This window comes from Dendronephthya gigantea, unplaced genomic scaffold, assembly GCF_004324835.1.
Source record: "Dendronephthya gigantea isolate DGI-Jeju-01 unplaced genomic scaffold, DenGig_1.0 000100F, whole genome shotgun sequence".
In the NCBI taxonomy this organism is placed as follows: Eukaryota; Metazoa; Cnidaria; class Anthozoa; order Malacalcyonacea; family Nephtheidae; genus Dendronephthya; species Dendronephthya gigantea.
The window spans coordinates 447,284-519,372 of record NW_021163110.1 but is presented as its reverse complement, the minus strand read 5'-3'; the positions used below and the strand labels follow the sequence as shown (position 1 = coordinate 519,372).

At 36.8% G+C, this 72,089-nt stretch overlaps 5 protein-coding genes across 5 annotated transcripts; 1 reads left to right on the top strand and 4 right to left on the bottom strand.

Annotated features, from left to right (window-relative positions):
• Positions 1 to 25,053: 25,053 nt before the first annotated feature.
• On the bottom strand, positions 25,054 to 27,848 carry LOC114534428. Its single transcript, XM_028555872.1, has 9 exons — positions 27,759 to 27,848; positions 27,398 to 27,492; positions 27,292 to 27,330; positions 27,144 to 27,184; positions 26,984 to 27,055; positions 26,797 to 26,864; positions 26,139 to 26,621; positions 25,123 to 26,070; positions 25,054 to 25,064 (listed from the first exon to the last, which is right to left on the bottom strand). Exons 7-9 carry the CDS (start codon positions 26,257 to 26,259, stop codon positions 25,054 to 25,056), a joined length of 1,080 nt encoding a protein of 359 aa, XP_028411673.1. The 5' UTR covers positions 26,260 to 26,621; positions 26,797 to 26,864; positions 26,984 to 27,055; positions 27,144 to 27,184; positions 27,292 to 27,330; positions 27,398 to 27,492; positions 27,759 to 27,848.
• Positions 27,849 to 31,208: 3,360 nt separating this feature from the next.
• LOC114534427 (exonuclease 1-like) lies at positions 31,209 to 36,887 on the bottom strand. Its single transcript, XM_028555871.1, has 3 exons — positions 36,391 to 36,887; positions 36,107 to 36,244; positions 31,209 to 31,463 (listed from the first exon to the last, which is right to left on the bottom strand). The coding sequence occupies exons 1-3, from the start codon at positions 36,526 to 36,528 to the stop codon at positions 31,209 to 31,211; spliced, it is 531 nt and encodes a 176-aa protein (XP_028411672.1). The 5' UTR covers positions 36,529 to 36,887.
• Positions 36,888 to 43,743: 6,856 nt separating this feature from the next.
• LOC114534419 lies at positions 43,744 to 45,420 on the bottom strand. The gene is made up of 2 exons (XM_028555863.1): positions 45,142 to 45,420; positions 43,744 to 44,475 (listed from the first exon to the last, which is right to left on the bottom strand). The coding sequence occupies exons 1-2, from the start codon at positions 45,305 to 45,307 to the stop codon at positions 43,799 to 43,801; spliced, it is 843 nt and encodes a 280-aa protein (XP_028411664.1). The 5' UTR covers positions 45,308 to 45,420; the 3' UTR covers positions 43,744 to 43,798.
• A 1,543-nt stretch (positions 45,421 to 46,963) lies between these two features.
• Positions 46,964 to 67,482, top strand: LOC114534416. The gene is made up of 6 exons (XM_028555860.1): positions 46,964 to 47,086; positions 55,097 to 55,155; positions 64,606 to 64,717; positions 65,382 to 65,509; positions 65,630 to 65,803; positions 66,209 to 67,482. Exons 1-6 carry the CDS (start codon positions 47,061 to 47,063, stop codon positions 66,379 to 66,381), a joined length of 672 nt encoding a protein of 223 aa, XP_028411661.1. The 5' UTR covers positions 46,964 to 47,060; the 3' UTR covers positions 66,382 to 67,482.
• A 45-nt stretch (positions 67,483 to 67,527) lies between these two features.
• On the bottom strand, positions 67,528 to 69,115 carry LOC114534415 (type II iodothyronine deiodinase-like). The gene is made up of 3 exons (XM_028555859.1): positions 68,724 to 69,115; positions 67,956 to 68,341; positions 67,528 to 67,817 (listed from the first exon to the last, which is right to left on the bottom strand). Exons 1-3 carry the CDS (start codon positions 68,821 to 68,823, stop codon positions 67,536 to 67,538), a joined length of 768 nt encoding a protein of 255 aa, XP_028411660.1. The 5' UTR covers positions 68,824 to 69,115; the 3' UTR covers positions 67,528 to 67,535.
• Positions 69,116 to 72,089: the final 2,974 nt, after the last annotated feature.

Genomic DNA, 72,089 nt, shown 5'->3' with positions numbered 1-72,089 from the left:
CATTTTTAATATATTAACTAACTTTTTACATTTTTTTTTAAATGCATAAAGATTCCACGAGTGATAGGCACTTTAAATGTGATAAAACAACTGCCTAAAACAGACAGTAGGAGAAGTTAGTAGTAAAGACGGCCTTCGTAACTCGTAAGCGCAGTATGGTAAACTTTGGCCCAAGACGTTTAAGTTAAAAGGTCGAGAAGTATTTTTCTACATCATGCAGACACTTGTTAATACCACATTCGATACGAAGTTGTTAGTGCAACGCTGCTTGAAGATATTGACATTTATATTGTAACGCATCTTTCTTTGAAAGTTCAGATTTTGTTTAATATGGCTCACAGCCAGGCAATAGCCCTAATGCAAAACAATGCTAGTTTCTACAAATTGATGCAAGTTGAGATTTCAGTTGTTCACTCACCGACCTGTACCAAAAGCTAACACAGTTAAAAGTCGATTCGAGTTAACGGGAAACTCAGGAGTTGATGAGAATCTTTGACAATGAGTTGCAACTCGTAATAGCATTAACTTGCTTTCTCGGCCTGGAGTCTAAAAACTCCGTGGGGCTGAAGCATCAACACTGAATTTGATGGATACCAATAACTGTAACTTGATTTATAAAAATATTAGTATTACCTTTCCAGCTCGTGTATCTCCAGATGAGCTTCCAGGATATGACTTAAGAAACGTGTCTACTTCTTCTTGATTGTGGAAGTACATGTTTGCACTTAATGGTTCCCTGTAACTCGTGCCAGATGTTTTTTTTCTTGGCAAGCCAAAACATGCATCAAGCGAAACAAATAATTTTCCTTCATTCTAAAAAAACGGCTATTAGTATTAGTGCAACAGACAAACGACTATATTAGTTTTAATACTCTAGAAAAACGAATAAAAGCAGTAGTCCCAACTGGGAATCGAACCACAGAATCTCTGACATGTCATAAACATACCAGCGCTCTTGCCATTGAGCTATTGAGACTTATCACTACAATCAGGAGATATCTCTATCAAAATATCTTAAAAAGTACACACCTTGGGACATGCTGGGCATTTTGGTACAGGAGTGTCAGTAGTATCAGTTTCACTGTCATAGAATGATGTTGATCTGAAATGATACCTATGCAACAGTATAATTATAGTAATCAATGCTGGTAATGTTCACATAGTTTGTTGTTTAGATATTGATAAATTTTAAGTAATTTTAGCTACCTAAATTCTTCAAAGGATTCCAGAAACTGTTCATAAAATTTCCTTTTCTTAAATGAAAATATTATACAAAATTATGCTAAATGAATTACAATAAGTACTAGTAGTGGTATGAGTGTCAAATTATGAATACAATTAGTTATTTAGGCCAAAAAGCTAGTCATATATTTAGCCAGTTTTAGCATGCATACTGATCACAATTTAGACCTATAGACAGCTTACCTTTAAAAGAGGATTATCAAAAAAGTTCATTGCTTTGGATAGATCATAAATTGAGACATGACATTCCATCATCAATGCCAATGTCATTTTCATTAACGGAATTGTGAAGGCTAATGTTGGTTCCATCGGCGTAGCTGCCCAAAGCCCATAGAAAAGCAGTGTTTCAGGAATGCTTGAGCATGTACAATACTCAAATTCTACTTCATGATGAGAACCTGTTACAAAAGATTGTATAGTTGCACAGTATTTGATAAAGATAACTATTAGATAAAATGCATAATTGAGGATAAAAAAGGATTAATAAATATGGTATACACATAAATGTGGGTAGATATAGAGGTATGCATCCAGTAAAATATAAATATGTAGAATGATAAACTACACACACATACAGAAAAGTGTCACTGTGCCATACCATTTATATCAATTACAGTAATTGATCTTCTATATGTTCCACTACAAGCATGAAATGGATTGGACAGTATTCGTCCAGGCACTTCATATTTGATCCAACAACCATCCTAGCGAATGTAAATCCATACAGTAAATATGTACACATGAACATATATCTAAATGTCATAAGCCAGAACTAAATATATCAGAACGATATGGCACTCATAAGATATTATCTGGCCACTTGTTGGTAGTTTTCTGGTGTTTCAAGTTAAGTGTGATGTAACCTACAACTCGCCATACATACCTGGAAAACTTCTGGAAGATGGAACTGGTTTTTATTCCTATGCACACTGTTGCAACATTCCAAGCAGTAATATGCTCCAAATTCACAGTCGCGACAACGAGCTTCAACCATATTACTGCAGTTGGAACATTGTGGTGGAATAAAACCCTCTAGGAGAAGAGATGTCTGTGTCAGCTTGGCACGTATCTTTTCCCAGTTTGCAGATAATCGCGTTTTTCGAACATGATGGGGCTTCGACATGCTTGAATGCGGAAGTTCACAATCATATTCAGCAGAATCATCGTTCGCACACTCAAAACTTGCAGTTGGGCTACTCGAAATGGATTCATCTATCGATGCGCAATCGCCAATCTCATCGTTTATAGTCGTAGGTAACCGAACTACGGCTGACGTTTTTTTTGCCACATCAAAGACTCTTATGCCATGATTGCCTTTCCTTTTTCCGGGCTGAAAATACATCACACTTATAGTAACTTGAAACACCAGAGAACTACAAACGCAGAAACGCTGAATATGTAAATTTACAGCTCATACACGGCCGCCATCTTGGGTAATTTTCACTGCCTTTTACCCCAGCCCGCGACTAATGCCTGATGTGCAGGTTGGCTTCTTAACAATGCAATATACTATTGCTGACAATGTTTTGATAATTACAATACAATATTGCTGATAACGTGTGGAACGGGTGTTCCTGCAAACTCATAGCCTGCCATATGTTTTGTTCTGTCATTCTACCATGGCAACTGCACGATATCTTTGAATCTGTTTGTTCAAGGATGCACGCACACACAATTGCCGCCCACCTTTGCAAGATTGTGTCTTAAAGTGCTACTGCAACGAAATTTTCGACCCCATTTTTATTAGCCTAAACAAATATTCAGTCTTTTAGAAACAATTTGATGTATATATGACTTTTGTGTGTTAAGTAGAAGTTGACTAATTTTGCCCTCAAACCTCGGTATCAAATGCGAACTTTTATAGCCGCCATGTTGGCTGATGTGACGTCATAACGAGTACCGATATTTCGAAGCTTATGGTAATATATATAGCTTGTGTGTTGTCTGTTTCGAATTTTCGAGCTTGACGCGGAGAACCAAATCATTTCATTTTGAAATGGAAGTTAAGTCTGTTAACTAACATATATTCAAGGAATATCTGGTAAAGGGTCTGAAAATATACACCAATTTGTTAGAAAATTCAAATTAGTCTTAGCCCGGCTGACAGGGATATAATGTAGTAATATATGTCATATATAAGCATGTATATGACATATATGTACCGCAAAGTCTTTTATGCCACAAAGTCCTACATAAGACGATCTTGAAGAACTTAAAAAAACTGCTTAGTCTTTCAATAAACGAAGACGAAGGCAATGATATGATGTCCTTGTTACTGATAATATTGGTGTATCACACTATGCGATATATTCCCGCAAATCATAAACAGTAATATGATACTGCACTATTGTAAATGCCACATTGCCACTGTTTTGCAATAGCGCGTATCGAAATATATCAAAGAAACACTAACACAGGTCCGTTTATCTACATAAATACTCAAGAAACACCATCCTTGCTGATTTAAATTGAACTTCAATGTCTCAAGAAACGACACTGGCCGTGCACATTAAGACACCAAGGCCAACATCACTATAATTTATCATGAATGCATGTGCGCGCGAAGTATCTTCGCATTGATGATCAGCCTTTGCCTATATATCTGTGAGCTTTCAACTTGTGTTACGATTCTTCAGACATCAAATGTATGCACAGAATCTTCTTTAAATACTCTTTTATTTAAGGGATCTTGCTAAACAAGAGTCATATACGAATCATTAAAATTTACTTAGCCGCGCAAAGAATTGCGAACCATGAAGCAGAAAGTCGGAAAAAAATTCAATATTTTCTTCGACTTTGGCGATCCATCTTTTCGTTAGGAACATATGTATATAGATATTTAATAATTTTGATGAATACTGGCTTAGTAGGGACTGTAAGAAACAGAGCTTCTTCGTCGAGGAGGCTACTTAACACTAGTATTTTTACGCCATGCTAAGAATCGGTACTCTTTTCTACGTCACAAACCACAATATGGCGGAGCAAAAGTTCGCACAGGAAGTGGCAAAAATCGCGACTTTGGAGAGCTATAAAAATCTTTTGAGAAAGCCAATTTTGAATCTGTTTTCAGAAATGAAATCAGGAAAGTGAGCACTTTAAATTGAGCCAATAAAAAAGGGGTCGAAAATTTCGTTGCAGTAGCACTTTAAAGACATTTTTGGGTGGACCCTCTCAGCTGTCGAAAAACAGGACTATAATTCGGCCTACATCTGCACTTTGTGCAGACCGCCATTAATGGCAGGAAGTGCTGTCCTTCTGGACAACACCTCACCACGTGAAGTGCATTTGTATTTGTATTTTTGGTCGAAAATGCGACCTGATGACCTGACCTAGAGACTTGATGGGTCAGTCAGACAATATTTGAGTCGAGCTGACTGACCTGAACAGGAGTCCGTCTGTTCCCCTGTTATCTAGAGGTCCACCTCTAGAAAAACCTATAGTTTTTGCATGCTCTGTCGGGTTTTGAGTGCCCTTACTCTCTAAGTATAACTAATTGTGGTCCCTAGATCATCAGGTCTCAACTCACTATACAAAATGCACAGAGCTGGCTCACTCCCTCTGCAACTTAGAGGTCCTCATGTTCCTCTAGGAAAAACTTAGGTTAATTAGAGCCTCTCGACCTTTTTTCGAGCGCTTCCTGCCCAAATTATATGCCACAAAAACGTCTCGTTGTGTTGTTCCTTTGCTAAATTGCCAGACGTTCAAAATCCTTATAAAGAATCTCAACATATAAACTAACTACATTAACACACTAAGGATACATAACTCAAATACAATAAGATGGACTAGTCTTGTGTTCTATTATAATTAAATGTAAATTAACTCTTTAAAACGACTAAGAATCAGCAATAACCTTAATATCTTTAGTACTGAATGTTTTATCAAACCTTTAAAGAACCTTTATCAAACCTTTAAACCCTAACCCTTAACACAACATTATTTTACAATCTTTAAAGATTAATATTTGTAATATAAATACCCTGTAACTTCTCAAAGTGTCTGACACAGCATTTGCAACAATTTAACGATAATAAAAAAGCTATCATCGACAGTGACTAATAATATAAACTTTTACAAATTTGTAAAATATTAACATTTAACTTTTTGCAGTTTGGAAAAGAGTCCCCAAATTAACTGAAAGCAGGTGGAAGAAACAATGTCATAATATCAATTTGGGTTTATATACTGTTTTTCATTGTTGGGATTCTGGGTACCAGTCACTGGTGCCACTCCAATAGAATTTGTAGCAGTGTATGGCTGATACTCCTGATACATTGGGTATTGCATTGGTGATGTACAGTTATGTTGCATACCTTGGTTAGAAATATTCTGGTGTATTGGGTGCACTGTGGGCAATCATTTCCATCGAACGACTTATTCCAGCACCTATATCACTCATTGATTTGGTCATACCCTCCATAAATTTCAATAGGCACTGGTTAGACTATTTCATCACTTCCGCAAAATTGTGGCGATCTGCTTTATCCTCTCTGGCCTCATTAATGAGAATTTTTTCCAGATGCTTACGTTTATTGTCAACAAGTTTGGGAACAGCATTCTCAATAGACTTTCCCTTCTGTGCATTACTTCCCAAAATGAGATCTTCCTCCTCTGAAAGACTTATCTCATCATCATCACCTTCATTATTCAGTATGTCTGAGATTACTCCAAACGGGTGTGGTTCAGTGTTAGCTGAGCCACCCCATATGGTAATCAATTTGTCATAGGATTCAAAAACTATTTTTCCACAACCACGTTTAGAACCCGCAACAACTGCTTTAGAGAAATTCTTTCTGATCTCCTTCACTTTTTCCACTACGGGGTTATAGCCTTTAGTAGTGAGTTCCTTTTCATGAGATTCTCTTTTCTTCATTTGTGTTTTTTCACCTTCGCTCAAGTCCTCAATTTTTTCAATCACCATTGTTGAATTATTAGGTGAAACAGGTCCAAACAAAGCCTCGTCTTCCTCAGGGTATATCTTGGCTATTTCCTTCCTCAAATGCTTATACTGCGCTGGCTTATCAGCATCAAAGTCCAAACTTCGATATTCCATAATGCTTTTATACGATGATAAACAATTAATTAGGTTCTCTACCATTTCTTTTGACCACCGGAAATATTTTTAATGTGGCAAAATGCGCATGCTCCATAAAAAATTTTCCGCCTAGTGCGTTCATATATATTTTCGCCTCGCTCAAGCAAGATCTTGTCAAAGCGGGCTGGCCCGCTTTCCATGTGAATAACATTAGTTTAAGGTGGCTCTATACAGATTTCAAGAATTCCATTGTTCATCACGTTCAAACAACGCATTTTTGTGATTTATTCCAGAGATATTCGGGTTTTTATATATTACAGTAGGAGGCAAAAGTTTGAGTCCAGGGACTGTATTTCATTGTTTTAGCACCATACATTAATTTTCTACGGAAAACCTTACCGACAAGTGAACTAGAAAAAAGTAAATAAGTAAACTGAGAAATACATGCTGTACAACAACTATGAGATGTTATGATATTCATTGAACATATGTTAATGTGAAAACATGCATTACATGTCAATGCTTAGTATCCCTCTTTTTTGCTCTTGAAATGGCCTTTGTTCTTGCTGGCATGGATTCCACAGGTTTTTTAAAGTCGCACGTTTAATACCTTGCCAGCATTCGTTGACCACTTGCCTCAAGTCATCCTGGCTGGTTTGTCTGTCCCTCCTCCTTTCCCGGTTAAAACGGTCCTACAAGTTATCCATAAGTTTTAGATCTGGAATTTGAGGTGGAAAGCCATGAGAACCAAAGCACCAGAACGAGTTTGCTTCTAAAAGTCATCTGGCACATAGAAGATGTGCATGTGCTTAGATCATCTTTGTGCCAGATGAAATTCCATGTCCTTGAAGAATTGGATGATACTTTTCTTTAATTAGGATCCTATTATATCTTTCAATATTGCCAAACCCAGCATTACCAAAGCAGCTAAATGTTTGCTTGAGTAGGATTTAGTTTCTTCGAACCTCTCCAAGGTTAGTTGCATACCACCTTTTGAAATTCTCACTTTTTCTGCAATCATACGGGGAAAGAATCCTTCAATACTTAAAGCAACTATTTGTCTTTCGTGCACCATCACTTTGCCCTTTTTCCCACCCATCTTTGGCAGTTTAAAGGAATAAGAAATTTATTTTGTTATAATGGATAGATCATTAGGACCAAAATAGTGAGCAATTAATATTGTTTACAGTACTGAAACATTCACACGCATGTCCTAACTCTAATGCGCTGCCAGGATTTAATACTGGAATTCTACAAAGACTGGACTCAAACTTTTGCCCCCTACTGTACGTGTACAAAATTCACTCCAAAATGACCAATTGCCTCGGATAGTTGAAGAAAAAGCATGGTGACCCCCAATTTTTTTTCGTCCATTATTTTACTTGGAAGAAAAACTAACAATTGGCAAAATATAAAAAAAGTTCTATAATGCCAAATTTTTGAAAAATGTAAAAATGACATTTTTTCAATAATTTTTTTTTGCTATTATAGAATTTTATAATATTTTGCTAATTGTTAGTTTTTCTCCCAAGTAAAATAATGCACAAAAAAAAATTGGGGGTCACCATGCTTTTTTTCCAACTATCCGAGGCAATTGGTCATTTTGGAGTGAATTTTGGACAGGTATGTTGCCATAGCAATGGACGATCTGTTACTAAAACTAAAACAATTCAAAAGTAGAGACATCAAAATATATAAAAACCCGAATATCTCTGGAAGAAATGACAACAAGTACGATCGTACTATAGTGGACCAGGAACTGCGTAACCGAGTTTAATTTCTGAACTGCATTGTATTTATAACAATGGAGAGGACAATGTATTTCTAATCATTTCCGTTTACTTACATATAGGCTGAATATTATTGATATGCATATATTATTTGCTGCAAATATATCAAATACATAAAAAATATATCAATCATATACATAAAAAACGACTATAATGACAGTGGCACAGTGTACGCAACGCTAGCTTCTCGCCAGCTACAGTGGCATAGATTAGGACATAGACGTGCAACTCAGCACATTTTAAGTGTCTTTGTATTGAAAGCAGATGAGAAAATGTAGAAAAACGACAATTTTAACATAACTGTTGGCACGATTGCCTAGGTTCATAGTGATATGAAATATATATATATATATATATTTAAATAAACTAATAAAGTAAATACAAGCTCATTCCGAAGGCTTTACACCACACTAAATAAAATAACAATATGGCATCCTTACATACAGAGTTCAGCCGAAGGCCTGGTAACTAAACTTGTTAATATTCATAAGTATAAAAATAGTTCTTAATAAATTAGCACATTCTTCCCTACATAATAATATAACTAAATTTATAACATTTGGTAAAATAAAGTTAGATAGTCATAGCGTCTCTTATGTTCTTTAGATACTCAAATTTCCAAATCTAACTAAATGTTAGTCTATCCGGTGCCCTTCTTTGCCGCTCTGATCGACGCAGAGGTTCAGGTTGATGATCGATCCTTGTGGCACCGTCCATAGGCCTATCCGATTCGGCGCCTTCCGCGTCTTGCGACTGGGTTTCTGCTCCGGCTTGCTTTGGGTCGACTTCTTTGCTATAGTTTCCTTCAAAACCAACAGTACGGAACCCATTACCAGGTGGAGCTAGATGTTTAATTGACACTGTATCCTCCCTTCCATCGGGAAATCGCACATGAGCATATTGCGGGTTGGCTTCCAATAAATCAACTTTATCAACCAATGGGTCATACTTTGAATTTCTAAGGTGTCGTTTCAATAACACTGGACCAGGGGTTGTCAACCAGGATGGCACCGAGACTCCACTGGTCGATTTGCGTTGATAAGCAAACATGTTCATGCGGAGTCGCATTCGTTGCTGTACACAGTAGGGATCTTATGGAATGTAGTGCATCCAACAGCACTTCTTGCCAACTGGTAGTAGGCAGTCCTTTCGTCTTGAGTGCTAAGGTAATGGCTTTCCATAATGTCCCTTCAGACGTTCAACTTCCTCGTTACACGATGGATTGTAACTTGTTGTTCTACTAGTTGAAATCCCTTTCTGTAGTAAAAAATTCTTTAGCTCCAAACTCATAAATCCCGAACCACGATCTGTATGGATAAAAGTTGGCATACCAAACATAGAGAACAGTGTTGAGAGACATCTTATGACGGTTCGAGCACTAACGTCTTCACATGGAAATGCGAAGGGAAATCTAGAATACTCGTCAATGATAGTTAACAGAAATCAACATCGATTATCACTGGGCACGGGACCTTTAAAGTCTATGTTCAATCTTTCAAAAGGTTGAGTAGCTTTTATCAAGTGTGAAGGCTACTGAGAATAGTATTGCGGTTTACACTCTTGACATTCCTTACAAGCTTGTGTCATACTCTTTACATCCTCTACTGAAAAGGGTAGACTTCAACTTTTAACGAAATGTGTCATACGAGTCACGCCCGGATGACACAATGATCTATGCAGCTCATACCGGTAGCTGATGTCAATTGGGGCCATGCTCTGTTCAGCCACCTGTTAACTCTACTTTCTGGTAATAAAGTGATTAAATTCAATTCATACAGCTTATCAACTGTAAGAGACATACTTTTCACTCTTGAAAGAGCGTCCGCTGGTATGTTCTCCTCCCCCGCTCGATATATTATATCAAAGTTATACATCGACAATTCTATTCTCCACCTCATTACTTTATCGTTCTTAATTTTGCTATGATGTTTGGTATCAAACATGTAGGCAACCGACTTTTGGTCTGTTATAAGCTTAAAATGCTTTCCTGTGAGATAATGCTTCCACTTACGTACTGCTTCTACTATAGCTGCTGCTTCCTTCTCGATAGCTGAGTGCTTCAATTCCGGGCCGTTCAATGTTCTTGAGAAGAAAGCTACTGGGCGTCCTTGTTGGTTCAATATAGCGGAGAGCGTGTGGTCTGAAGCGTCAGTTTCTACTTCGAAAGGGAGAGTTTCGTCAATGGTTTCCACAACTGCATTTTCTATATCCTCTTTAATCAAACTAAATGCTCTATGAGCTTCTTCTGACAAAGGGAATACGGTATTTTGGGATAACGGCCTAATCTTCTTTGAGAAATCTTTAATCCACTGAGAATAATATGAGAAAAGACCGACTACTCTTTTTTGTGACTTCAAATTTTCTGGTGGGGGTAACTCTCGCAAAGGTTTCAACCTTTCCAAATCTGGTCTAATTTCCCCTTTTGAAACCATGCTACCGAGTATACTTATAGTTCTTGTAGAGAACACACATTTACCTTCATTGAAGACCAAATTTCTCCTCTTAGCTGCTTCCATAAACTTTTCAAGGTTCTCATCATGGTGAGCCTGATCCCTACCACAAATCGTAATGTTATCCAAATAGGCAAATATATCTTCTAAGTTTTCCTCAGAAATGAAGTTGTCCATCGTTCGTTGAAAGGCCGCAGCTCCGTTAGTCACCCCAAAAGGAATTCTGCAAAATTGATACAGTCGACCATTTGCTTCAAAGGCAGTATACTTCTTTTCTTCCTGTTTAATAGGTACCTGATGATACGCGCTCTTAAGATCAACAGTACTAAAAACAGTGTACTTGGCAATTTGATTAACTGTGTCATAAATTCTCGGCATAGGGCACGCATCGAGTTTGGTAAATCTATTTATTGTTTCGGAATAGCCTATAAACAATCGTCTCCTATGATTTTCATTTCGCGTCACTACAACTTGTGCCCTCCAAGGGGAATCGCTTAGTTTAATTATACCCTCTTCGAGTAATTTATCAATTTCAGTCGAAATAAATTCCTTATCTTCCATGCAATACCTTCTTGATTTCGAAGCGATTGGCTTACATTCAGGTGCAAGAAACTGAAATAGTGGTGGGGGATCAGCTCAAAAACGTAGATAAACCACATATATTCACTGGTGGAGCCGTCCCTTCGAAACATATTGTTATACTCTCATGCTGCTCTTGCCAATTCTGTCCTAGGATGACGTGGGTGCATAAGTTTGACAAAACATATAACTTAATACCAGTGTAGACTCTACCCTTTAAACTAATGTCCGTGTAGCAATATCCTTTAATCTTAGATGAATGAGAGGAAGAGGCCATTGTTACTTTTTCTTGAGTGGGATATACCACTAACCCTAGGGATTTAGCCATATCTGGATGAATAAAATTATGTGTACTTCCCAAATCTACCAACGCCTGCACAGACTTCCCATCAATTAAGATTCCTACGCAAGCTTTCTTCGATGATTCAGCAGCCCAATGTTTAGATGAAGCAAGCGTTAGGTAGGATGACTGTGGTTCAATTGCAGCTTCATGACTCTCTGAAAATGACCTCTCTTTTTGCATTTATGACAGTGGGCCTCCCTAACAGGACATAGTGCTCGGGGGTGTAGTCTGTTGCCACAGAAGAAACACTTAGTATATTGTGATGTTAACGCTACATACCTCTCAGTAGAGTCCTGCTATTACTACCTGGGATGTGATACTCTTCCTGTGTCTTTGGTAGAGTTGATTCTGGTAGGTTACTTTGCTGAAAGTTACTACATTTTGTAGTTGTTGCAGCTGAGGTAGAAAAATTATTGTATGTTTCAGATGTTCATTGAGCTGTATCCAAAGCACGTGCTTGATCAAACGCAGTTTGTAAATTCTTTTGTTTTCTAATAGGCGCTGACGAATATTCGTGGAAAGTAACCCAGTAATAAATGCATCTCGCACTGCTTTCTCGCACTGCTTTATCGTGAATGGCTGTAACTTGGGAAAAATTGCAGTCTTTACTCAAGATCTTTAATTCTTGAAGATACTCGTCCAAAGACTATCCGGTTTGCTGCTTACGCATGGCTAGTTTATGTCGTGTGAATATTTCATTAGGCGTTTTCACATACAAACTTTTCAACAAATTTATAGCTTCAGTATATGTAGTTGTCTCACAAAATAGTTCATATACGTTCGAGGAGACATAGTTGATTAAGACGTTCAATTTGTCCACACCTTCGCCCGGGATTGCTGCTACAAAATTCTCAAAGGTTGCCAGCCAATGTCTCCATGCTTTTGAAGCATCCTGATCGTTCGGAGTCGTATCAAATCTTTCTGGTCGCAGGACTTTGTCCATTCTTGTACTTGTACAGCTCTTTCTTTGCACAAAGGTAGTGTAGTGTAAATTGATATGAAATATATATATTTAAATAAACTAATAAAGTAAATACAACCTCATTCCGAAGGCTTTACACTACACTAAATAAAATAACAATATGGCGTCCTTAAATACAGAGTTCAGCTGAAGGCCTGGTAACTAAACTTGTTAATATTCATAAGTATAAAAATAGTTCCTAATAAATTAGCACACATAGATATTTAAAATTTCATCCTGGAGAGAAAGATTGAATCTATACTGCACCAGTTCCTGGTCCAATAGTACGATCGTACTTGTTTAACAATCGTTTTATATGATTAAAGGCATATACACATATAGATTTAGTTCTGGGCTGTACGGGCGGCTGATAAATTAAACTTACACCGAATTGAAGTAGCATTTGTCGCAGTACTGGGTCAACATATCTTGCGTGAAGAAACCCACAATTGTCCATCACAACAACATCACCCGCGGCAATTTTCGGATTTCCATTGTCATCCATCTCATTGAGTGCCTCAGTCAAGAACGGCATGACAGTTCCCAGCCGTTCGACGGACCTTCGCATATATTGTAGTAATCCACACCAAAGAGGCCACACATTAGATTTAGGGTAAATGTAGCGTCCGACGAGTAACGACAAATTTCAACAGCTGGTTCTCTAGAAAGGAAATGGCTATCGGTACGATTTCCTGTCGTCCTATTTACACTAGACTCGTCCATAGAGTGAATATTTCTGGCTGGAATATCAGAAATGTCTTCTAAATATTTATCTAGTTTCGCCTGTGCTCTTATTGTAAGCGATTCTTCTGATATATTACGCCTGTATTCTAAAAGCTTACTCACACTCAATGAGTAGAGGTTCATTACTCAAAAGTGCAACTCTGTACTCACTGAGTATTCTTTCACTCGCAATGAGTGGAAAGTTACACTTGCCCTCGGACCACTCACAAACGGCACTCACTCTCGAAGAAGAGGCCGAGTTTGAGTGGAATATGAGTGTAGGTCATACCTCCCTTGAACCACACTCAAACGAAGTTGTGATAAACAACATAGCGAATCTATGGCTTGAAAGATTGCAACAATTGGACAATTTGCAAGGCAATAACGGAAAGGAGAATAGAAATTACTATTTCAACTATGAAATTTATGATGAAGAACAATTTAGAAGCAGATTTAGATTAACTAAGCATGGTTTTCGGGAAATGTTTGACATTATAGAGGCAGATGTATCTGCTCATAACGAACGAGGGAATCCAATTCCTGCAGAAATTAAGCTTTTATTGACTTTACATTATTACGCAACTGGCACGTTTCAGGGAGCATGTGTGGACCTATGTGACATATCACAACCGTCTGCAAGTCGTATCATTAAGCGCGTATCTGAGGCTATTGCTCGACTGAAAGTTTATTATATCATAGACAATCCAGAAGACAGGGACTGGAAACGCTATTGTTTTCGTGTGCGCTCTCCATGATAAGGCCGGCATATTTTGCGAGCTCAGCTCATGCTCATTTTCGAAAACAACAATGGAGACACTTCTCAGCAAAAAGACAACGCATGCAGTTATTTAGTGAATTGTAGCTTCAATAACGCAATGAATATGTTGGTAAAAGCAATAAGTTAACAGTTATTGTTTTTTGTTTAGAATATCTTTAAATGGGAGTCTAAAACTTGCCTAAAGTAAATTTAATAGGCACATATTTTGAGGAAAACAATGGCGGCACTCGGTTTAGCAAAAAATACAACGCACATAGTTTTTTATGATAATTTCACTTTTTTAATATAAGACAATGTTGGAAAATGCGATAAGTGCACAGTTAGTTGATTTATTGTATCAAATATATAAATATGACTCTCTGAAAGTGGGTTGAAGTGATTTTATAGGGTCCCAACTGGGTACATTTTCTACGAGAACAAAAAAGTGACATTTTAACATCAAAACACAACGCATGCAGTTATTGGCGATTCTTAGCTATTTTTATGTTGTCAAAGAAAATTTATTGCTTTAATTTCAAGTTACAGGGTCCCAAAAAACTACCTAGTTTTTACGTGCGAATATTTTTGATGCAAACACTTCTGGAACTGGAACTATGAGCACTGTTTACACTCAAGATGAAAAATGAAAACGCACTTACCTCGAAAATTTATCTGACTTAAAGGTCAGGTAGAAATATAGTATTTATATTTAAAAAATCCTTCAAAATATGCAAACTTTTGATGGATCTACTTTGCATTATTTTTTCTGAGTAAAGAGCCCAGTTGCGTAGCAACTTAAAAATTGACGTGATAAAGCCATATCACGGATGGCGCGTCAGCATTATAAGTGTTTTAGCTTGCGTTTCCAGTCCCTGTCTTCTGGATTGTCTATGATTATATCAAATTTCCTGCTGTTGAAATGCTACAGCAAACCAAACTTGAATTCTGGAGAATATGCTCGTTTCCTAATGTTGTTGGGGCGATTGATTTTACCCATATAAAAATTCCATGCCCAAGAGGAGAAAACGCAGAATTGTTTAGAAATCGGGAGGGTTTTTTTCACTGAATATTCAAGCAGTTTCTGGGCCAAATCTAGAAATACAGAACATCGTTGTGTGGTTGGCCAGGCAGTGTGCACGACTCGAGAATATTTGATAACAGTCGCTTGTGCGCTCAGTTTGAGCGTGGTGACATCCAAGGCATGTTCGGGGTTTGGAAAAGGTTATTCCCCTGCCTCTCCATGTCCATTAGAACAAAACTGTCCACTACCCTTACCATTATTGTAGCGACAGCAGTCTTGTACAATTTTATAAGAAGAAGAAATGATCCTATAAAAGAAGAAAACCTAGAGGATCCGGATGAAAATCCTTTACCTGCTATGAACGACCAGACCCAAAATCCCTGGGAAACGCAACATGTCGTGCTCTCATAATACAGCAATTTACATTAATTTTTCAAGGAACTGCAACTCTTTTTATTTTGATATAATTATAAAATAAATATGCAAGCTATATGCTTAGTCCATTAACAATTGTTTTTATTCCTTTGCCATGTAAAGCGCTTCGGAAGCTCTTCTGGAGTATCAATATCCGCCGTTCTTTTTTTAATAGACGTCCAATATTGTAACTCCGCTTCAAGGACCTCCATCTTCTTTTGGTGTTCCTTCACAAGGTTTTTCCTCTTCAGTTAAAGAATTTCCATCTCCATTGCATGTTGCTGTTCTTGCATATCCATATCCTGATGTTGGTGGTCGACATTCATTGGTATTATTTGTTCTTTCTTCTAATAGGGATTCATCGTCCTCTTCATTTCTAGTGGCTTCTAAGTTATCTATAGACCAGCAGGGAAATATATTGTACAGATTACCATGTATACTTTAATTGTATTGTTATGGTCATAATAGTAGCTTTGATGATGATAATTTATGTGGTTTTAATTGTTAAAACTGGTTTTGAAATTTAAAAAACGTGGAGAAGTAATGAGTTGTGGGCAAGTATGCATACAGGGTGTATCAAAAAAAAGGAGACCTTTAGAAATCAAGCTATTGTTAAAATTTGAATGCCTTTTCAATTGCATTTGCACATATGCTGAACCGTAGTGCGTTAAATATTGATGGCATGCATGCATACATATTAGAAAAAGGAGACCTTTAGAAAATGAATTGAAGTTTGTACACAAGATTGTCTGCTCCTGGGAATTTGAAAATAACTTTAATAGCATAAGGAAAAATAACGACCCAAAAATATTCAAATGACTAAGCACAAACGACTAAGCACAAACGACTAAGCACAAAAGCAATAACATGCGTGGTAGATTGTTTTAGCTGTTCCTTTAAAACATGAACAAATATTTGTTCATTAATTTTTAACACTGCGCGCGAGTATTAGGGCTGTTCACATGAGTTAGATTGACTTTGAATCCGGAATGGCTCAGCATCCCATTTTACAAACCCTAGCTATTATTAAAATGTTTACATGAGTCAGGAATGAATTACAACTTGATCTAACACAGATTCACTTAACATTTCGATCCGAATTGAAAATTACTGATAAATTTAACATCAAAAGAACTGAATGTCATGGACCATGACCTCAAACGTGGCCTGCATTTCTCGCGAACTGCTTTTCTGATGACGGCAGGCTGGGTATAAGTTAAGACTACAAAAACTCTTTGCTCCGAAGTCAGTTGAACCATTTTTGTACTGGTAGTGTGCTTAGTCATTTGAATATTTTTGGGTCGTTATTTTTCCTTATGCTATTAAAGTTATTTTCAAATTCCCAGGAGCAGACAATCTTGTGTACAAACGTCAACTCATTTTCTAATGTATGCATGCATGCCATCAATATTTCACGCACTATGGTTCAGCATATGTGCAAATGCAATCATTTTGCAAAGGCATTCAAATTTTAACAATAGCTTGATTTCTAAAGGTCTCCTTTTTTTTGATACACCCTGTATAGGGAGGATAAATGCTGCATGGATAGATAACAATGCTTTCATGCATACTATTCCGTATTTATATACATATTCAACTTAAATATCTGTGCATGTAAGTTTAAATCGAAAATAAGATTGTCATCAGCAACCTACAATTTTTTTCAGTATTATGTATATAGTCTGCAACATTAAGCAGTACATACAGTATAAAAAAAATTCGAATCGAAATTTTGCGTGTAATAATGCAAAATATATTTGACAAATTTGGTTGACTTTTACACCATTGTTAAGTTCATTTATTTCTCTTTCAAATGACACGTGTAATTTAGTTGAAAAATGAAGAAGTACTGGTTCGACAAAAAAAGTTCATAAAAGTCACTATTTTCCGCCGATCGGGAACTGGACGTTTGTTTTATTGAAAATTAGTCCCAAAGGGCTTTAAAATCTAATCTTTACTGAAAACTAAGACCCAAATTTATCACCCGCCTGACTGTTAAACTCTTCTATCAGACTTACCCAGGCTTTATTTTTTTGCTGTATACTTATATAATTGTTCCTTTTGTTCTCAAGGACATCCTTATGCTTCGCAACTAATTCTGTTATAAGCAACTTCTCTAAATCAGAAAAATATTGTCTTATTTGGGACATATTGCCTGTATTGGTTATGCAATATCCTGTCTGCACTAAAGTAAGCTACACTTCACTGATTTTGATAACAAAGGCGAGTGCGACTCATATAAGTTATACTTGAGTGACCTCAGTGAATACAAATTGAACAACATTTGTTGAGGATGAGTGTTACCTCAATGAGCAGAACATATCGCTCACACTCCACTCATGCTCACACTTGAACTCTTCTTGAGTACACCTCACGGGAATGGCACTCAAGTGTTAGTGCGAGTAAGCTTTCAGAATACAGGCGTTAGTCAGACACTTGCGGGTAAAACCTAATTCGTTTCGGATGGAGTAGGAAATTGTTCGAAGAGAAGGTACCGTATCATTAGCCCCGTTTACACGACAAACATTTTTGGCACGGCATGCCTAAATTTTGGCATGCAAGCAAAAAAAATGGCATAGTAAAGCACGTTTACACGGTATTTTTCTTTTTTAGCCTGGGTGCCACAAAATTTTTAATAATATATTTTTGGCACCCATAACTACATCGCTGTTGCAATAAAAGTCAGCGGTTTGTCACTATTTTCTGGCGGGAAACTTAAACGGCAGCTGTTTAATATTATTAAACAAAGCAGAGATGCATCAATTGAAGCAAATGATCATGGTTTGGTTGATAAAAAGAAGAAAGAAACAAATTGTTAGATCATCTGGTAGTCATGCTATGAAGGCATTCTTTAAAAGAAATTATCCTTCAAACAAAAACCGAACAAGAAACGACATAAGCCATTGCGATACCAGTATGCGTTTCGCAATTACGGCAGAACCACGATTGGAGATAGTGTTATACTTTCTTGCCTCCACTGCGGAATACCGAACCATTGGAAATTTGTTTGGAGTGTCAAAAGCGTTTGTGTGTTTATGTATAAGGGAAGTGAGTGATGCCATTACCAAACGACTGTCAAGTATGACCCACTTTCCACAAGGAAACAAACTTACGGAAGTGATTCACGACTATGAACGTAAATGGCATTTTTCAATGTGCGCAGGTGCAATCGATGGCACGTATATTTCTATTCGCCCACCTGTTGAAAGTCACGTCGAGTACTTCAATCGAAAGGGGTATCACAGCATATTAATGCAGGCGGTGGTAGATTCCATGAACCTTTATAGGGATGTCGTAATTATATATTATATATATATTATATTATATAGGGATGTTCCCTCTGAAATTCATGTTCGCTTTCCATACGCATTTCTTTTAATTTTTTGTATCTAAAATGAAAACTTTCTTATAGTTATTAATGATTCAATTGCTCTTAAGAGACATACTATGAGCTAAAATCAGACACAACTGATGCAAATTCTTTGTGTGGGAGAATGGGTCATGGGGGTGAAGTACTCCGGATTAGCATACTGTACTGTTGTAAAGCCCCAAACAACAACTGTTAGCGGATAAAATACAAATTTGCGGGTTTTTCAAACATGGCTGACAAATATGACATGGTTAAAACAGTTTTTGCTTGGTATATGTATGTTACGAAACGAAGACAAGTTGTTCGAACAAAATACAAAAGCAGCTATCCGTCTAAAAAATTTTCCCATATGGTAAATAAACGCTGAGTTGCCTTAATTCAAGCAATATTAGCCTATTTGCATCGCCCACGAGAAAGGCGTTTATGGATGCATCCTCGTTCGCTGATTTGGTTTGACATGGTCGATCAGCATTACAACGACGAACTTTGGTACGCGAACTTTCGAATGACAAGAAGAACGTTTGCATTTATTTTAAACCAGGTTCAGCAAGATATATGTCGTAAAAATACCACCATGCGTGATCCAATTTCTGCAAAACGACGCCTGGCCCTAACGTTGTATTACTTATCTCCTACTGCTGAGTATCGAACTGTTGCGAATCTGTTTGGCGTGTCACAATCGTTCGTGTGTCAGTGTGTTAAGGAAGTAAGCTGTGCAATAATAAGTCGCTTTCCAAAGACTATCAGTTTCCCCAAGGGAAACTATCTCGTTGAAGTTCTGAAAGGTTACGAAGAAAAGTGGGGATTTCCCATGTGTGCTGGTGCAATAGATGGAACACATATACCAATATTAGCACCAGCAGATAGTCATATAGAATACGTGAACCGTAAAGGTTTTCACAGTATTGTAATGCAAGCAATCACTGATTGCAATTATATGTTCCGAGATGTGGCCATAGGATGGCCTGGTAGTGTTCACGATGCGCGGATTCTTTTTAACTCTACAATTTTCAGAGAAGGGAGTGAGAAACATCTTTTTCCTGGTCATGTCGTAAAAGAAATTCGGGGAGTTGAAATACCACCATTTCTCTTGGGTGACCCAGCTTACCCTCTCTTGCCATGGCTATTAAAGGGATATCCTAGAAACGGGGCTACTGAAAGGGAGAAGAAGTTTAATTACCAAATGAGTTGAGCCAGAATGACAGTGGAAAATATATTCGGAAGATGGAAAGAAAGATTCATTAGGTTTCGTAAAGGAGTGGATATGGAAGTTATTCCCACAGTTAATATTGTGCATGCATCATGTATTTTACATAATATATGTGAACTTCAGAAAAACGAGTTTTTGCCCGACTGGGAGGAAGCAGACGCTTTAGAAGTAGCCATTGCCAAAGATCCAATCCACGAAATTGAGGCACACGATGCTGACGATATTCGGGCTGCTTTGGCACAACATTTTTCTTAATACGTACAGTCTCATACATCTCATTGCATGATCTTTTATTGAAGGTAATGCACAGTAATAGTATAAATTTGATAAAACATGTTTAAATTACAGTAACTCAGTGTTATACTTTAATTTATCGCCAATCCCCTTTAACTGAAATTTTACGATACGTTCAACTGGTCTTCTGTGTAATATGTACAGAAAACAAATGTAACGCAACAGTATAAACAGTTTTTGTAGTAGTTTAGCATTTCACTGTTACTACAATTTCAAAAAAGTGCGGACATCATCATGTGTCTGATTTTCATTCAAACAACTATGATCGCCGCTGTCACATGGATATTGTTGTGGGCTGAATTGAGGACTGTAGCCAACGGGATAATTATATTGTTGGTAACCAGTTATGGTAGTAGAAGGTGGTGGTGACAACATCATACGTAACATATTAAGCTCATGTGCTCTCTCCTCCTTCCGACACTCGTTTTCCAGTTGGATTTGCTGCAACACAAACTCGTGCTCTCTTTTAATTGACTGTTTTAAGTGACTGTTCGCTGGTTTGATGTGTTTTCTTCATTTAGGGATGTCTCTTCCAGGCTTGAAATTTTCTCTTGGCTTTTGTTATTGCCTAAAACTGGATCAATCCCTTTTTCTGGATCATCATCATTTCCATCATCATCTTCAAAATCTCCTTTAAAGGCAAATAAATAAAAAAAATATATACTCTCTGTTCAATTTGTAATAAACATACATGGAACTAAGCTCATAACATGCAAGATTATCCATTTATAATTTCACATGCAGTACAGATAACTGACATTTTAATTGAGGGCTTCATAAGTGGATGCTTTGTATGGTATATTGACTTCCCTATGTATCATCACTACTAATTACTAATGAAAAAAATGGTAATGTGGTGCATTGGAGTCATCTGCAAGACTTACCAAAATGTTTAGTTGTCTGTTGATCATTCTTCACAGAAGCACAATTTGGGCAGGAAAATTCTTCATCAGTGGAATAAACAATAACTGCTCCATGTTCAATTACATGTACGCCACTAGTTCTTAGGTTTTCCTCATAGTCACAGTTAGGGCACTTTTGCATGTAGGTTTCACCTTGGCCATATTTCTCAACCATACCATCAACTACAAGACAATAAACTTTAGTACACAGTTTATTACATTTCAATAGGCAAATGTTAAAAGAATTTGATACCTATATAAATGCTGGTAAGAAAAGTAAAAAATGGGGTTGGATAATTTGTTCTGCAATAAAGGATGGTAATTAAGAAACAATGAACAAATTACTGTAGTCTGCTGAAAAAAGGATTTCACACACCTTGGTTAGAATTGCCATCTTTCATTTCCATATTGTTCGCAATTGTGTCAACAACTACTGGTGAACTTACATTGTGTTGCTTGGTCAAAAAAGCATCAATTTCATTCCACTTTTTCGATGCACCGTTTCCAGTTTGCCGTGACTTATCTTTTTCCTTCCTGGCGTAATTTCTTTATTGTATTGATTAATTCCTTTAGGGTAAACCCTTTGTATCTCTTTTCTTCAAACTTAGACTGTAAAATATGTAAAATAACTAGTAAAAAATATATATTTGGCATTATTTGTAAATATATAATTATAATTTTGATATGAACACCGAGTTGTAAATTTAGGTCAAATTTAACAATTTTAAACATTAAAAGACTCACCAAAAGTATATTATAAGCACTAGAAGTCGCCCGAGACGTCTTACACGCATCTAAAGATATTTGGATGGTTTTCTCCGCCCATAACTCGATTAAACATCGCGTAGCTTTGTCAGACCATTTTAGGAGCCATTAGGAGCAATTTTCTGCAAGTATCTCATAATCTCAAAATGAATGCACACGCGTAATTAATTTTGGGTCCGCGTGCTTTCTATTAAGCGGGCCGAGACTACCTGAAGAGTGGGTCTCGGCCCCTCAAATTTTTTTGGCACGCGGACCAGTTTTGTAGTCGTTTACACGTCAAAAATCAAGCGTGCCGTGCCAGATATATTGGTCCGCAGGCCAAAATTTAAGCGCGCCGTGCCTAAAATAATTGTAAACGGGGCTTTACACGACATGAATATTTGGCAGGCATAGTACAAAATATGGACTGGACTGGACTGGACCGGTCCATATTTTGTTTCTCTGGACTCAAAATTGGACTCAAAATTGGACTGAAAATTGGACTGAAAATTGGACTGAAAACTGGACTTCAAATTCTCAAACTGGACTCAGCTAAAATTTCAATAAAGCCTGGACTGCAACTGAATCCAAAAAAATTAATGCATCATAAAACTTTATTATCATTACTGTCACATTCAGAATGACCGAAACGGACATATTCCGAGCAATTATCCATCTTGGCACTCTTGCAATTGTTCATTTAATATAACACAACAAAAAACAAGCCGTCTGCGTGGCATGAGTTCGCCTGCCACAGCCATAATTATTCGACGAAGTAAATATAACACCGTAGAGGATAGACACTGAAAACGAGCACAATATAATACCTCTTTGTTTCATACGAATACTGTATATGTGTCAAATATTAGGTTTTCATATTAGTGTAGGATTTAAAATTCTTACTCTTATATTATAAGAGTGGCTAATTCAGTGGAAATACAATTGGCTAAAATCAAGGGTGATGTGCAGGAGAAGTTTGACCATCTAAAAAGAAGAGTGCCTGTGGATATTGCTTCTAATTGTGAAAGTAGCCGCTCCACAAGAAGAAAAAAAGAGAACAAACGAAAGCATGATAAAAGAAAGGAACAAAGAAAAATATGCAGTAGTGTCAAGATCTTGGATGCTATTCTCCTCGACCATGCAAAGAAGAACAAGTTCATAGAGCAGTTAGAAAAGTCAGACTTTAGTTTTACTATAGAAAAAGAAGATATCAACATGGAACACTTGGGTTTATTAAAACCCAAATTTCACGAGCATGGCATCAAACTGTTATTAGAACAAGGTGTTTTTGCCAGTGATGCTTGTGAACTAGTTCAGAAAGTGGTTAACAGTTATAGTGAAAAGAAAAAGATTGTAGGACCGAAAAAAAAGAGAAAGGTCACAACAAAGAAAAATCAGATGTCACTTCTTACAGCTTTTGGCAACGCCAAAAAATTAAGTGAACATTCATGTACCTCGGATTCTGATTTGGACTAATTAGTATTTTATGCATTTCATTGTTCAGAATATGTTGTTTCATGATTATTAAATAATGCATTAATTTTTGGTAGCCCCCCCTACTTCTCTCTGGAATTTTTTGTAGCCCCCCCTAAGTGGTTACTACATTTTTGGTGGCCCCCCCAAATATCTTCCGGCCCACCCCCCGGCATTAATAATGACTGCTCCCTAACCTTTATCATATTATAATAAAGGTTTATTATCTAAAACCTTTCAATTAAGACCAAGCTCTTGCTGAATGTGCAATTTGTGCACTTCCTGGAGATGGCGTCTAAGCTGGCTCGGAACAACCACTAAAAAAGGTACAAACGCTGGTTGGACCAATTGAATGCAGTTTTTTCTGCAGTGAAAATAAACGTTCCCAATTGATCCTATTCCCCATCCACCACCAGGTTAAGGAAATTTCCTTTGCATTGAGCTTATAATGACCAGGTCATGCGGGGCTTCTGGATTGACTAGACTTCCTCTAAAACTCAACTTTAACATTTGACCGCAGCCATAACAATGCTTAACGAGTGGGCTGCACAGACCAAGTAAGCTCAAGATAAACCCTCCTTCGCTGACTTTTGGTGGTGACACGATTTGCGTTTGATCGGTGGTAGCTTATACAAATGTTATACAATCAATTCGCGTTTTAGGAGGTGTCTTTTGCTGTTGGTCCATACTCTGTTCATTTCCTTGCCTCACAACTCTTCCTTGGCTGGTATTCTGTACAAAAAGCAGAAGATTATTTTGTTGGCTTGTCATTCTAGCAGACAGATATAATCATATTCCTGAAATGCATGTACTCATGTATGTTTTGTTATTAATTGTTTTACCTACCCCATTAGTTGAGTTTACAAGTTGCTCCTGTTGAGCGGTTGCATAGACCTCCACCACGGTTTTAGGTTGTTTATTCGAGTTTTTTGCCCCTTTTCTTCTTTGTGTGGACTTGGTACCCTTCTTTCCTCTACCGGCCGGAAGATCCATATGAACAAGAGAGTTCAGACCACATTGGGCTTCACTTCTTGTCTTGTAGCATTTCACAAACTCTTCAAGTTGGCCATTCAGTTCTGCTACCGCAATAGTGTGGGCGCATATATCGTATGCGGAAAACCTGATACAGTTCTTGCTGCATTCGAAGTGTACACCATGGCGCACCATTTTCTTTCTGTGGACGATATAACATGGTGCGTTCTGTTCATCATTAGTGACATACCAGGGCAGTTTGTCTCCATTTCCTGGAGCCTTTATTATACTTTCATCCTTCGTTTGGAGAATTGTTGATGCCTTATTGTACATTCTCGCAAGCACGGCGTATGGAACTCGGATTATTTTGATGTTTTTCAAATGGACACTGAGGTTTGGAAAGGTGGCATCATTTTCCGCAAGAGCTTCTTGTACGTCGGCTGGAATTCTTTCCAAGCAATTCAAAGGTGCTCGGTGAAACTTTTCCAGCACAGCTTTCTCCTGATCTAAGGTTTTCCTATAAAATAATGTCTCTCGATTTCCGTAACGTTCGTAATCAGAATCTAGCAATAATTTGTCACCAATACCAATAAGGGCCAGATCTTCTTCCGTTTGCTGACGATTAACAACAACTTTTAACAACCTTACAAATTCTGGGATTGTAAGCTCTTTTTTGAAAGTTCTTTCTAGTACAGAGTTCATGCATTCGTTTGGGTTTTGGTAATGTACCGCAGGGGGCCACCCTAGGCCAGACATTGCCCTTATATTGGCCGTCATTGTGTGTCTAATTAGTGGGAGTTTATGCTTCATGAAGTATGCCAAAAACGCTTGACCTTTTGTACTGCTTTCCCACTTTACTTTCAGATTTTCCATCCTTAAGTCTAGGTCGCTTACACTAGCTGTGTCAATAAGTCCTGGAATTCGTTCTCCCCCAACTCTCCTGCCAAATACATCGAGTACGATCGATTTTGCCACTTCCCCTCTAATTCCAAGCTCGTGGAGTTTTGATGATATGTTGTCCCGCATGTGAAGATCGCATAGCAAATGCTTGGCATTCGGAAGACAAGATCCAAAAGCATCTGATACAGCTTTTTCACCATCTGTGCCATATACAAGTGTATTTCGGGTTGCTGGGTTTAATTTAATCATAGTCGATGGCAGCTCGTGATAGCTGGATGACTTTTTCCTGTTGTGCACCAACACAGGTCCGACTCTCACAGGATGAGGTCCCTCATTTGTACGTAATAGTAGATGTCGGTATGTAGTAACAGTAACGTAGTACTTACCAAAGTTAAATGTAGGATCGACTCCTAAAACACTAAACTTCGCAGGATTACAACAGAAACAGGTAACGTCGTTTAGTTGATGGTTTGTGGCAAGCACAACATACGGTTCAGACGATGTTTCAACTTTGCGGACGAATGCTTTGTCTGCGTTTCTATTGCCTTCCTTCAGCATTTCAAGAAGCTCCATCATTTGGTCCCCAGGCTTTTCTTTCAATGTTTCTTTAACGTATTTAATTTGCCTGACATTCCGTGAATGGCAAGCAGCGTTTTTGAACTCGGTAATACCACCTTGTTCCTCTATGCTCTCGTGAAACGTACTGGCAGGCGGCTTGCCTTGCATGCACAGTTCTTTTAAGCGTTCTTTTGTTGTATGGGAGGTGCGGTAGTATGCAGCTTTGTTTCTTTTTGAGTTGCCATGCACTTTTACATCAACCGCATGTTCACGCCCATCAAATATATATTGGACAAACACGAAATTATGCATTTGATCATTCTGATCTGTATCTAAAAAAAAAAAACTACTGTACTGACATTTCGCTCGAATGAACTTCATTTAATATTGAATTGATCACCTTTTAAATGTAAGACGATCCTGAGAAGTTCCGACGACGATTTATTCCTGAAATAGCTTCTGGTTGCCTTATACACATACCGTTGATTGTCATCTTTGTAAATATTTTCAGAAACTTTCATAGGAGGTTTTGTTTGATTTGGAACTCGATAGTATGCGTGTTTAGTTCCGTTAGGAACCCATGCACCAAGGTCGTCAGCAAATATACTCTTGAAGTGTGACACATGGGGAGCAGAAACGTCCACTACAAAAGCGGCATTTACATCACATGACGCAGGAACCGCCCGGGCTACTAATTTTTTATTCGGATTTAAAAGAATCTATTTCTTTGGTGTTAAAACCATTTCTAACTCCCAGTTCATAAATTGGTAATAACGAATCCATATGCAAGAATGAAACCTGTTTTTCATTGCCATCAGATTCAGTATCGCTGCTCGAAGGTATGTTATGGCCAAGATGTTCACCAGCCGATTCTCTCATTCTACTATATGAATACACATATGTACTTGCTTTTACTTCGGGATGAATTTATTTGCGACAGTTAAATAAGGGGGGGGGGGTTATACTTGACAATCAATTTCATTACTGATGCTACATAAGGAGGTCAATACTCAATTGTAGAGTGTACATGAACTAGTTTGAATTATATATGAACAAACCTTGTTGAAACTTCATCAGAAGATGAACCTAAGTCAATGGAGTAAGAATCATCCAGCGACATCATTTTCTGCAAAACGCAAAAATACTACGTTGCATTTAACATTGCTTATTAATCGTGTATGTGTTTTTGTAGTTTACAATTATCCAACAAAATCTAAGCTGTCGTGTAGTGATTCTCAAACTCACTTTGCTCAACGTTCCCTCGTTCAAAGTATTTTTTTCTTTATGCCCGGTAATGATACTGCGATTAATCGCCTCCTATCACAATTAAAGTTTCACAATTAATGGATTTTAAGTTATTTTACTGCCTTAAGCTGGCGCTAAACATATTAATTATGCACTTTACCTGCAAGTCATCTTCATCACTAGACTCGAGTGTTTGTTGCTCTATGCAAAACAAGTTTAACTCTCACTAATGAACAATATTAAATTGCTATTTTTTTATGTGAATTTTTATATAGCTATATATATAATTGTATATATTTTATACATACCTTTCATTTTTGTACTGTTTTTTTCGCAAGAATAACTACCTATAAAGAGGAGTGCAAGTGTTCCGTTTCAAAAAAAAAAAACGCTAAATGCATTTCGCTAAAATACCGGCCATGCCTTTTGGACGTTTCCTTTCCCCTTTCTCCACTCCCCCTTCTTTGCTTTTCAACCACCTCTTCATGTTTAGTGACTTCGTAAAGCTCCTTTATGCGAAAAACAATCAAATTAGCCCTTTTCCAATCGAGTAGGGTACTGGGTTTAGTCGCGAACCGCAAAGCATCTATGGACTCTTTGGAGGGACAAAGATTTCAGACTTATATTTCCTGTCCCTCCAAACAGTCCATAGATGCTTTGCCGTTGGCGACTAGACACAGTACCCTGCTCGATTGGGAAATGGCTAATTAGTATATTTGCTTTACATACATGCAATATGAAGACACAATATGTATAATGTAATGTTATGCGGTACCTTTCTCCGAAAAGATGAGCCAACTGGTAGCACAGGGATTCCTGGACTTACGTCTTCCTCCTCATCCCACGATTCATAGCATTCGAATATTTTCCTCTATATATATATAACGCAAAACAAGCGTGATTATACATCAAGATGGATTTCGGTAAAGAAATACATTAAAAAAATGCATAAAAATGCATGAATATACATACGCAGTTTAACGAAGCATATCGATGAGTTAAGAATATACCTAGATAAACAACAATTTGAAATAATTAGCATTAATGAAACTATGCTCGACTCGTCGGTGTCTGACCAGGAAATCAAAGTTAAAGGCTACGATGTTGTAAGGAAAGATAGAAATAGACGTGGCGATGGAGTCGCAATATATGTACGAAACGTAATAAATTTTACAGTAAGAGACGATTTTAGTGATGATAGTCTTGAGACAATCACCCTTGAAATTTCGAAACCAAAATCCAAGCCATTTATAATTAATTCTTGGTACAAACCACCTAACACCACACTTGAAATTTTCGATGCATTTGAGCATTTAGTTAACCAAATGGACTCTGAAAACAAAGAAGTAATTTTACTTCGAGATTATAATTGTGACTGGTCTTGTCTGGCTTCTAATAACGCTAATTCTCAAACAAACAGGCTTGCCGAAATTACTCAAATACTACAATTTCAGCAATTAATTACTGAACCAACACGGATTACATCAGATAGCAAAACGTTAATAGATTTAGCATTCACAAATAAACCTGAATTGATTAATGGTTCGGGAGTCATTCACTTGGGCATTAGCGATCACAGTTTGATCTATATTCAGCGGAAAATCGCTGCCCCTAGTGAAAAACCAAAACTTATAAAATCAAGAAATTTCAAACACTATAATCTAAGTTACTTTAAGTCAGACCTCTCTACATACCTGTATGATCAAACGTATTATGATATAATACTTGATCCAAATATTATGTGGGAAAAATGGAAAACTATATTTTTGTCGGTTGCAGACTTTCACGCCCCAGAGAGAACAAAAAAAGCTAGAAGCGAATATGCACCATGGATAACTGATAAAATTAAACAAAGAATGCATCAAAGAGACTTTTTAAAGAAAAAAGCGGTTAAAACTGGTTCGAAGCAATTTCATGACGCTTATAAAAGCGCAAGGAATGATTTAAATAGACTAATTAAGAATACAAAAGCTATATACTTCACAAATACGTTGAATGGCTGCGAAAATAACCCAAAGAAAATGTGGAAAATAATTAATAATCTTACAAACAAACAGTCAAAAACAACCCTTATATCTGAAATTCATTATGAAAACCAAAATTTAACTGAAAGGAAAGATATTGCAAACGCCTTAAACCTACATTTCAATGAAGCTGCCTTTCGGCAGGCTGAAAATATGCCACAGAGCTCAAGGACGCCCGAATCATACATAACAATTCCCAATGCACAATTTGTATTACAAAATGTTTCAGTAGATAAAACATATAAATTACTATCTACAGTCAACATATCCAAATCAGCAGGACATAATAGAATATCAGGTAAACTTCTAAGAGATGCTGCCGAAGTAATAGCTCCATCACTAACAGCAATCTTTAATACATCTATAAATACTGGCATATTTCCTGAAGATTTTAAGACAGCTATTATTTCGCCAATACATAAAGCTGGAAGCAAAACTGATTGCGATAATTATAGGCCAATTTCAGTTTTATCTTCTGTTGCTAAAATACTTGACAGACTTATCACAGAACAACTAGAAATTTTTCTTGAAACTAATGAAATACTAGTAGAACAACAAGCAGGATTTAGGAAAAATCACTCTACTCAAACTTCACTACTTAATAATACAAACCACTGGCTAATGAATATGGACAAGGGTTTATTAAATGGAGTGATTTTTTTGGATCTTAAGAAGGCGTTTGATTGCGTTGACCATAACATATTATTTAAAAAAATGCATTGCTATGGAATAAGGGGTCACGCGCTCGCCTGGTTCCAGTCTTATCTTTCTAATAGAACTCAAATGTGCAAGGTAAATCAAATATTATCTGAACCAAGAACTGTTAAATGCGGAATACCTCAAGGATCTAACCTTGGACCACTTTTGTTTCTATTATATATAAACGACCTGCCAAATTGTCTAACTTCATCATCGGCAAGCATGTTTGCAGATGATACAAATATTTCAACCAGTGGCAAGACTAGTGAAGAATTACAAGAACACCTAAATACTGACTTAGAAAACGTGCATCAATGGTTACTTGCAAACAAACTTACACTCAATAAAAATAAAACTGAATATATGATTATTGGCTCAAGACAACGAATTTCAAATCTAATATCAAATCCTAAAATTGAACTCGGCGAATCAGTTATTAAACAGGTCCATGGAGCCATCAAATCCAACACATTTTCACCAAAGCTTCACGAGGAATAGGAATGATGCGACGAATAAAACAGTTTGTCCCAAAATCAACTCTAATAAAAATTTATAATGCTATTGTGTTATCACACTTGTAGCCTTGTATGGGATAACTGTTGTGAATACTTAAAAAATAGACTTCAGAAATTGCAAAATAGAGCAGCTCGCGTCATAACTGGTAAAACATACGAAGTTAGTAGCGAAGATGTCCTAAAGGAATTGGACTGGAAGCCTTTAAATCAACGATACAATGTCAACAAAGCAATCTTTCTGCACAAAATGCGAAATCAAAAAAATCCATTATCAATTTCTAACATGTTCAAAATAAAAAGCAACGATAGATATAATCTAAGAAGCAACTATAACGATTACGATCTTGGGAAACCTAAAACAAATTTCATGAAAAAAAGTTTCAGTTACTCAGCTGCATCACTTTGGAATGGTTTATCCAATGAAGCGAAAGAATTAGGCATAAGTACTAAAAAATTTAAACGTATTCTTGACGACACTTGACCCAACACCAAATGTATATGTATAGTTATATTTGTATATTTCTGTAATGTATTTTAGTTCTTTTTAATTGCATGCGTGTGATACACGGCCCTTTGAAAATCAGGCTAACTGAAAGGTTACCGTGTTTAAATATTTTTAAATAATAATAATAATAATTAAATAATACATCCAGGCTATCCCGTATTTATTTTGTTCAATACAACCCTTGTGTTGATATGGTTTCGATATATTTTAGGCAGCTGTTTACCGCGGGAATTTGAGGGCTGAAATTGTTCAAAGTTTGTGACTTATTTGTAGCAGCTATTAGGTTTAAACAAGCGAAAGTAGTTTCTTTAATACTTAGATGTTATGAAAATACCATAGCGCCCCTAAGCGCCCCTGTGCAACATACAGGTTTAGCCTGCCAAACATGATGAAATTTCAACTCAATTTCAGGACTCCAGGCAGAACTGTGTACAAAATTTTGCGACCGCAAAGCATTCTGGTTGCTAATTTTAAGCCGAATTTTAAGCTTCATTAAATTTTTGCCCATAGTCTGGAGGCGCTATATCCAATACCTCCACAACTGATAAGAAGTCATCTTTGGAATCAATTATTTGCTTTGCCTTCTTTATGCCAATTCCTTTCAAATTTGGAAGGTAGTCACAACCAGACAAAATGCACCAGTTCAGGAACTTGTCTTGAGATATATCAAATGCCTGTAAAACATCTTGTAATACTATTTCTTCTCCTTGACCATTGAGATGTAACTTGTAAAAAACCTGGCATGTAAACAAAATTAAGATGCAAGCCAATTAAGATCACCTTGATGAGTAAAATGGTTTGGCTAAAGGTAAGGTGAAAAATGGGTGCACTGATTATTGTTAACCACTTCATCACAGCATTTTTGACAAGTTTTTTTGCACAATAATATTCTATTCAACATCTATTACTGTCCATCCCCATATAGTTTTCCTACAGAAATTAACAAACCTGTGTGCAACGGTACAGTACAGGTAGCCACACTCGAGCCCAAAATTAATATATGTGAGAAGGCACAGGAAAAGGTACCTTTAAAGTATTAATCAATTCTGAGAAATAATAATTTCCCAGAATCAATTTAGTCTGGGTGAGGTTTCAGTGTTTTCAGGACTTTGACAATGATGTGTAAAATTTATCTATTACTTTATATGTCCTATCATGATGGGTTTCACTTAGCATTTTCATATTAAATTGAGAGGGTTCAACCTCTCACATGAAACCCAATAATAGGATGTAAAACCACAAAGGTCTCAGTTTTGCTATCTGGGTCCCTTAACATGTCCAATAACCCACAGCTTATTATTGTTTATGTTACTCCCAACCCCCCTAACCCTAAAAATTGTGAATTCAACCACCCGTTAGCTAATAAAATTGTATTCAGTCAAATTGTTTGTTGTTTGATGATCAAGATTAATTTGATATTCAGAAACGATTTTTATTTGTTTGTAACTGCAACAATTTAAATATTTTCTACCATGATGCAATTAAAAATACACAAAAGTGTCAACACAAATTTCTCTATTTACATTTTTTTCATTGTATTTTTTTTCCCGTTTTTTTTTTGTTACACAAAGAGTGTATTTTTTACGGAACCAGGTACCCGGAACTCGTTTGTCTTTTCTTCTACACCACCAAATATGGAACTTTTGAACGATAAATAGTTTTTTTTTGTTTTTGCAAATTCCTTTTTTCTTTTTTTTTCTGTTTTCTTTTTTCATTGACGGTAAAAATACGTGTCATGCTATAGAGCAAAAGCTCTGGCTCATTTTGAACGTTTTTTTCTAGAATGTTTTTATAACACTTTTTTTTGCCCCTTATTTACTTTTCTTCTTCTTTGAGTTTTGAGCAGACATCTGAAAAAAACAAGGGGTGTATTCCATGTTTGTGGTATGTTTTTTGGGAGAAAATATGTAAAAAAAGCCAATTGTTTCTTGGTTAGCCCAACTTCTTCCAAGGTATTAATAATAGCTGTATTTTTTAATATTTGCAATATATAGTAATACTCACGGTTGTAGCTCCGTCTTTTTCGCCTTTTTTTTTCTCACTTTTTTTTTCCGTAACCTGCAGGGAGGAAATATAAAAATGTGTTTCATTTCCTCATGAGATGAACCCCCTTCAACACGAGCAAACAGCGTGTTTTTTTGATGGGATTTATCCTAGACGTGTTTGAGTCTTTTTTATTTCGAAAAATCTTGCATATTATTTGCAATATAAATATTTGCGTTCGATAACGAGAGACTTACGTCATCATCTTCAAATAGGTTGGATAATTTCCTCTTTTTCTTGCTGATCCTTTTTGTTTCTGTTGGTTTTCCACAAGCTTTCACTTTCGAAGAGGCAGCAGCTTTGTGTTGTTTAGTTGGCTGCACCTGTTCGTTTTCATCACTTGAGGATTCTGAAGAGGAGCTGCTTGATGACGACAAACTCTCAAATATCTTGCCGATATTTGGCACAGATGATCTTCGTGAAGTGGTGATGTGGTACTTGGCTGTTTTTTGTAGGTTGAGAGCAGATACTCTTTCATGTGCTTTGCATCCCCTGTTTTCCGAAATCTCACAGCCTCTTTGGTGGTATTTGTTGCATCAATAAGTTGCGAGAATCTTGTGGGATTTTGTAGAACTGTTGCACTCACAAGATAGTTGGCAGAGATCCCAAACAATGCCCACGAAATCTGGAAGATTTCTTCCATAAACTCATCAACCTGTTCGCTGCTTGCAACTAAGTGCTTGATCACTCTTCTTGCATCATCGTGAGTGCCCTTCCCTTTTCCTCTTTGTTGTTCAGTGCAACAAGGGAATGGGAGAGGGGCTCAAAGATCGCCTTTAGTTCTGGAAGCACCGCTGCTCCCAGAAATGGAGAGGATTCTTTTCTTTCTAAAAGCTTAAGATTGGAGTGCATTGTGTCTGAGTATTCAGACTGGGCTGTACTCGGCCTCGTCAGCCATTCTGATGTGAATGGCTTTACCCTTTTAAAAACAACATCGACATTTGGTGCCGGCTCTGCAACTCCATATGGTGTTACAAACGATCTGACACATTGGTGCCACCAGCCAACACCATTTGAACCTGCTTGTGATTTTGAGAGAGATTTCGAAGGTGTGGAATGATGACTCATCTCTGAAATTGACAAGAAAATTATATGTAAACATTTAATTTATATTTGAACAATTGGGAAACAAATTGAGATTGCTTTCAAATTTTTCCTTTTCCGCTATTTGAGATTCCTCTCGCTCATTGCGTTTATTGTTTGTCTCCTCTAACCTAGCTTCGAGATTATCATAAAGCATTACAGAAGAAAACTGTCTCTTATTTCAAAAGGAATTGGACAACTCTTCATTCCACTTTGACATTATATGGGAACGAGTATATACATTAATGCAAATGAATCAGTTGCATGAAAATTTCCAAGGAAATAATTTCTATTGCAATAAAACCCTTTACCATAGAAATTACAGATGATTACAAATGCATTTTAGAAGAAGAATTGCATTTGAAAATACTTAAATGAACAGCGGCGGCTAGAAAAACAACCCTTTCACAAGAGTGGTATTTACAAATTGGATATGCACTCAGAATAGCTTAACGTCTCTTGGAATAATGAAAAATATCGCTAAAAACCTTTATTACATGAAGAAAACACTTTAAAGAATATTATTATAGGTATTCCACTGAGAAAAAAATTTAAAAAATTGAAAAAATGGAAAATGTTATGGAAATATAAAAGAACAGAAAAGTGCGTGAAAACACGAAGTAAAAAAAGGTTAAAAACAAGCAAATTTCATGCAAATACAAAGATAATAATGTCAAAAACGGAAACTAGACCTTCAAATGCACCCAAATTGTAGTTTTCCCAAAGAAATTTTAGTGAAAAATGTCTTAAATATTAAGAATAGCACAAGAAATAAAAATAACAAATTTGTGCTCGAAAACACGAAGTTTAAAAAGCTTAAAAACAAGCTAATTTCTTGCAAATACAAGGAAAATAATGTCAAAAACGGAAAGTAGAGCTTTAAATTTACCTGAAACGTTGTTTTCTCACAAGAATTATCTCAAAAAATGTCCAAAATATAGCAGTTTACGCACAATAACAAACTTTCTCCAGCGAAAACACCCGATTTTTTTTTAAACTACGCATGCGCGGCCTACTTAAATCCATCGCTCAGAAGTTTACTAAATTGCATCTCTCAAGAGTATAATATAACAAATCATAGCATATCAGGCACAATAGTCGACATAGAGAGATGAAATTTTGCACAGTAGCAAATTAGACAAACAGCTCCAATATACTAAAAACATATTGCGTATGAAAGCATAGGGCACCCAGGAAATCGAAATTAATCTTCAAATTTCATGTTTTTACAGTGCTGAATCTTAATAATAGCCTATTTTGTGCAGTAAAAAATTTTTTTGATTTTCACTTGAGAGCGCATGCGCAACCTGCAAAATTCCATCGCTCAGGAGTAGAATATAAAAGAAATAGCACAAATTATGTCAAAGAAACTAAATTCTATATGATAGAAGACTAAAAATTAAGAAGTCTTAAAGTAAATTGGTTTCTTTATACATAATACGCCTTGTAGTGCGCATAGAAACACAGGGCGCCCAAATACATGCACAAAAATAGATCATATACTTTAAAATACATCATCTTTTACATAAGGTGGTAAAGGTAGCAACGTCAGAAACAGTCTCTCGTAGAGGCATTTCTTTTTATGCTATTACCATGAAACTTTGTAAACGAGTTACTTTTAGAAATATAATTGCCCATGCAAAGTTTCAAGACAATTGGTTAAAAGCAACTAGGTGAACCAAAAACGTCGTTTAAAGTTTGATTGCGCAATATTAGTTCTCAGCAAATTTCAATGTTCAAACGACCGTATCTCCTAAAGTATTGACTGTACGAGCAAACAGTTTTCAGATTCTGAAAGAGCGTCAAACGTTCCATAAGATACGACTAAAAACAGGGCAATATGCGAAACACTGTATCCCGAAATTTACATTGAACTATTTAACACGGATCAGAATCTGCATAAAATAGCGACATTAAAACCGCCATATCTCAGAAAATACTCGTACCCCCCCTGATTTTTTTTCAGATTCTGAAAGAGCATAAAAAGTTGAATAAGATAGGCTAAAAAAATCGGCACTTCAAAATTGACAAAAAAGTTATAATATATATATACATTAATGAGCATACTGGTCAAAGGTCTATTAGTGTAAAACGTGCTTTACTGTTAATGTGAATTAAGTAAACCTTGGAGTGAATGAACGGAAGGTCTTGTGGTAACAATAATAGCTGTGGGCTATTGGTCCCTTAACATGTGCCTTCTCATAATATATCATAGGGTTCAAGCATGCATCCAGATCAACAAAGAAAAACATACTTTTTTACAACCATAGGCAAGCAAATCAGAGTCTTCTGTTACTGCAAATCCGGCATGACCATGTTGTAACATGAAGGCAATCTGAGCATCTGACTCATATGCTGCAACAATATACTGTACTTTCTTTTCTATGCAAACCTGCAAGTTTTGAAAGACTAAATTTTTAAAAACAATCACATACCTACTACAATATACTGTACTGTATAGAGTGTACAATATACTGTACTGTATAGAGTGGTCACAAAAATATATAAATGGGTCCGTACTACAAAAAGAACATTTACCCAAATGAAATCTTTCACATGCTTGTACTCAATACTTGCTGCCTGTGATAACATCTTCCAGGATTCTCTAACAGATCCTTCATTCTGTAGCTGTAAAGCCTTTGCTCTGCTTTCTTCCCTTGTCCTTAGAAAGTACATTAAAATAAACCGACCAAAATGAGAAAAGTGAGTGGGAATAAGACTCAATACATTCGTGTCGATAGCTTACCGTTTCCGATTGTTTCGTTCTTAATCTTTACCAGGCAAAGGCATGCCGTCGAATACCACAAAGGGTTTGACGCCGTTTGCCAAAAAAACATCCAAATATCTTGTGCAAATATCAATAGTTCTGTCAAATTGAAGCGCAAATAAACATTATTGAAAAAACTGCAGTGTGATATTATAAAGCAGAAAGAAAGTTTTATTTATTTACCTGCTATCATCGCCGTAGTGACTATAGCTCACTGAAAGCGCTTTGTGCAGCCAACAAGATGCGTCAATAGCAGCTGTTTCACCATGAAAATCTTTGAGATGTTTCTTCTTAGACACATCTCTCAACAAAGGAAGTAAATTTTTTATTCCCATTTATTGCATTGAATTCGAACATATCACATTTCAATTGTAATAACGCGCGGTTATGCAAAGCGCTTGACCTTAATACTCGACCAAGGTCTGCATGCAAATGAACAATTTTGATTTTCAACCATCATGCTTTGCGGTCGCAGTACGCACACCGCCTGGGTTGACTGTTAAATTAACACTCGTAACTGGCCATTGGCAACGAAATTGCTTTACGGTCTTATGAAATTGTTTCGGTGTTATCAAATTTGAACGATCAAGAAATTACCGCACTGAAACACTCACAATAGATGAGGTGTCATAAAACTGCTATTGCGCAATTAAAATGGACACAAACAAGGGAAGTCGTATTCTGCATCCCAAGAATTTGTTTGTGCAGACTAACCCTAACCCCATTTTTGCAAAAAGAATGCGTAAATAAGGAGTATAAAATATTTTGCGGCCTTAGCTTTTGCTTTCCTGACTCGAAGGGTATAACAATGTGTTTGAGGCGTCATGTAATATGGCAGGCACGGCATCCGCCACAAACTACACTTCGATGAGTTCGATCACCAGTCGTGGCCTTTCGGTCTCAAGTAACACAATGTTACGAGGAACAAGACATTCAATAAAGGCCTGTCTGTGCATGTGACTTACGATATATTATGTGGTTATCATTTGGTTTTCATTTTAAACTTATCATTAAAATTTGACACATATACAGTATTCGTATGAAACAAAGAGGTATTAATTATGTCGTGTTCGTTTTCAGTGTCTATCCTCTACGGTGTTATATTTACTTTGTCGAATAATTATGGATGTGGCAGGCGAACTCATGCTACGCAGACGGCTTGTTTTTTGTTGTGTTATATTAAATGAACAATTGCAAGAGTACCAAGATGGATAATTGCTCGGAATATGTCCGTTTCGGTCATTCTGAATGTGACAGTAATGATAATAAAGTTCTATGATGCATTAATTTTTTTGGATTCAGTTGCAGTCCAGGCTTTATTGAAATTTTAGCTGAGTCCAGTTTGAGAATTTAAAGTCCAGTTTTGAGTCCAGTTTTCATTCCAATTCTGAGTCCAATTTTGAGTCCAGAGAAACAAAATATGGACCAGTCCAGTCCAGTCCAGTCCAGTCCAGTCCAGTCCAGTCCAGTCCAGTCCAGTCCAGTCCAGTCCAGTCCAGTCCAGTCCAGTCCAGTCCAGTCCAGTCCAGTCCAGTCCAGTCCAGTCCAGTCCAGTCCAGTCCAGTCCAGTCCAGTCCAGTCCAGTCCAGTCCAGTCCAGTCCATATTTTGTACTATGCCTATTTGGCATGGTCCGCTTAAAATTGGGCCCGAGGACCTATCTTTATGGCCGGTTAAATTGCGTTTACATCTCTAGTATTTTCTTTCATTACCGGGCCATAAACTCTTAGCGGGCCCGGTGCCAAACTGTGAACTTTTTCTGAGCACCCTAGGGCCCACAATACAAATGCATGCGGTCTTTGTTTTTGCAGGAAATTTAAACATGTCAGAAATCAACAAAACGTCCAAAAATTTCTTAAAAGAAATGATAATTAAATGGTACATTCAAAGAAGTAAAGCCAAAGGTACGAGGGAAAATGTTTCATCAATAAGTCGTAAGACTACGGTCAAACTGCCAAACTGGATAAAAAAGAGGCAAAGAACAGTTCTTTTTGAAGCTATTTTGGCCACTTTGTGTTGTCCACAAAACCGATTGTTGTGGAATCATCCGAGATCGTTCGTATGGATAGAAATGTTCGAAAATACATACGATGATGAATTGTGGTACACCAATTTTAGAGTAAGCAAAACAACGTTTGAATTTCTCTTAGATATGATACGGAACGACATTTATCGTTCTGACACGATTATGCGTTCTGCAATTGCACCTAAAAGACGACTGGCCATTACCTTGTACTATTTAGCTTCTACTGCGGAGTACAGAACAATTGGCAACCTATTTGGAGTATCTGCATCATTTGTCTGTCTGTGTGTGAGAGTCGTGTGCCATGCTATTATAAAACGGTTGGCGAAATTTATCAACTTTCCCAAAGGAGAAGAACTCCTGGAAGTGATTGAGGGCTACGAAAAAACATGGGGATTTCCTATGTGTGCAGGGGCTATTGATGGCACACATATTCCAATCCTTGCACCGTTGGAAAGCCATGCAGAATATGTTAATCGAAAAGGTTACCACAGCATCATAATGCAAGCTGTCGTCGATTGCAATTACCTTTACAGAGATGTCGTTATTGGATGGCCGGGTAGTGTTCAGGATGCTCGCGTCTTTTCAAATTCTTCGATTTTTAAGAAGGGAAATGAAGGAAAACTTTTCCCAAACGATCTAACAAAGGAGGTAAATGGAAAAAAAATCCCGCCATTCATTGTAGCAGATCTGGCCTACCCACTCCTTAGATGGGTGTTGAAAGGTTATCCCAACGACAAAATTGGACCCAGGCGTGAACAGGTGTTTAACTATCGCTTGAGTCGTGCCAGAGTTACAGTGGAAAACACTTTCGGCAGATGGAAAGGAAGGTTTACTCGATTTTCTGAAAGAATTGACATGGAGGTGTCAAATTTGGTAAATGTCACATACGCATCTTGTATTTTGCACAATGTGTGTGAGCTTCAAAAAAACGACTTCTTCCCATTCTGGGCAGAAAATGAAGTTGCCCAGGAGGTCCTTGTGGACGAAATCGATGAGGATTATGTATTGCAACACGACAATCATGATATCCGTGACACATTAACCAATTTGTTTTCACCGTAGTTACTGTTCAAAGTCAGAACTTTCATTAATATACGTTATATATATATTCCTCATTAGTGAAATATTACGCATGAACTGACGCGTTAACAGCAATTATAATGTAACATCGATAATTTTGTTAACAAAATTTGAACAGTCAAATCTAATTCTTTAAATGCAAACCTGTTTTTATCTCAAACAATAAAGTTGCACTTTGCCTTTTGTTTATTACCTAGCTGCTTTCTTTTATCATGATGGTAACACAAGTTGCATAATATGCCATCTTGATCTCAACATGTAACAGAATATAAAACTTGTAGACTTGCACAAGTGTATTAACTGAGCCTTAAATATTATATGATATAGTCAATAACTATTAGATAACAGAATTAAAACTGAAAGAATGTCTTGTTTTGGTCAGCTACTATGTCATGCATGATAAACAGCCTTGGTAGCATGCAAATTGGGGGCATGGACCGCTTGTTGATTAACTTGACTAACTTTTCCCATCATCATACTCAGCATGTTGAGTTCGTGTTCCCTTTCTTGTTTTCTACGTTCTGATTCCAAAATTACTTGTTCTCTGAAGAATTATGTTCCTTTTCCAGCCGCATTTCCTCTAACTTTCTATATCTAAAAGACATCATTCCAAGAGAAATCCAACATATCATCAATATTTTTTGTACAAAATGTTACTTTCAGTGGTTCTGTATGAGAAAAAATATAGTTATATCTTATTTGTCACAATTTTTATGGATGTAAATATTAGCATTTTACCTTTCAAAATCTTCACTATTGGCTTGTTGAAATTTGTTAAAGACAAATTCTAAACTCTCTCTACTCCTCCACTCTTCTCTTTTTAGAACAAATACTCGATTTAGGTTTGATCTTTCCCCCATTGTCTTTTTCTTGAATTGAATTTTCTTTGTTCTCAGCTCCATTTGGTTCCCCCTTTTTTTCTTCACTTTTCCCCTCAACTTTATTTTCAATGCTGGCATTCACAATCATGTCATCTCCATCTCCACCCTCATCTTGTTTTTTATCTACACACAAATCTCAAATCAATTCATGGCCTGATACATAACATAATTTTAAAGGCCTTTTTACTTACGGCCAGCCAAAACACTATATATAGCTTTAAAGTCACAGTTGGGACAAGAAAACCTGTCCGCCTCATCAAATACCATAAGAGACCCCCTTCAGAGGTATGAACACCAGCTGTACGAATAACTTGTTCATAGTCACATGACATTGTTTGGCATTTTCTGACAAAGTTTTCGCCTTCTCCATACTTGTTCACTAAACTTTCAACTAACAAAAGAATCAATAAGTTTTTAACTAACAAAAGAATCATATTTTTTAGTTAAATTTTGCACCAACCATCCCACCAATGAAATTAGTATGCAGGGAATACTCTCTCTAAACTTTTATAAGTGTGTCAAGAATTAAGGAGAGGAAGCCTTTAATTAAATAATCTATTTATTATACAGGCCAAATATTATATCTTGTTTTCTTCGTTTTATGAACCTAATTTTGTCCAACAATATATATAAATGTAAAACATACCTACGCCATCTCCATTATCTTTCACTGCCCGATCCATTGAATCTACTATAGCAACTGGTGTGACATTGTTTTTGACATTTTGTTTCATTTTCGGACCAAACCTTCCCTCGTGTCTTCGACGCCATGTTCTTTACTCTTGCCGCGAAAAAAATTTATTTCTACATATTAAAATACTAAATTTGCTGAAATAGCTGTTTTTTCGGCACGGTGCCGCTGCTTATACGGGCCGAGACTACCTATTTGAGCGGTCTCGGCCCGTTTAAAATTATAGGCACGGGTACTGTTAATTTTGCGTTTACACGACAAAAATTAGAGGGGCCGTGCCCAAAAAAAGTGGTCCCCCGGCCCAATTTTAAGCGGACCGTGCCAAATATTCATGTCGTGTAAATGGGGCTCTTTTAACGCGGTCTCGGCTCGGATAAAATTAAGGGGCTGCAGACCATTTTATGTCTGTTTACACGACAAAATTTAAGCGTGCCGTGCCATTTTTTTGGCCCGCGTGCCAAAATTTAAGCGTGCCGTGCCAAAAATGTTTGTTCTGTAAACGGGGCTATTGTTACAAGCCTCATTATCAATTAGCTTGTCTTGAATATCTCGCGCATAAATACTTGGTTTTTGAGTTTTATAGAATTCTATGTGCTGCAGCACGTTGTTTGGTGTTATGTAAAGGCTGCTTTCCAGTTCTGCGTTTTTTTCCCGTGCGTAAACGTACGGATAAAAACGCACGGATTTTTCATATCCACCACAGCGTTTTTAGTTGCGTAAAATTCGCGGGAGATTTAAAATTTTTAAAGATGGCGTCCGACGAGGAGTTAGTTTTGTTGTTGTGGCTTCGTAAAAGGAAACGAGAAATAAGCAAATACAAAAAGCGTTTCTGGGTAAAAGATATACTGAAACGTCGAAAAACTCTTGGCGAATATCATCGATTAATTCAAGAAATGCGACTAAATGACCACGAGTCATTTTTTCAGTATTTCAGAATGACCCCGAAACGTTTTGAAGAAACCCTACGTCTCGTTGGCCCATACTTGGTTAAAAATTCGTTGACCCGCGAACCTATATCTCCCGGAGAGCGCTTGGCTGTTACCCTTCGATACTTGGCAACAGGCGACTCGCAGCAAAGCATAGCATTTAGCTTTCGTCTTGGTCATACGACAGTAACAAGAATTGTCGAGGAGACTTCTGAAGCTTTGTGGAAATCGTTAAGAAATTACATGAAAGCACCATCAACTGAAAATGAATGGAAGAAGATTGCATCCGACTTCTGGGAGATATGGAATTTCCCAATGTGCTGTGGTGCAATTGACGGGAAACATGTGGTTATGCAATGTCCTGCCCGTGCTGGTTCTTCGTTTTTCAACTACAAAGGTTTAAAAATAATAGATAACATGCAGGGCCAATTTGAACTCTACAATTATAATTTGTTTCATAAAAATACATGAACTACAAATGATGGCTAAGTGTTTTTTTCTGTCAAGCCAACTATCTTTTCAAATTGCTATATATGCCCTAATCTTTAATATTTCTATTCATTTATAAATATTAGGTACCCATAGCATAGTGTTGATGGCAGTATGTGATGCCAGATACCTCTTTACCTTGGTGGAAATTGGTAGTTCTGGCCGAAATGCTGATGGGGGCATTTTTGCTGAATCAGAATTTGGAAAAGCTCTTGAAAATAATAATCTAAATTTACCTGTACCTGGTCCTTACCCAAGAAACCTACGGATCAGTGCCCTTATCTATTTGTCGCTGATGATGCTTTCCCACTAAAGAAATGGATGATGAAGCCGCACCCTGGTAAATTTCTATCAGAGGAGAAGAAGATATTTAATTATCGCCTATCTCGTGCACGGCGTGTCATCGAGAATACATTTGGCATTGCTGCAGCTAGGTGGAGAGTGCTGAGGAGACCAATTCAGGCATCAACTAGAAAAGTTGCCAGTATAACCAAAGCTACTGTTGTTCTGCATAATTACCTGATGATTGAGGAATTTGGCATTCCAAATCAATCTAAGAGATACTGCCCAGCCGGATTCATTGACATTGAGACAGGTATATATTAGATTATCTATCTATCACAGGCAAATAGCAAATATATTATACACATGTCTTGCAAGTGCTTAAGATTGAAATATCATAAAATTGTGTATAGATATGGAAGAAACAGGCCCGGAGATTGGAGGACTTTGACACAAAACGACACTGGCCTGTTACCAATTCAAAAGCAGGGTAGTAATAACTATGCACGTAATGCCAAGGCTGTTCAAGATTTGCTCCACATTTTTCATATCAGCTGAAGGAGAAGTGCCATGGCAATATGCTCATGTGCAAAATCTTGGTCAACATGAGGAATAAGAAAAGAATTAATATTTTAATTGTGTGAATCAATAAATAACAAATTTCATTAATGTAAAGAATTAATGTTTATATCAACTGTATAATAACAAATTGTAAACAATTAACAAAACACAAGAATATGTTAAAAACAGATTATTAATTATGTTAAATATATGTGTTTGCTAACAGTACATGCTTGGTTCATACTTATTCATCTTCTTGCCATGATGGGGTTATTAAGACAGGATTGTTATTGTGAGATTGAGTAATCATTGAAGCCTGTGGGATCTGAGCTTGGCACAAGACCTTTTGAATTTCACTCATTGCAACTGCTTTGGCCTCAGGATCCAATAATTGAAGTTGAGCGGATACACTCTTACCAAAGGCATCTTCTGCACTAATTGGTGTTGTGATAACTGATTCTTTTGGATTTTTCGTACCAGATAGATATTCCAAAATTTTAACATCTATGGCTCTATCCACATGCTGTTGAGACATTGATGCATATGATCGTTTTCTAGTGGGCTTTTGAACAGTAGTATCTTCCACAACCATGTTGCTGGGTTTTTTGGATTGAGTAGAACCAGACAAATCTGTATTCTGAGATTCAACTTCCAACTGTTTTTCACATCCAAGTTGTGATGAATCTTCATTTGTCTTGTTTTGATTTAATGTGTCATTGATCTGTACAATTGGTAGTTGGAAATTACTCTCTGCATTCTTAGCTCTTATATTTACATAAGGTTTGAGAAAAGACATGGCATTGAGATAAGGATATTGAGGTGCTTCATCTACCCCCGAACCACTTTTCTTTGCAGTACCACTTAGTGCACGAACATAATTATCACGAATATTCTTCCATATTCTATCTTTATATTCGGATACTACAGATTTAATAAAGTAAAAGCTGGTCAGCTGTTATATTGAACCAAAATGCTCTGCTTAATATTGAATTGGCATATATATATATATATATATATATTATATATATATATATATTATAATATTATATATATATTATATATATATTGCATGCATTTATAATTACAGTTGAGGACCTTTCCCGTAGAATTTCCAGAGACCTGGTTTTTCATGGGTGTCCCTTGGGATATCCCATGCAACTTTTGGAAACTGCACCCCTTGAAATACATATAGTAAGTTGAATAAGTTTACCCCTTCCTTGGACTTTCCAAACCATTTAAGAGATATGTGAGCAATTATTGGCAACCCTTGGAAATATTTTTTACCCTTGCACCTGGAATTTCCAAGTGAAAATACATGATACCTGTTTACATGATACGGATACAAATACATATACATGATACGGATTAAAAATGCATGTGATTTATATAAATAGAGAATATTCTCATTACTGAGTGCAATTTTAAAAGCTTGCCTTGATTCTGGACTGTCAAGCAATATTTCAGGCAAAACATGATGCAATTTTTATATTGCATTAATACACTAGCTGACTAATGTACTTTGCACTCCACAGTAAATCATATAACAACAACAAAGCTCCCTAACATAAAAAAGACAGATTTTAATACCTGTGTAGCTGGTGTCGCTGTCTTTATTTACACATTCTGCGACCTCTTGCCAAGCATTTTCCTTAATGGTTTTGTTTTTGTAGTTATTATCCTTGGTATTCCATAATGCAGGATACTTTTGTACTTCTGAAATAAGTTTTTCTTCCACATTAGAATATTTTCCCATCTCGAACAGTTCAAAAGTCTGGAAACTTTCCAATTTTTAATATTATATTTAGCTATTTCTATATTTTATAAACTAAAAAAACACCGTTCACGTGATCTGACAATCACTTTCCATTGGATAACTGGCTTGCATGTCTGGAACATTCGCGTAAAAGTTGAACACCGATCAACTCACGCGTTTACGCTTGCGGAGACCACGTACGTAAAACGTGCGTGCACGCACGTAGAAAAACGCAGAACTGGAAAGCAGCCTTAAGAAACCTGCCCTCGATGGAATGTCGATGAAATGAAATTTGGGCTCCAACGGTCCAGTTTCTGTGTTTGTCGATATTATTTTCCTTATGCCTCTTTAAGTCAATCGCATATGATTAGTCAATTCGAGACCGGAAGTTAGGAGATTTTCAAAGAATTTCCTATTACGAAAATCACTGAACTGCAGACATTGCCGCTATGAGTTTCAGGCGGTAGACGTTTGATCATTCCAAATTCAAATTCGGTTAAGTCATGTGATCAAATCTGTTCATCGTTTTAGTCACATGACTTCGTGTTATTGTTGACTGTTTTTCTAATTTTAATTCACGCGCGAATCTTACCGTGCAACACTGTACAAAAATGAATACATTTGGACGAACATATGACCAAGGAAAGGCCTTAGACAAGGACTTACGCTCTGTAATTGTGGACACAATTTTATCGGAAGGTGGAGATGTGGCAACGGGTTTTTTTGGGGGAAGCTTTCGAGCGATTGCACGAAGATTTAGCCAAATGTGGCACCTCTGTCATCAATCTGTTCTTAAACGTCTGAAAATCGTCTTGTAATAGCTCCTTTTCAGAAATGAAGAGCGGTGTGGTCCTTTTTCTCAGTTGAATAATATGTATAAATTATTTTAAGCTGAACCAGAGACATGTTTAGAACGCAAGAAAGATGGACAAATAAAGTTGCAAAATGGCGAAATGATTTTAGGGTGTGTTAATTAGAATTAGAAATCGTGAAGTCATGTGACTAAAACGATGGAAATGAACCGATTTGATCACATGACTTCATAACCGAATTTGAATTTGGAATGATCAAACGTCTACCGCCGTTTGAAATTCATAGCGGCAGTGTCTGCAGTTTAGTGATTTTCTTAATAAAATTTTTGATGAACTCCGTAAGCCAATTGATGAATTTTAGCAAATGAGTTGCTCAATATTTTTCGGAACGCTTCTATTGCCGCGACTGTAATTGCATGCTGCATGCAGGACAGAAGCAAAACATTCTGGAATTTGTTAAAAGTAATTTTAAAATTGTTCAGAACAATATTTCTTGAACGAGAATAAAATTTCTTAATTAATGAATGAACTTTGTTGAATATATTATGTTGTAACTCTTGAATGTGAATGTGAACTATGATAAAATTTTGCTGAATGGTTATTACGTCTGTTTGATTATGAATGCACTTTTTTAACATAAATGTTGAAATTGCTGAATGTGATAATTGTTTGTTGAATTTGAACAGACGTTGAATATTGCACTATTTCGCCTACCATAGCTGAAAGTAAACGTGAATTCACTTCAGAAAGACACTCCAGAATCATCTTATAGCTCAGTGACAAACATCTGCAAATTTTTAAAGCGCGAAAAAATTGTCGCGGGAAAGATGAATTGGGGCTCAATGATTTTGCTGCATCATGAACACTGACATCATGAACGAGAGCTTTGATTTAGTCATTTGTGATTGAACAACTAAACTTGCCATAAATGGGATTACATTATGCCTACGAAGCGAAAGTCTTACAGGTACGATAATTGAATCATTTTGTGTATAAACTAACATCGCGCGCATAGATATCGCAGCGATTTTGACTTTATATGGTAGGGTTAAGTTCTGCATAGAATTTCAGTGTGTCCATCATTGAGAAATTATGTAGGAGTCTGTAAGACTTTAATAACATTACATAGATGGAACATTAACATCGTGCATTCAGCAATGCTAATGGTCACTGTATCACAATTTAAAGAGACTTACCATTGCCAAGTCTGTAAGATTATATACTTTATATAGTGTGTATATACATTATATAGCTTACTAGTGATAAAATCCCCCTGTAATGCCATCAATCCAGACTTCATTCCGGGGGGTTACAAATTTGTGTGATATAATTTACTTATAGTAAAAAACTAAAAATCTGTGTATCATCATTGGTGTTTGTGTACAATTAACCTAGAATGCACCATGGCAATCAATGCCATCTTGATTGTTTTTAATACACACAGGGTAATATAAATGACCTGTGCCCAGGGCCATAATATGAGTGCCTATAGTAAATGCTGAAATATGCTTAAAAATTCTTCTGCCTACCTCACAAATTGTCTCATTCAATAGAATTCCAAGAGATAAGCAACACCCCAGGTTTTAAAGAATCAAATCACATGATTTGTCATGAATTCTAATTTGATTAAATTCAGCCTTGCCATTGAGTTTTTGATAGGCATTGCCTTCATTGAGGAATTAGGTTTCATAGTTTTAAGAAACAATTGCTGTTTTTAAAGCTTAAAAGACAATGTTCAAGATTACTCTCATATTGCAATTTTCAAATTTTCACTCTCAAATAGTAATACAAGTATGTAAATTATTGAAATTGCTATTGATTATAAATCCAAAACTGTATATCCATAAAGTATCCGTATTTAATTAATATAAGTGCAGCAGGTAATAAGTACTTGTTTCTAATTACAGTATGTTGGCATACATAAATAAAATTAGGGCTATCCTTTGGACTCACAATCTTAGAGTGTGATCACTTCATAGAAAACATTCTAACTTATATTATATGGAGTAATATTATATACCACTTCTTAACATTTCCACTTTATGAATAAATTTAATGTTTATCTTAATAAAACTGGCTTTTGGATATGTTGATATGAGACATATTACTAACTATAATTATATTAAAATATAGCTACCTTTATACGCATTAGTATTTTTTTGTTATTATACAGTAGGGATATTACATCATGATATTACATTTTTTTGTTTTAAAATGTTAAAATAGTACGTATGTACTTACATGTCAGATGTTTGACAAATATTGTTGAAAGCTTAAGATTCTGCAACAGCTACATTGTTAATTTTATTTAACCACTGAACATTGTTAAAAACTGAATTCCACCTCTTGAGCGAGGTGGTTTAATTATTTGCAGGGGGCTTTCTTAGAAGGACGAAGCCTTTTGTACTGATTATCTATTTCTGCAACAGCAGCATCAGGTGTTGAGACAAGGTTTTGTGAGTGAGCTGCACATCTTCATTGAGAGGTTCCAAAATTATCAGCAGCCACAATGTCATTCATGAATCTGTCTTCAACTTGGCTACATTTATGGAAAGGATCCTCTATGTAGTATGTACATGTATATTACAATTGTAGTGAGGAAACAAATGTTGCTAATATTGGGTGTGTACAAAAGAATTGATGTAAACACATGAATATATGAATGTTTTCACATCCATCACTAGTGGATTTTCCAATTGCACACATCAACTGCTAGCAATGATCTAGTTGAGTTGTAGCAAGATGCAGGGACAAAAACGTCTTCCATGATGAATTTCTTTTCCATCAGCATTTGTCTTAAGACTTCACCTTGTAATGCTTGTTTTCTCACTTAATTGCTGCCAAAGACATTCCTTATTCCCAGTTGGAGTTACCAAGCCCCAAGTATTATTCACCATTGCACTTTTCCATCCCATTGCACTTTTCAACCAATTATGCAGAAGGTCTTCCTCAACAAATCTTTTAGGAGGTTTTCCTCGAGTAAATCTAGTTAGTTATCTTTAATATAATATTATCCTACATACAGTACTTATGAAATTTTATATGATTCATCCTTGCGATTCACGTTCCCGAAGTTGCGAGCATTGATATCGTCATTCTCATTAAATTTATCCCTTTAGTAATTTTAGTTATTATTCTATCCTCACTCTTCCCAGTGACAGGAACATCTATTGCAACAGGTTTATAACATATTAATGATCATGTCATTAATGTCATGATCGTGTCGTGTCATTTCTTCGCATTCATATCATTTCTTCGTCTTCATATTCTTAACCGTATTCTGTACGATAACAGATCATGATTTAGATCATGTTTATAATGATACTGCAAATTACAGAGAATCTAGAGGTCACCTGGAGTCAAATTGCTAGTCCTTCTCTGGTAAAGATATAAAATTAATAATTAAAACCATGTAAATTATATGCAGCATGTGGGCAAACTGAAAAATACATCCAACACGAATTTAGCAGATCGACTCGTGTCGCATTTTAGAGGGGATAGACCATGATTTTTTATCAACTTTCATCACGGATATTTAGTTTACTCGTAGAACGTTTAGATTTTGTTTAAAAAATATGAAACAGTTGAAGAATTGAAGCTGACGACTCTCAAAAATACGCGAAAATTGATAATTCATATTTTGCCTTATTTTCCATCTTTAATCCACATGTGAACCTCTAGTATGTTGAAATTATCGAACGAAAGAATACAAACTAACCCATAATGAAACATTTAATAAGAACAAAATATATGAAATACAAAAGCCTCGTGCGAACAACAAATCAGAGTCTAAGAACAGTATCACGTGACTCTACTGAATGATTAACATGCTTGACCTTATATGGTATTCATGCATTACTTATGTTATATATACTATTTCTAACACTCCCACTTAATGATAATACCATATTAATAAAGTTAACTTCAATATATCTAAGATTGTCTTCCCTATTCAATGTTTTTAATACCTAATATGTCTCTGAATCGCTCAAAAGTGTTTCTAGCTATACCTTTCGTCATTATATCAGCCAACATGTTATTAGTCGAACAATACTCAACACATACTACATTACGATCTACTTGTTCTCTAATGAAATGGAATGAAATGTCAATATGTTTCGTACGGTTGTGAAACCTTGGATTTTTCGACAATTGTATTGCCCCTTGATTGTCCTCAAAGATTGTTGTTGGAGCATCTTGTTTAAGACCAATATCAGCTAATAATCTTCGAAGCCAAACGATTTCTTGACATGCATCACTTAAAGCTATATATTCTGCCTCAGTTGTTGATCTTGCAACAGAACCTTGTCGCTTGCTACGCCAACTAACAATGTTACTTTGAATGCAGGTAACATACCCCGATGTTGAACGTCGTGTTTCTTGATCACCAGCCCAATCTGCATCCGAATATCCAGATAACACAGGCTTATCACTACTTGCAGTAAATACAAGACCATAATTCACTGTCCCTTTTACATAACGTAATATTCTTTTTACTCCTTGCCAGTGCTCTTTTCCTGGACGAGACATAAATTTTGACAGAATACCAACTGCTGCTGCCAAATCCGGTCTAGTTGCAGTAGTTGCATACGTTAAACAACCAATCACCATCTGGTATCGTTGAGTATCAACTGGTGTATCACTTTCAGATAGTGATTCGAACTTTCTTCCAGGTTCCAAGGGTGTGGAAACAGGTTTACAATTCTCCATCTGGAATCTTTTCAGGACTCCTTCTAAGTATCTCGGCTGACTAATAGACATTGTTCTTGTCTTACGATCTCGTTTCACGGACATTCCAAGAACAAAACTAACTTCCCCCATATCGTCAACCTTAAATCTTTTGGCGAGAGCTGCTTTTTCTTTCTTTAACATCTGAATGTTGTTGGAAAACCACAGGATGTCATCCACATAGAGAGCAAGGATCACAAAATCAATCTTTCCATCTCCACGCTTGACTGACTTAATATATATGCATGGATCTGAACTGCACTTTCTGTACCCGTTTGATCTCAGAAAAGTGTCTATCGCAAAGTTTCAACATCTTGCAGCTTGCTTTAAGCCATAAATACTTTTATTCAGCTTGCATACGTAATCCGGGTGTTCTTGATTGACATAACCCTCCGGTTGCTTCATATATATTTCCTCATCTAGGTCCCCTTGTAAGAACGCGGTCTTAACGTCCATCTGATGCACCTCCCAGTCGCATACGTTTGCTACAGCTAGTAACGATCTGATGGATGTAAAACGAACCACAGGTGAAAAGACTTCTTCAAAGTCAACCCCTTCTGACTGTGAATAACCTTGCGCTACCAACCTAGATTTAAATTTGTCGACAGAACCATCGGCGCCATGTTTTATCTTAAAAACCCAGCGACTACCGACAATGTTCTTTCCCTCAGGAGGTGGAACAAGTTCCCAAGTATCATTAATAATGAGTGACTCATACTCACAGTTTGTTGCCTTTTTCCAATCATTCGAGTGTTCTCCACTCCACGCTTCTTGTATGCCCACTGGTTCATCTATATCAGTTGTAAGACTATCGGTCATGTACAGTTCTTCATCGAATCTTGCTGGAGGTCTTCGCTGTCTTTGCGGATTTAAATTCTCAACTTCTCGCATGAAATTATCCTCATAATTTGCTCCCACTGGATTGTTGTGGTGTTCATCAACAGGAATGTTATTTTCAATATTAACGTGTTAATTATCTTCATTATCAGGAATTTCGTCATTTACAGCATCAACTGGAATGATAGGTGGTTCAGTTCGAACATCTTCTCCTGGATAGAAGAACTCAGAACTCGGTTTTGATGAATGTTCACAGTTGAAGTCATGGAATTTCTTTTCATCAAATATCACATCTCGACTTCGTATAAAAGACTTCTGGAATAAGTCGTATAATTTGTAACCTTTTGTCCCTTCAGGATATCCCATGAACACACATTTTCGAGACTTCTCTTCTAACTTCTTTCGTAGATCCTGAGGAATATGTGCAAATGCTATGCATCCAAATACTCTCATATTCGAGACATCTGGTTTACAATTGAAAAAACATTCAAACGGTGTCAAATGTTTCTCCAATGAACTAGTAGGACTACGATTACGAACATACACTGCAGTACTAACAGCTTCAGCCCAAAATTCTTATGGCATCTTTGAATGGAACATCATTGAACGAGCGGTTTCCATAACAGTCCGATTCATACGTTCGGCCACACCATTTTGAGCAGGATTATATGGAACAGACGTTTGGTGTACAATACCATTCTCTTTCAAAAACATGTCAAAGGCTTTCGAACAATATTCTCCACCATTATCAGAACGGAGAACTTTTACATTCTTTCCAGAAGTGCGTGCATAGTTCACATACTCTTTGAACTTTCCTAGTACTTCGTCCTTACGTTTGATGAAATACACTTGTATATCTGGAATAATCATCAATTAAAGTGACAAAATACCGTGATTTTCCAAGTGAATCAACATGCATTGGACCACATATGTCACTGTGCACGATTTCAAAGGGTTCAGTTGCTCGATAGGGTATGCCTTTTGGATAGGGTGCGCGATGTTGTCTTCCCATAATACACGATTCACATGTTGAACGTTCTCCCCCATCTTTGGCATTGTCCATTCCCTGGACCATATCATTCTTTGTCAATTTTGAAATGTTCTTCATTCCCAAATGACCAAACCGACAGTGCCAAAGATACATGTCCGAATCTTCTTTAGCAACATTAACACACTCATCCATCACAATTTTTAGCATGTAAAGCTTTCCACATAATTCACCGATGGCTAATAACTTCGAGTTTCGTCTGATCTCACATTTCTCGTTGTCAAATTGAACAGTAGCACCTAACTTTACCATCGCTCTAACTGACAGTAAGTTTTTCTCCAAATCGGGTAGGTACAAAACATCACGTAAACTTATGCCCTGTTCATGATCATCAACGTCAGCAACCATGCGATAAGTTCCTTTCCCATATGCGAATATGGTACGATTGTCTCCCAGATTAACAGTACACGGTTCCTTGAACTCGACATAATCCGACAATCTGCCCTTCTCGTATGTCATGTGCTGCGTTGCCCCAGAGTGAATGATCCATCCCGATTTATTATTTGAGCTGGAAGTAAGCAATGCTTCATCCTCATTAATATTATCATGATCACCATGTTCAGCACGACGAGCCGATTTCCTTGGATCTCTTTCCTTAGATTCTTTTCCTTTCGAATCACCTCCCTTCGAATAATGTAATTTATCTCGTTTCGGGCAATCACGTGCAAAATGTCCAATCTCATGGCAATTATGGCACTTACCACGAAATACATTACCATGTCGTTGGTTTCTACGCTTGTCTCGTTTAGCAGAAAAAGCATCCTCCGATCTTTTTGCATCTTTGCTACGATCCATATCATTCAAAAGCATATTCTTCACCTTTTCATACGACACACGTTCATCACCAACAGCATCCAGAGCGGTTATCAATGGTTTGAACTCTTCAGGCAAGCTAGCAAGTAGTGTCATTGCCAGTTCCTTTTCATCGATGTCCACCCCCATCTCTCTCAGTTGGTCATGCAGTGATCGTAAGCGACTGATGTGCTCTAACATATTATCACCAGAGCGATAATAACAAGAATAATATTGTTGTCGTAGCCTCACCGTTTGCAACAAGGACTCACGCGCAAACTGATTTTTCAAAGCATCCCATGCTTGTTTCGCGGTTTTCGTATCCCTCACGTGTATTTGCTGTGCGGGCTCAATGGCTAAACAGATATGGCTCCACGCCTTCTTCGCACCAGAATTAAATGTTCGTAATGCCCCATCGTCCTCCGGAGCTACGGCCGTACCATCTGCATGCGAAAACAGATCAAGGCTTTCCAGATGTAAACGCATATTAAACGACCACGTACATAACGTACCATTTAATTTCGCGAACTTCAACGTCGAATTCATCGCCATATCAGCCATATTATCCGCTTGAAATGCGGCTCAATAAAATACTCGTTTTAAATCATATATAAAACATTCGTTCGAATCGCCAAAGTGGACCTTAGCATCCTGGGCCCATAACCTGTTGAAATTATCGAACGAAAGAATACAAACTAACCCATAATGAAACATTTAATAAGAACAAAATATATGAAATACAAAAGCCTCGTGCGAACACAACAATATTAGAGTCTAAGAACAGTATCACGTGACTCTACTGAATGATTAACATGCTTGACCTTATATGGTATTCATGCATTACTTATGTTATATATACTATTTCTAACATAGTATATGCGCAGCGCCAGTATGAACGAAAGGACTCAAACGAGAAGCAAATATCAACGTCTGTATTTTAAGGCTAACACAAAACGAAAGAGAGAGAGATCGCCTCACTTGGTTCTCTCACTAATGTTACTAACAGAAATTATAATGTAACTAGGTCACTAATAATGTATGTGATTACTATGCCATAATCATATGGCGCAGCAATTGTAAACTACTAGGTAACCAAGCCTGATTTTCAATTTATTTCCCAATCTCATGTAAACTAGCTACGCGTCATACCACAGCATTGCAAGAACGGAAAATAAGACATTACTATACAGCTTGCGACTAGAGCATATAACCTAACTACTGTATATCTCAATACTGTACGTTATTGTAACCTATTTTTACAAGTTAAATCCAGTGAAATAGTTTAATGGGTAATACGTAGTTTTAACCTCTCATTACACTGATATTTAACAATCATTTTATTCGCGAGGTAATTATCGGGGGAATTTTAACCCAGCTAAAGTCCAACAGATAAGATTTTTTGCATGTTTGTGGTGATTTTTTCTCGAAATTGAGAATACCCAGTTGCAGAAGCGCGTATACAGTTGAAACTGTAATATTGGAGGATATTAATTACAGTGGAATCATGATATGACAATTACATTTTACAAATGTAACCGATGTATATATTATGTATTTTCAATTGTTTATTAGAGCCAAGAAGGATGTCAACTATACTGACAGTACTAGTAACTCAAATTATGAAAGTGAGGGTATGTGTGAAATATTATACTACGCATTTACTATTTTCAAATTTACAATAAGTGGTTATATTATTAGTAATGTTTATGCAAGAATTAAGAACTATGAAACTTACTGGTACACTTTGTTTACATGCATTATTTTTACAAACTTTGTCTCTTTTTCAATCCTTTATCTCAGAGTAATTATATGTAGATAGCTAAATGATAGTAGATAGCTGATCTATGCTATAGCTGAAATCAGCCATCGCATCAAAAGCTGTACCACTTCTCACGGTTGTTGGCCTATTACCATAGGTTTCTCGGATGGGCCATAATTAAGACTCATATGACTGATCCGGAGGGAAACATGTTCTGTGGAGCCGACACCGCGGAAACATGGTGGTCGAGGGTCCACAAAATATGACGTGTCCCGAGGAGATCAGTCAATTAATCTTTTATTATATTGCAAGTTTCAAAAGAAATAACGGGTGAAAATACGCAACAAACGTAGCCAAAATCGGAGAGAAAACTTTTAATTTGATTTTTAATTTGACTTTCAATTTTAATTAATACTGAACGTAACTAACACAATGATGTACGCAACTGCAAAATTTTAATAAAACGCAGATGAAGGTTCATTTGTAAGTAAAATTAAATGTAACATTACAGTTGTTAAACGCCCCTGAGCCAAATGTCACGTTTTCTATCGCAAGTTCGTTTGGGAAGCATGCATGGAGGACCGGAGATCCCGGCAAAAATGGCAGTGGAGAACTTGATATTGTGGTACTTCGTCTTATTGGCTGTTTATGAGCTGTAATGAATTGCCGGCAGATGTTTCTTCGTGAGAGTAATTAAGAGAAGGCATTCCGCATGCTTGGCCAAGGTTATTCGCGATTTCCCTCTGCTTTTCCTCTGACAGTCGACGGGAATAGCTCCTGATACTAGATTTTGATTTATGGACTCCGACATGGGAATATTTCTTTTGTTTGTTCTCGTAAGTTTTCTCTTCGTCGTTTTACAAGATAAAAAAGAACGTCAGAGACATTTGTATTGTAGTCCTTTTGGTGATGTCATGTCAAAGTATGAATGTATAACTTCTGCAAATTTTCGTTTGTGATTTCTTGATGGTTAACTTTTCCAATGCCGACTCTTTTAAGTTCAACCAACAAAGCCCAAAAAACTCGATTAGACAGGCTAAATTCAATGTCCTCCGTGATTTTAAGTTTCTTTTCGGCCATTACAGTAAGTACTATATCTTGCAATCTAATAGAGTTCATCATATACATATAAGTAAAATGTGATCCATCTTTACGTCAATGATGGCACCATATGTCGCAAAGATCACGCCGCACCATATCGCAGCACTCTGGCTACTGACAAACATAATCAGTTTTTATTAACAGCATTTCCCCCGTTATTTCCTCCCACTACAGCCGCCTTTTTACAACCAATGCACGCTGCTTGTTACGATCGATATATCCAAAAAAATATCGATATTTTCTCCGCTATTCACCAAAAAACGTAGAAAATATTTTAGAAATCTAACACAGCTGTAATTGTAAGATCGTTGGTATCTTGATTTCAACATAATTTGCAACTCTGTAATATATCATCTACAAGCTAAAAAGATGCATGTCACCTTCTCAGGCGTCAGCTGTGTTGTCTGCGAGCTTACAACCTGACTGGCTTTGCTAAACAGTCTTTCTGAAGGCGTACTGCTGGCTGAGATAGCCTAGTACAGTAGCACTTAGCCTGGCACTTCCACCAAAGTAACGGATCGTTATCGCCATCAATCTTATACATAGGGATTCTAGTGTATTATGCCATTTCATTTTTTCAATGTACTACGAGGTGTTTGGTTGTTCACGTTGTTGTTCGTCTTTAGAACATCGTTGGCAAACTGTACATGAAGTCGTTTCGTTGGGCATCATCCATGCGGCATTATAAGCTCACTGAGGACGATTTCTTAGTGAAGAAATCGGTCTATTTTTAGTAACAAAAGTGGCGCTGATTCAATGAAATTCTAAAAAGGATCTTTATTTCTTAGTTTTTGCAAATGGCTATATACTAGTATACCATCTAAATTTTTTAATATCGCGGATCAAGTATAAGCATGTAATAATCATCAACTGTTGTTTTTCTTTACTTTCGTACTTTGAATTATGGGTTTCCATAATTTTCTTCTTGATCAAAACGATCATGGGCATATCATTATCATTTGCTGCCAATTTCTGCACTTGTAGACAAGGAACATTTACGTTCTTAATTGTTAGGTGGGAAGGACGATATTTCTTCTTTCTTAAAGCAGTTGATCAAATGTTCTCATTGTCTTCTGATAAAACGGCACAGTTCAATTAAAGTGGGTATTTGCACTTGCTAAACTTGCAATAACATACAAACCACAATTCGCAGATCCTTTCTGCTCTGAAATGAAGCCATTTCAATGTGAAACTGGCGCACCTGCCTTCACGATGCTGATATGATAGCATTGCAGTAATTGCATGTCGCTTGATTCCGTTTAGTCGTCGTACAGGTTATCGCGCAGACACTTACTGGCTTCCCTCCAGTACATGACAACGTAATCCAGTGTCAGTGACATTTCCCAGTGTTATCGATCTGAATCCTGTCACTATGGTGCAACGATGATAGTTGTGAAAGCAGAGGATCCTGGAAGCCACTGACGAGTGGAAACTTTTTCTTTATTAACTTCTGTGCTGCGTTTATCATCCTACCGTTCAGCATACTTTTTGGAAAGATCAGTTCGATAACTTCTTCAGACGAACAGCCTTGACCCACTCGTCGCTATTCTGGTCAACTGAAGTACACGACGTAAGAAGACAGTTGCATTAATATTCTTTTTTCGGAATACAATATATAGTGTACTATTAAATACTTCACTGTTAGGAAAGTCAAATGAGTCGTGAACACACACACCTTCTACACCTGAAATGATTTTTCTTCATCCATTTTTTGCCCTTTCTTTTTGTCATCTTTTTCGGGATTCCTTTGGTTTTACTTTTTGAGACGGAAATCCCCTTGATCATTTTTGCCAGGTGTTTTCTATATGCTTGATTCAACAATTTAAGCCTTCCTTTTCCAACGTCCGCAATTAAGAACCAAGCCATCGGGTATCCCGTATCCATCTCCCCCCTTTTCAATCCTTCTTCATGTTTCCGTATTGTTAGCGATTAACATAGATCTGATAAAATAACAACTTGAAAGCGAAGACTTTTGAGGTTTTACCGATTGTTGCGGTTTGTGAAATTGGTCGGAGATCATCGTCTGCGACCTTAGCGGTATTTTTCATTAGAATCGGTAAAACATTGGCCGATTCCACACAGGAGAAACTTTGACTTCAGGAATTAAAGCATCGAATATTGATTGATGCTTCTGGAGAGGAAAGAGTGTTAGCGTTAGATTTGAACAGCCAGTAGTGTATTTCATCAGGTCCAGGGACTTTGCGGGCTGAGGTCACATTGACGGAAGTAAAGTTCAATGGAGGAACATCTACATGTATGCCAACATTGCAGAACAATTTGGCGACGTGCTCAGCCCGTGAGGATCCGATCATTATTGTGGATACTAGTGAATTGTTGCTTATTTGATAATCCAACCAGACGCTTAATATCATTCCAAACAAGTGACGAAGAAATGAGTAAAATGATCGACAAGCCCTGCCAATTTCTAGTCTTTCTACAAAAGTATAGGTGTAACTACAAAAATAACCCACGCACGTTGTCGTCTTTTTATAGCATCTTTAATGTCGGCATCTTTATTATTCAAGGTTTGTCCATGGAGTGATGTTTAACATATCGTAGTGGAGATTTCGTACATGAAAACTCAGGAAACAAGTTTTGTTTCAACTGCATTGGCGCTGTATTTATAAATGTAACCAGTTAATTCTGGACAAGGCTCTGCATGGAGAAAGTGTTGTTTTTTGAAAGTCGACATGACCGTTTTAAGGTTCTGGAACTTGGAATGCTTTATGGATTTTTGGAAGTTGGTTGAAGAAGGACACAGATCAAGAAATTTCCTTGTTAGGTTCAAAGTTGTTAGGTTCAAAGTTGGGTATGAAGGAAATCGCACTGAGAGTCCTCAAGGCATAAGCCTCTTTTGCGTTGAAAGGGGCAAGGAACCAGATTTTTGAGGGTTTTCAACTTATATGCAATGATATCCTGGAAAGCGGGCCCCGTTTGTGTTAAGTTGACTTGAATTGCACGCATTATTGACTTTAGTTGTTTCGCCGCGGTAGTTATCTATATCGATTGTCTCTCCCTCGGCAATGACAGTGCCATTTTGAATACAATTGAGCGACTTCTCCACGTTTTTTGGCTTTTATTAATATTTGAAGACTTGCAAGAACTTCAGTAATATGAACAAGTGAATCACATAAAGCACGAATAACTTCGGTGTTGATACCTTACCCCGCCATAAGCCCTTCAATATCAGAATTGCATGATAACGTTTCTTACACGACCTTCTAAAAAACCTGCATCGAATTCATGGTTCTTTTCAGCGACGGTTACGCCGAGACTTTGACAAAGCATAGTGCAAAGGAGTTTCATAATAATACCTGCCTCTGTTCCTTTAAGATGTAGCTAATATACTCTTATTCTTTCTCCACTTAATCCCGATTTAGATTACCTTCTGGTCGCCTCCAGGCAGCTCCCAAACGCTGTCTATAGATTAACATCTTCGCCCACAAAACGTTTTAAAGACTCGTAGACACCACTGCAACCAAAGCATAGGTTATTTAATAATGATGTCATTATATAATATGGGCCTTTATTAATATAGATAACTTTAAATTCAAAACACGGAGCCCCAAAAGCACGTCTGCAGGTCGGTATATGATATAATGAACAAACATAGTATCCTATAATTGAATAATCGTGCATACCTTTGTCAAGTGTTTTTTGTAATTTCGTTTTTGCTGTTCCTATGTTCTTCATCGCCAAGTCGTGCACCGATTTCTTTAATTTTAGGAGCTGCCAACCTCGATTTCTTTAATGCATGCGCAGAGTTTTGAGTATTACAATAAGGACTTCCTTCAACCTCCAATTCGATTGGCAGTTTTAGCTCACGACCATACATAAAAAATGCCTAAACCTTTTTAGATGAACTATAGCAAAACATGCAGAATTTGTTCTATATAGGTTGTCGTTGTTGCCTGATACGTACTTGTTATGCGGTGAGCTTACATATAGCTAATTGTTTACCTGAAACTACATGAGGAAAAAAGAAAAAAAAGTATTTAAAACAAGAGTTTACATGCAAGACAGTGTTGATACCTGGTTTACAAGTTCTCTCCCCCAATTACTGATTACGATATCCATACACCCGTATATCGCGGAGTATTAACATATGTTTTCAACATGCAGTCAAATGTAATAGTTATACTCTGTCCATAATATCTGGTGAATGATCTACTTCCCTGTCGTGTAAGTTAAATCCTGTATCAAGTACAATTAAGTCGACTCTCGAGCTATCAAATACAAATATAGTTTTAAAAATACTACAATTTTTAGCGGAATTTAAATTCCTTTTTAAACCAGATTCACCTTTAAATTTAGTTTGAAATAACTTCTTTTGCAATCAAATTAATTTTAAGGAAATTGACGAATAAATTCAAAGAGGTGGCAGAAATTTGTTAATAAAATCCATATAGCAAACTTACAAAATACGTGCATGCTTAATCTATACAATACAAATTCTATACCCATTTGGCATTTACCCTTTCACTCTAAAAAGCCTTAAAATCGTAGATTTTTTACCGTCCATTTGAATCAAAGTTTTTCTATCCGCGAAGGCGTCTTTTACATACCATTTCATTAATCAATTTTACAAGTCAATTTTTTTTATTTCCAAGATCATCCGAGTGAAAAATATTATTTCAAAAAAGTTTTAAAATATCAGTTGCTCTATCGCTCCATGCACTACGAGAATTCTATCTCTCAGACTTACGGGAAAAAATTGCTGACATTCATGACTAGTTCATGAACAACTTTACTGTCAAAGACAAATTATATTTCATGCATGACGGCGCAGTTTTAGCTGATGGTGTTTGGTTCTGGGCTGCCCCAATTTTATTTTTATGGTTCGTTCTGCATGGGCTGCCTCTGTTTTAGCTGATGGTGTTTCACTCATGGTTTCCTTTTGGGGTCAAAAACTTACCGCGGACTCTCTGCCGGCTTTCAAAGTTGGGTTTTGTGTCTGTCTCCTGTTCCTTCCCCCTCTTCGTCTTCGACAATAGGTTGATAAGCAGTTTTCCATTTCAAATGAAGTGTATTATGTAACTCTCTGTGAAAAATTTCGCTGTGCCGCAATTGACTTTTACAAGTCAAATGAGGTAATTAACTTGCGCAAGACAATAGGCAATTAGGTTGCGTATGGCCTTAATTGACGTGAGCAAAAGACAATTTTCTTGCACCTCCCCTCGTGAAACCAGTTTCTCACGTGAAAAGGAAGTTCATCAAAGTAGTTTTTATGCGAGAATACCTCTCACAACCATATCGTTTCGCTGGCGGATTACGGAACATTTCTGTTTGGTCAAGTCGCACAAACAACTTGATATTTTCATTCATTTAAAATCGTTTTCTCTGTATCGGTTTGTTTTCTATCGACTTGATATTTAATTAGTTTTCTTCTTTGTAGAAGCAACAAAGATTTGCACAGATTTGTCCGATGCAAAAAAGCTAAACAATTGTACACGGGTTCTTGTTTTACATATTTAACCCAGTAATCAAAACAATCGTAAGGTTTCAGTCACTTTATTTTACGTTTTACTCGGGAAAATCTCGCCCGAACTCTATATCTTTCTTTTCTTTTTCAAAAGCAACCAACATGCTGCTTTCCGAGTCTGTTGGCTTTAGCGGTATAAAGCATTTAGTCAAAAGCTTTCTCCTTTATCTCTCGGTTGCATCGAGCATAATACATCGAGGATATAGAGATGTGTTTACGCCACCCATACTCCGGATTGAGACTTCTCTTTTGTCACTTTGGCATAATTGAATCTGTATGTTTGCTTCGTGAATAACTTTGAAGCTGCGTATTGCTGTGGGGCTTTAAACTTCAAATTTGGTGCGCCTAGACCGCCTTGGGCTGGTGTTAGGCTCACAAGCTCACACGACTCATCCGAAAACGGTTTTTCCTGAAAAATCTCATTAAGGGCTTCATGTATCGGTTCTACGTACTCTTCAAAATCCTTAATTATTTGCATGAAATATGTAAATTTGCATTGATATGCTTTCGTAAGGGCGATATAAGGGGCGTGTGCTGGTTTTTTTTTTCCGAAAGGGCTGTTATATCGCGTCTCCATCCTTGAACTTTTCTTTGCAATGCTGGTATTTGTGATCTTTAGATCCTATTAAAGCCCCCAAATTTCCTTCATTACACAATAAAAACCTCTGTAAAACTCACTTAATTATTGAATAAAATAAACCTAATATCAGATTTACTAGTCATACCAAATTGTTAAACTTCAAAAATATACAACAAATATTGAATTCTGTGTCCCAACTCTTGGCCAATAATTAACAGTCACTAGTAAAAAAACTCAAATGAGTTTCATATTGCCTTGCTTTGAGCTTCAGTGCTTTGCTCTCTTGCTGATGAGCTTGCTGTTGGTTGAAGTTCTCTTTCATACTGCATGCCATTGTCAACATATACTTGCACCAGACTGCCAATAGATTTTTATTCATTTCACAAAATTTGTGTAAAATAAAGCATGCATGTATCACATGCGAAAATTCATCAATATTGATTTCCATATCTCTACGAAGTGCACCAAATCTGCCTTTCAACCTCCCGAAAGTACATTCAATCACAATTCTTGCAGAACTTAGCTGATAACCAAAAAATTGCTCTTTGGCAGTATTTCCACCTCCTGGATATTCCTTCAATACACATGACAGAAGTGGGTGGATCTCCCAAATGCAAACGGGCACTACTGGTGCAGTGTCTGGCACAAGGATGGCATATAAAAGAGATATTGTGTCATTTTGTAGCATCTTGTTGAGACCAGAATTGAAAAACATTCTAGCATCATGGACACTACCAGGCCACCTTATCACTACGTCAGTAAAACATTACTTGTAGTCACATATAAAGCTTGAATGTTGGTAAAGTATCGGTTCTTTCTGTTAAGATAATCGGTTGGGTTTTCTCGAGGCTGTTTTATGAACACATGTGTTCCAATCAATCGCCCCTAGGCATTGTGGAAACCCGTGTTTTTCATAACACTTCTTTACTGCTTCTACAATCCTGGCCCAAACCATTGACTACACTCAAAATGATTTGTAGTTTTTTAGGCCAAACATCAACATTTCTGTCTCGATTTTCCCCCTCGCCCCCCTAATCAATGTTGAGTCCATGCTAAATACTTGAATGAGTTCTGACACATCACCCAACATTGATTTGTGGGGGAAAGGGGGAGAATTTTGAAATATATTCCGTGACTACTGACTGTAGTGGCAATTAACACTGAGTGTTGTCAATGTTTTGACCAGGATTGTAAATTTTCCTTCGGCCAACTTGATGTATCAGGGTCCTAACACAATGGATATCACAGAACAAACCCTTCGAACAATTTCGGACACAGTACTCTTCCCCAAACCCATGCAGTGCATTGGAACCTTTCGATATCTTCCTTCATCGGACAATCACTCTTTGCTTTTATTAAGAGAAGCGACAACAATATATCATATCAATTTCAGCTTTCACCAAATCGTGCTCGAATTCGTCCAGTCTTATAAATTCGCCTGGTGGAAAACGGGCTTAAACTTGAAACCCTTTTTATCCAGGAATTTAACCACCGCTAATAGTTTCCCTTGCAACCAGTCTGGCGAATGCTCCAGAGATATATTCAGCTGAGCGGGCTTTCCTTTGTAGTTGAAAATCGTTTTTGTATAAAGATTCAGATTAGTGATACTTTAGAAATCTTCGCATTTTTTCGTCTATTCGTACTAGTTCCTTTCGTGATAGCCTTCCCGGCATTCCTGTCAGAAAAACAATATCCCGTTTTTCGCAACAAATTTGTTTTTGTTGATAGCGCTTGCGATTCGTTTTTCTATTTTACGTCTGATAGCTCTTTTCTGATAGCTGTGGATATTCCTTTTCTTTGGATATTTGGATATTTCTTAACCGTGAAAAATGATGCAATAATCAAACAACGATGAAGAGATCAAACTATTTCGAACCGCCACATCTTAAAGCATAATTATTGTACACGACTAATCATGTCATCTTTTATCACTTTGATCTGTGATGATTAGAATTTTCTCTGGACAAATTATATACACTGCCCCTAAACTGCTATTACAATAACGGTTTTGGGGACGAGTAGCAAAGTGTGTTTTTATTTTTTTCTGACTGTTATAATGATATTTATTGTAAAATCACAAGAAATAGAATTTTAATATTCGTACTGATATTCGTAATGTTCTGCAATAGCCCTATTAACATTTTTTTATAATTTCGTAGACGACTTTGAAAATGAATTTGAACCACGGCCGAAGAAAATCAAAAGTAATCAAGTTATCACAAAGGATGCTAGGAAATCTGGAAAGGTTGAAAGGAAAACACCATTAAAAAGGTTTAGCATTAAAAAATGGAAATATAACACGATTTTCTCCATTATATATATACCCGTAGTGCGATTATAAAATAAAGTTGTTCGGCCAGTTTAGGGAATCTCAGATTATGCGAAATAAAGGTAACCACCGTTTGACAACGTAGTTTTTACCTTAGCTTCTTTCGTTGTTTTAGGCATTTTCTTTAAAATACTGATTTTTTCGTCTGTCACTTTGGCAAAAACACTTCGCCCCCATTTCAATTATTGCTTTGACTTTGTAACTACTGTACGAAATACCGATTTAAAATACATTTAAAATAAAATGCGACATCTGACTGAGAATCGAAATTAAAGTTTAAGCAATCAATGGATAACTTCATGTTAGGCTAACTCTTTGCCAATCTCTTGCCCCTGCATGATATAACAGAGCGAAATTACCTTGGGGATGGGTACGAGGTTTGACTCTTTGCCTGGTGATGTAAGGTATATATTCTGAGAAAGAGCATATTGAAATAAGTACAATTGCAAAGTTTGACGGCAAAATGTTGTAAAATACAGAGAATATGTAAAATACGGAGAATACATTACAATATTTCGGTGTCAAATGCAGTTTTACTAATTCCAGTATGCCGTATCTAGTTTCCCATCGTCAAAACTTCGAATTTTCGTTGCCTTTTTTATATAGACTTTCTGTTGAGGAAAAACTGTATAAAAGAGATATAGATAAGGCTATTCGAATTTCTCTTTCCAACCCAACTTCGATCGATGAAGAAAAAAATGTTGATGGGGAAGATAATGCATCTAAATCAGAAGGTTTGTATTGCACCATGCACTATATTCATTTAAAGTTAAAAAAAATCGATGATGAGCTCTAATAAAATCTAATTTGACAAGGTAATACATAGCTGATGATATTAAGCAAAAATTGTTTAGCATTTAGAGATAATGAACCTAGGCAGAAGACTACCATACAAGAAGGTGCAGGTGAAAATTATGACGAGAAACAAGGCAGTGATTATAGCGAAGATGAAGGGAGAAGAACACCCGCTTCGAAACGCAGCAAGCTGGAGAAGGCACAAACTATTGGAGACAACAAAAAACTAACCGGTATGGATTATTAATCTTTTTTTCATTCCATCGCTAAATTTCATGTGTTTTTACGCGCGGGTGGGCTCATTTTGTAGCGAGCAGGGTTGCCAGATTACTGAAAAAAGAAACCGAACAGTGTCATGTAGTCGGCCCTTTGTGGTAGCGAGTGATTTTCAAATATTTAAATGGTTTAAAAAACTCTCACTAACAACTTATTGTTTAAAATGAACGCCATTGTTGATTCCTGCACCGGATTTGCTAAATTCTGGATTATGATGCGGTATAACTTTTCAAGAACCTCTGAAACTTTATACAGTCATGTACTTTATACAGTCATGAAATCAACCCATGCATATGCTTGGCACATCATTTGCCCTAAAGTGAGTTGTACATAAATTTAGTCGTTATACCTTCTATTGACAGAAAAAGGGCAGTCTGTTGCCCCGTCAGTGAAAATCCCGGCAGGAAATATTAATCTTCGATCTCTTGGTCTTGGCGGTGTTCAAATAAAAAAGCCTGGGCCTCCATTGCGTGTTGGTCTATCACGATATATGAAAGTCAAACCGTTGCACAGTAAAGTGCCCGTTTCTCATTAGAAGGTACAATAATTATATTTATAGTGTGTAAATATATAGTGATTTTAACCGTATAGCAGGACAGATTACACGCACAAAAATGTGTGATGTACCGCATGGGGGGGGGGGATTTCAATTATTTTAAGTTAAACGTTCTTACAAGCAATGTAAATGACTGTACCATATGGCATTTTAGCTGAAGACGTAACGTGTTTTTCAAATGCACTGGAAATGTTAATGACTGCAACTGGTAGTTACTATTGTCGATAAGGTTTTTTGTTTAAGGGTTTTAAAGCCATTAGCTTTAGCTTTACATCGGCGATCAGCCCCAAAGTGAACACTTTATGCCGATTAGCTAACGTATGGACTGGATTTGCACAATTCTTTTTAGTTTAAGAAATGCATTCTATTTTTCATTTCAAACTTAACCGTTCATTAAGCTAAACGGATTTTAAACAACCACCTTCAAACGTAGTTCCTTCGTTGTATCCTGTGGAAAAGTCATAGACACAGTGACATTCTGAGATTACGTTCACACACATGCAAAACGTATCACTGGATGATTCTACCATCTCGTAACCATACCTTTGGGTATTTTTCTCGAATGAACTGCGATTTCTGCGTCACGCCCAGAGAGTGATGCAGGTGTTAGCTGTTAGCTCGAATACAAGTGTTAGCTTTGACTCGTTTTTTCATCTCACCGGTTTATCCATACGGATTATTTCTTTGATTTAAAGATTGCATGTCGTGCGGTTAAGCTAACTCTCATCACTATAGGATTTCTCTCTCTCTATATATATAAAGAGTTTAAAATCAGTGTAAACTATTTTAGTTGTATGCCATTGTATATTTGTTATAATAAAATGAATCAATGCGTTTTTCGAGTATTAGAGTATCAGGATATGTTATATTGTCAATTAAGAGGTTTTTATACACGTACTTCAGTGCACGTCGAACAATTAAACGTGTTAAATGTCTCAGAATCCCCTTTTTTTTTTTCATAACTAGGTTTTGCACAAGTAAGATAGCCATTCAAAGATTAGAACCTCATTATAATTTTCCTATATTGACAGTTTTTTAACCAAGCATGTTTGTCAAATATAAGGCCCTGGGTTCAAAGAATATAATATTTTTATAATAGCTACATGTCGTTGGCACAATGGAAGTAACGAGGTTTAAAGTGTCCATCTTCTGAACGTGTTCTTCTCTCTATATTCTTCCAGCCAGGCTCTAGCGGCCTTCATTGACGAATTCAATGGTCCCTGTCCGCCAACATAGGCTACTTTTCCTTCTTCAATCGCATAAAGCCTTTCTGGCAAAGCACCGTAAGCGACATTTGCATTGTCCTCCATTGTGTCGACTAATATTCGACACGGGAGATTAAGCTCTTGTAATTTCTGTGCAGCAAGACATCTTTCTTCTTGATTTCGATGCTTTCGTACATTAATAAAGTTGTTCTAAAAGGATAAATAATTTGCTTTAGTTTATCTCAATGCAATATGGATTTAACTTAGTTAATCTGTTACTTTTATGCTCTGCATGTTAATCTGCTACTTTTTATGTGCAGAATGTAGAAAAAACGTTTTGTTTCAAACCTTGAATGACCATCCATCCTCGGGATGTGCTTCTTCGATGTAAACTACAACAAAATCTACGATATCGGAGTAATCTTGTGCCAGCTCGCCAAATGCATTCAGCTTATTCATGAACACGGGACAACTACAGCTACCGAAATACACCACTAATGCCCTGTCAACCTGCAACAGGTCGAGCAGTCGGACGCACTTTTTACCATCTGCTGTTACAAGTGGGACATTTTGTGCTTCGCCTCCATTCCGTGCTTGTTTCATAATGTCGACCAATCTCGATTTCCAAACAGATTTATACATTTCCCATCCAAGGAAAGTTTCCCAATAGTTTCTTTTAGGCATCTTTATTCCTGTTACCTTGCTCATGCCAAGCTCAAGAACAAAACTTAAACCTGTTTCGGGCAAAGAGATTCAAATGATCATTTGCACCATTCTTTATATTAACTATATTTTAGGGGTCCTTTCTTTTATACGGTGAAAACGGCCAGATCGGTGCTATTGTATTTTATAGTACAGACGTGCAGACTACTGCTATTTTGATCAAGTATATCGTCACTCACGTCTGTGTTTGTCGAGACGTTTGCAACGCGCCTATTTACACTAAAATTTTCGCTAAAATGTACTCTTTATCGCTAAAATTTTGTAGATGTATCTAGAACGCACGAATTACCTTATGTCAATTAACTGTATACAAAACAGAGTGAAAAATTATGTTTTTTAACCGTAATCTATGCGAGTTGAATTGAAAAATGTAAAGTTAGTATTTCATCTCACCTGGAATATAATAGAAAATAGCACAGACGCCAAAGATCAATGTAATTTCCAAAGTAACCCAACATTTCACAGCAAGCATGTACATACTTTTGTACTCCATGACTTTCTCCCTCAGAATGTGGTAAACATGGTCAGAGAGTAATGTTTAAATGTTAGTGATCCAGTCTCAATTTGCATTTCTTTTCATTCCTAAAGCGCGCAATCACGGCACCTCGTTTCCGCTCCTTATTTGTCCGGTAAAGGAATAATATGCAAAGAATATTGAAGGGTGTTGTCGTCGGAGAAATTTTTAAGGTTCAAAGTATTTTTGAACTCTTCTACGGAGTGAATTAAAGGATAAGAAACATGCATGTTGTTTGGATTTTCGTGTTAAGTTGAACACAATAAAGCAAAACAAGGTATTGATGAATAGCCATCAGTACAAATGACGTATATATAACAGTGTTAATCACGCTCGTAAAACTTGTTTATGGTCATGGCATGACTACCGCAGACAGAATCGCAATCTAATTGCAGGTAATATAGACTCTAAAATCATGCATACATGCATTGTAAAGTTAGGATTCGGAGTTCAGTTTCAGTATTTCTAGCAATAAGAAGCTTAAGAACAACGAGTTATCCAGTTTTCAGTTTCCATTTGTCCGGTCAGTATGTTAGCATTAGGAAACTCGGTTTGTTCGCCGATTTTCATTAGGCCGCTTACGATGAAGCATTTCGCGTGGACGGAAATGAACTTGCGTCTCAAACTATATTCTCGCTCTTACGATGTGGGATGGTCTCTCCTTGCATTCTAATTTTGAATGCCATACATAGTTCTTTCTCCCACTGACATTTCGTATCCTTTACCAATGATGCATATACAACAATGCATGGATCGGTTTTATTTTTGGAGCTTATCGTTTTCATTGCCACATTCTGAATCTATGTCATTAAACTTTCCCAAAAATGACGGTTTAACAAACCCGAGTATAAAGCGAGTGTACCGCAAGTTACGATGCGCCCTTTTATTGTCACCATGACAACGCGTGTGATTTGGTTGTCAACTTTTCATGCATACGCTCAACATGTCTAATGAATGAAAATATTATGTTATTACTACATTAGACTGTAGTTTTATGGATGAACTAGGTAGTGATTTAATTGCGAATATCCGAATTGCATGGAAACTTCCTATAAGGAGCCGCATGCACATTTTTTGTACGTTTTTAAAATGACCATTCTCGATTTAACTGCCGATAATTTCGGTAATTATCGATTATTGCACATGCAGACTTCCAAGTGAGCAAAAGCCTTCTTCCAACGACCTCATAATCGCTTTCAACTCCTTTTTCAACGGCTACGTCAACAATACTAAGTTCTAAGTTGTTAATTATTTCAATAGTTATTGACAACATAGTATGGTTTTCGTGGCGTGCAAACCTGTGCAAAGTCCAGAAGATGAAAGTCCAATATGAATATGGAAAAGAAACAATCAAACCTATATAAATAACGGGTTAAAATCCTAATTATACATTATTATGTAAAATGCTTATAAACCACATTCAAATCGCCTTGCCTAATAAATGCATGGACAATATAGCATGCAATTCAGCATGCAATTTTTTCTCTAAGTCACCCAACTGCCGTTTGACCGTCGGGAGTTCCTAACATACAATAATCTTCAAGGCCCTCTCTAAGTTTGCCGCCGTCTATATTTTTTGACTAATATTTCTAAATATCGGTACAAGCTCGAGATGTAGCACGTGGCAAAAACTCACGAACTCCCGAGATGTAACTCGAGCTGGAATGGCAAAGACTAGGTCCCCTTTATATAGTTACAAGAGCCCTGGCAAAGACAGTTAACGAAAGGGAAAATTGCTGCATGCACCGAGCCCAATTAATTGGAACCAGATTTTTTTCCGACCATGGGTTGTCGTGCTCTAAAGGCGGTTTCGTACATTAGCGCAGTAATTATCTTCGTGATCGCATTGGAGCTAAGAATGGCAACCGAGATGTCTATAATGACGGTGCAACATCTTTCCCATTACATTTAGGTAACGCATTCATAGTTTTTAATCTTTTTTCTCCACATTTCAATTTTTGCTGTCAGCACGAATTGCTCTGAAAAAGATGAGTCAGCAGGCATGGCACTGGAGGTATCAATTCACAATTAGACATAAAGCTTGTTGACCTTTTCTGAAAACAAACTACCTGTTTTGAGCAACCTTTACCGTATCCCTCCAACCTCCAACATGAGCCACAATTTTCCTAAGAAAGGTTATCGGTTCGCGATCGGGGCTCCCTACTCTGTTTGCAGGCAATTGAAAAAAGGATGTTAATATGAAAGATGAGTAAAAAATTAAAGGAAATTTGAAATTTGATCTTAATAGTCTTGTTTAAAAAGAGCATCCATTCATGCACGAGATATAACACTGTTATCCTGGCTTTGTTGGGTCAAGTTCGCCAGGTAATGTATTGAAACTACTGAATGGATTTTAATGGTTTTATTCAGGAATCATATGCGAAATAGTTAGGTCGTGTGTACCGTTCATACATTCTCCGGTACCCTAAATTACCAACCGAACAATCTAAAAATTAGCTTGCCCGGTTAGAAAATTGAGCATATACCAGACGTCGCCGGTTCGTCCCCACAACTATACAATGTCAAGCAGTTTACCTAGCTCATCAGCTGAATGTGTTATCGAAACTCGCCACAGAAGTAAGACAATTTATTCAAATTCATTCAGTGTTTATAACTTATAATTATAATTGTAAATTTTCTTAACCTTTAGCCGAATAAAAATGAATTTAATATACGATTTGCGAGTGTTAAAGGCTATAAACCTATTTAATCAAAAGCTATATTTATTTTAGTTTGTTCTGTTTGTGACTCCATCACATTGATTCACCTCAGTTACCTCACATACGTTACATCACATGAGTTGTATAATTTAATTGAATATATTAAGTATGAAATAAAACAAATTTAACAAATGTCCCGAGAAAACAGGTTGGTTGTTTTGAATAACGGGATTAAGGAGGGTTTCAGTTGACGGGGTCATTTGGAGAAAGTTGCATGGTTGCAAACCATGAATTCTAAATGATTATTCTATCCAGTTTACTATCTAAATGGCAAGCGTTCATATTGATCAATTTTGTATGCAAATGTCAAAGCCAATAAAGGATATTTATTAATGTTATTTATTACATGAATATGAGGGTATAAAATACGATATTTTAGCGTGTGCTATGATTTGTTTATATAATAAACAGAATATTACATGGTTGCTTGGAAATTTGGATTTATTACTCGTGTTGCACAGAATATCACTCGTGAGCAATATTCTCTTCAACACTCGAAATAAATCCCATATATTTCTGCGCAAC

Coding starts and splice junctions, on each gene's coding strand:
- LOC114534428 (XM_028555872.1), bottom strand. CDS start 26,259: ATGAAAGTTTCTGAAAATATTTACAAAGATGACAATCAACGGTATGTG. Junction 26,071..26,138: donor GATCGTCTTACATTTAAAAG/GTGATCAATTCA, acceptor TTTTTTTTTTAG/ATACAGATCAGAATGATCAA.
- LOC114534427 (XM_028555871.1), bottom strand. CDS start 36,528: ATGTACTTTCTAAGGACAAGGGAAGAAAGCAGAGCAAAGGCTTTACAG. Junction 36,245..36,390: donor ATGTGAAAGATTTCATTTGG/GTAAATGTTCTT, acceptor CAAAACTTGCAG/GTTTGCATAGAAAAGAAAGT. Junction 31,464..36,106: donor TTGCCTATGGTTGTAAAAAA/GTATGTTTTTCT, acceptor TTTACATGCCAG/GTTTTTTACAAGTTACATCT.
- LOC114534419 (XM_028555863.1), bottom strand. CDS start 45,307: ATGGGAAAATATTCTAATGTGGAAGAAAAACTTATTTCAGAAGTACAA. Junction 44,476..45,141: donor CAGCGACACCAGCTACACAG/GTATTAAAATCT, acceptor TTAAATCTGTAG/TATCCGAATATAAAGATAGA.
- LOC114534416 (XM_028555860.1), top strand. CDS start 47,061: ATGCCTACGAAGCGAAAGTCTTACAG. Junction 47,087..55,096: donor ACGAAGCGAAAGTCTTACAG/GTACGATAATTG, acceptor ATTGTTTATTAG/AGCCAAGAAGGATGTCAACT. Junction 65,510..65,629: donor TAATGCATCTAAATCAGAAG/GTTTGTATTGCA, acceptor AAAATTGTTTAG/CATTTAGAGATAATGAACCT.
- LOC114534415 (XM_028555859.1), bottom strand. CDS start 68,823: ATGGAGTACAAAAGTATGTACATGCTTGCTGTGAAATGTTGGGTTACT. Junction 68,342..68,723: donor TATTTTCTATTATATTCCAG/GTGAGATGAAAT, acceptor TGCCCGAAACAG/GTTTAAGTTTTGTTCTTGAG. Junction 67,818..67,955: donor AGGATGGATGGTCATTCAAG/GTTTGAAACAAA, acceptor TTATCCTTTTAG/AACAACTTTATTAATGTACG.